This window comes from Delphinus delphis, chromosome 3 (genome assembly GCF_949987515.2).
Source record: "Delphinus delphis chromosome 3, mDelDel1.2, whole genome shotgun sequence".
Lineage (NCBI taxonomy): Eukaryota > Metazoa > Chordata > Mammalia > Artiodactyla > Delphinidae > Delphinus > Delphinus delphis.
In genome coordinates, this window is record NC_082685.1 from 172,470,064 (window position 1) to 172,542,152 (window position 72,089).

Sequence of the window (72,089 nt, forward strand, 5' to 3'; positions counted from 1 at the left end):
GGCAGGCACTGCCAGCCAGGACATTGAGGCCCAGAGAATCTGACTGCCCAGGGGGACATTAAGTGGCACACCTGGAACACGAAATCCTACACAAAACACCCACAAACCACGTACAACAACGTGTATGGAAGGAAAGCCCATCATCAGTAAGTCGTGCTTCTCCCAGAAAGTTACTGTAGTTATAACCATATTAATAGGACAAGGGAGAAAAGTCACATGGTCATCTCAGTAGTGGCAGCAGAGTGTCTTATTCATCCACTCATGATGACAAATTCTTAGCAAATTAACAACAGAAGGAGCAAGGCCACCAGAAACCCGAGTTTAGTGGCGCAAGTTCAGTGGTGAAGTGGTAAAAGCCCCCTTTGATTTAGCGCCAGAGCAGGACAGATGCCCACTCCACCAGCACGCACAGTCCACAGACAGATGCCCACTCCACCAGCACGCACAGTCCACAGACAGATGCCCACTCCACCAGCACGCACAGTCCACAGACAGCTGCCCACTCCACCAGCACGCACAGTCCACAGACAGATGCCCACTCCACCAGCACGCACAGTCCACAGACAGATGCCCACTCCACCAGCACGCACAGTCCACAGACAGATGCCCACTCCACCAGCACGCACAGTCCACAGACAGATGCCCACTCCACCAGCACGCACAGTCCACAGACAGATGCCCACTCCACCAGCACGCACAGTCCACAGACAGATGCCCACTCCACCAGCACGCACAGTCCACAGACAGATGCCCACTCCACCAGCACGCACAGTCCACAGACAGATGCCCACTCCACCAGCACGCACAGTCCACAGACAGATGCCCACTCCACCAGCACGCACAGTCCACAGACAGATGCCCACTCCACCAGCACGCACAGTCCACAGACAGATGCCCACTCCACTAGCACGCACAGTCCACAATTACACTAGACGCGCCCAGCACAGAGGAGCAAAACTCAGAACAACACCGAGAAGAAAACACAAAGCCCAGAGCAAAGGACTGGAACGGAGGAAAGAAACGCCATCACTCACAGCAGGCGTGACGGTGCTGGGAAGTCTAGGCAGCTACAGGCGAATTATTACGAGTCTAACAAGACGGCTGGGTGTAAAACTAATGTACAAAAAGTCAGTTCTATTTCCATATAACACAAACAAACACATTTCAAAAACACATCGTTTAGATATGGCATCACAAAATAAGGAAAACCTAGGAAGAAACATAACAAAAGATGCATAAGACCTCCATGGAGAAAATTACAGAACTATAATTAACGTACATTAAAGGAGGTCTAATAAGTGGACACAGATACTACAGTCATGGCTTGTAAGACCCAATATTACCTATGTCAGCTCTTCCCAAACCGACCAATGCAATCCCAGACAAAATCCCAACTTAACCAGCTAGTTCTGAAGCTCATGCAATTCAAAGGGTCAGAAGTAGCCCAAACACCCTGACATGGGGTGGGAGGTCTTGACCTACGGAGTGTGGTGCTGCACAGGGACGGACTGGACACCAGTGGAGGGAACAGACACACGAATCATTTGTGACCGAGTCTTGTGAATGGATGATGCTACACGTGAAAACCCCGGAACTGGGTCCTTAACCCTCACAACACGCACAGAAGGCAATTCCAGGTAGAATATGTATCCAATACTCAAAACAGACAACACTGTATGCTCGTTCAGAAGATACATGGATATTTTATGATCACAAACACAAAAGTCATCATGAAAAACACTGATACATTTCATCCTATTAAAGTTTAAATTGGGACTTCCCTGGCAGTCCAGCGGTTAAGACTTTGACTTCCAAAGCAGGGGGTGCAGGTTTGATCCCTGGTCGGGGAGCTAAGATCCCACATGCCGCACAGCCAAAAAACCAGGAGCAATACTGTAGCAAATTCAATAAAGACGTTAAAAATGGTCCACATCATCAACAGCAACAAAAAACTTTAGATTTTCTCTTCATCAAAACACACCATTAAAATGTGGAAAGACAAGAAAAAGCTATTTGCAAACATAATGCACAAAGTACTAGTATCCAGCACTACAAATAACTCCTACAAGTTAAGAGACAGACTATCCGGTAGGAAAACAGGGAAAATCCTGGACCAGGCACCTTGGAAAGGCAGGTGCTCACCCTGGCCGACGGGGCAGCAGGTGCAGGACTCCCTAGGAGGCGGACTTCTAGAAGCTTGATGGAAAGTGTGGGGCGCGAGGGCCAGCAGGTGTCCCCACGTACCTGCCAGCAGCAGCGTTAGCTGGTGTCACCACTTCGCAAACAGTTCCAGATCATCTGTAGTAACGCTACTCAGAATATGGTTAAGGAGTTAAATGAAACATGAACATAATGGGAAATAAAACCTTTATAAGAAAGATTTTCTTTCCTTTTTATAAAAAAGGACCAAGTGGAATTTTAGTACGAAGGAATATACAATTTCTAAAATTAAAAATTCAGTCTACAAGCCCAACAACAGATCAGGCGCATGGAGGAAACAGCAGTAAACTCTGTGACGGGACAACAGAGACCACCCAACCGAAGCTCCTAGAACACTAAGGAGGAAAAGACCCAAGATTAGGGAAAGGGGGGGCCAGACCCAGGGGCTGACGTGGCGTCACTGGAGTGCCGGGGGGGAGGGGATTGGAAAGGCGGCTCGGGTCAAGGGAGAAATAACAGGAAATCGTGGCCCAAACTTCCCACATTTGATGAAAAATACAAAGCTCAACGTAACCCAAACGAGAAACATAAAGTAACAGCATGGCGACAACCTTCTACAAGCTGAAAACGGATTCATGCGAAAATCTTTAAATAAAAAAAAATCTCATGATGAAACACGCACCCCCATACCGACTTCCCTGTGGTTACGAAAACGCAACGCGACCTGAAGGCGAGGGCCGCCTCCTGAGCCCCAGGGCCCGCGCCAGCCCCTGCTCTCGACCTGCAGCTCTGCTCCCTAAGTCCACCGCACGGCACTCTCAACAATCACTTCGCTTCACGAAAGAAAGCAAGTATTACCTGAGATACAACGTTTCCAATCTAAAAATCTAATTTTATGCCCTGTTAGGACATAATTTTCAGAAATGAACTGCAAACCAAGGAGAGCGGGGCTTGGGCGGTATTTCCCCTGTGGAAAGTTAATGCCACAAACAGTATTCTTCACAGCTCTAGGTGTTACTTGTATTTAGTCTCAGATCTTGCAGTTCGTGCTCATCAACCGTGGTGCACGGCTTATTTCATAAAAGAACTCAACGCGAAACTCAGTTATAATCGAAGGGCCACTTTTTAGAACAATGTATTAGTTTATTAAATAAGGGCTGCTTGTCACACAATCAATCATTTTCTTTAACCGTCCTACAGAGCTGCTTTCTTGCACGTTAGGCAGAAAATTACAGCATTTTCTTTGTCTCAAGATATTTGATGAAAAACTACTGACCTGTTTGTCTCAAGACATGTAAGGGGCTTGGATGAGCCTGTCTTTTTAGGACACTTCAGACCCCCCCCGGCTGCACCACAGGCCCTGAAGACAGACACCCACAGAGAGGAGCGCTCAGGGCGCGGACGCGGGCGGGCGCTGGGGCGCAGGGCCGCGGTCTTCTTGAGCTCCCTGTGGCTCCAGTGCAGCGGCTCCACCTCGGCCTCGTGCTGCGCCCGCACCTGGCCCAGCTCCCGAAGGAGGTGCTCGTTGGTGCTGACCAGGTACCTGGAGACGAGGCAGGGGACAGCGCTCAGCCCCGGGCCCCGTCCCCGCCCGGGGGGCCCTCGCGCCGGCCCTGCTGCTGCCCCTCGCCTGGCGGGGCTGTGTCTCCCCAGCCCCGGCCCAGCAGGAGCCCCGCTGGCGCGGCGCGGGAGCTGAAGGGGTGGGGAGGGGAGGCCCCTCGACGCTCTGACAAGAACGCTCCATCTTCACGGCAAGAAAACAATGTTCCAGTTCTAGAAAAGGTCCAAGGATGGAAACATGTCTAATTCGCGGGCAACTGCACTTCTGACACGGACACGGCACAATGGGAAAGGCCTGGGTTCTTTAATGCTGTGGCCGTTTTTAACTCTGGAGGAATCTCAGCAGGGAAGTGGGGCTGCACGCTGCCGACCCCGTCTCCAGGCTGCCAGCTCACCCGGTTGGCACTGACTGAGGGACCTCCGTGGCGCCGTGAGCCACAGATAGCGCGGGGCCGCGTTCTCCACAAAGCTGGCCACGCCAGCGACAAACCCCGTTTGCCGGGACACTGGGAGAGCCACGGGCCAGGCGGAGGCTCAGCACCTAACCACCTGCTGCTCCGAGAGGCGCTGCGGCCCTGCGGCCCTGCCTTGCCCACACCGAGCCCACGGAGCCCACCCGCCTGCGGCCTGCCTGCCCTCCCCCACGGGGCGTGTGCTGGGATGGGCCCAGGGGCCTGTGGCCTCCAATCCCCACAAGGTCACAGCCTGGCCGCTGTGGTGACCTCGTCCGACAGTGAGAAGGGGGCGGGGGGAGAGCAGAGGAAAAGGGAGGGTGGGGCGGGAGTGCTGCCCTCAGGCCTGCCCCCCACTGCCGCGGCTTCCCCTCCGCAGCCCCACCCGCTTGCCAGCACGCAGGTCTCTTCACAAAATCTGAGCTGGGGGCAAAGGTGGAATCTGTTTCTGTGAGAACAGCCGAGAACCACCACGCCGAGGGGGCACGCGCAGGCCTCCAGGACACGACGCCTCCTCTCCCTCGCCCCTCGTCCCCCCTTAACACCTCCCAGGAAGCTGCAGCAGGAAGGACCTCGCTGCTCAGTAAGACGCAGAAGCTCACACAAGCTCCGAGTCAACCCAGCGACACACGTGGGCTCAGGACCAGCGGCCCGCTGCCCCGGGCAGGCACCTGCGGCTCTCCCGCAGCATCCGGGTGAGTTCCTGGATCCTGTCGTAGTGCTCCAGACGCTGCTTTAGTTCCACAATCTCCCCGGAGAGCCGCTTCACACTTGTCTGAAATCCTGATGGGAAAAGAAGTAGCGATATTCAGTGAAATGCGCTCCCACATTTTTAAAAATTTTATTTGTTTATTTATTTGTTTAGTTTTGGCTGCGTTCGGTCTTCATTGCTGCGCGCGGGCTTTCCCTAGTTGCGGCGCGCGGGCTTCTCACTGCGGTGGCTTCTCTTGTTGCGGAGCACGGGCTCTAGGCACGCAGGCTCAGTAGCTGTGGCTCGTGGGCTCTAGAGCACAGGCTCAGTAGTTGTGGCGCACGGGCTTAGTTGCTCCGTGGCATGTGGGATCTTCCCGGACCAGGGCTCGAACCCGTATCACCTGCACTGGCAGGCGGATTCTTAACCACTGCACCACGAGGGAAGTCCCAACACTCCCACATTCTGGAAACTAAAATGATTCTAGAGTTTAAAGCACACCTGGGAAACACGGGAAAAGGTCATCAGGGTGAACAAAGCAGCCCCCTCTCCACCTGCAATCAACCCACCCAGGGCCCAGCGCCAGCCCCTGCTGTTGGGGATGAAGCCCCGGGACTCTGCCCTCCGGGCACCCCTGAGGGGTGCGTGCGGCGTGGAGCAGACAGGTGGAGGTGGGCCTGGCGCCAGCCAGAAGTCGTAGGCTGATCTGCTGCTGGACAGCTGGGCGTTCAGGAAGAAGACCCCGGCAGCCGACAGGACTGGGGTGAAGGGCTGCGGGGACGGTTACCGGGCGGCGGGCCCCGGAGGGTCTCGGCTGTGACTGTGCTCACGCCCTGAGATGCTTACCACCCGGTCTTTTAGGAAGAAGTTTCAGACCCCCGAGAGGTCAGACTGGAGCAGACACTCAGGCTGAAGCCCCTGTGGGACCCCACGTCACCTCACATTACCCCAGAGCAGGCTGCACCCCACCTCGAAATCCCAAGGGCACTTTTGCAAAACTGGCAAAACAGAATCCAAGACAGTGAAGAGGGAAACAAAAATGCCCTGGGTCTGGAAGGAGCCGTAACCAAGGAGGAGGACGCCCCGGGGAGGGCCCCATGGCCTTTCAGCAGCTCAGAGAGACGGTCCCGGGCATGCGTGCCCGCCCTGGCAGGGCTGGGGGCTCCGACCCCGCTTCACTGCACTTGCTGAGTCTGAATCCTGTGAAATCCTGACTCTTACACGTACAAGTAAACCGTGAACTCACCAGTGATCTGCAAGTTCAGTGTGGATGGAGCGTCGGCGTTTCTCACGTCTTTTTTCACACTGAACAGAAGAGACTTCAAGCTACTGCTTTCCTCCAGAGTTCTGCCCAGACGCTGCCTCAGGTGATCCTGCAGACACAGAGCAACGCGTGCCAAACAGGCGAATCAAACTCTGTGCAGACGCTGCATCGCTACAAAGATGGCATCTGGGGCCCGTCTGTCTGGATCCAAATGGTCCCAAACTGCACAGTGTAAGGAGAAGGGGTGCCACTACTCATCTGCCCAAACCCCCAAACCCACGGTCCTCTGTTTCCGGGTTGACAGGCCTGCTGTGCCCATGGGGACGACGCACTGCCCGGTGACCACGCAGGCTGGGGCTGCAGCCCTTCCTGGATGCGAGAGCCATTTGCGCGCAGACACCCAGAGGATGCCGGTACCACTTCACTATTTTTCACTTATGCCTCTAAAAATGAAGCTGTGTGTAGGATCTCTGTCTTGACAAGATGGTAAGCACCAGACACTTCAGACACTTGTCTCCCAGCAACCCTGTGGCTACTTCCACTCCCATTTTACAAACGGGGGGACTGAGCACAGAGGGTGCTCACGCCCGGGGAGGAGACCCGTCCCCGCCACACACAACACACAGAAGCCACCACGTGGCACCCTCCGCACCAGCTGCCGCGTCGTGAGGACTTGCGGGGCTGCCTGGAATGGGCGTGGAGGACCTGCACCCTGCTAAGCCTTCAGAGGAGACCCCAGCCCCGAGTGACAGCCTGACAACAACTTCAGGAGGCCCTAAGACACACGGCTCAGCTACCCTGGGCTCTGACCACAGAGACCACACAGGGTGAGCGTGTGCTGTCTGAGGTGTGACTGAGGGTGACTTGTTACGCAGCACTAGACAACCTAACACAGGGGGTTCAGTACCTGCTGCCATCCCTACAGCCCACCCTCTTAACCACGGGACAGAAGCCAAAAAGCTTCTACACAGCAAAGGAAACCATCAACAAACTGAAAAGGCAGCCTACGGATTGGGAGAAAATATTTGCAAACCATTTGTCTGATAAGGGGTTAATATCCAAAATATATAAAGAATTCACACAACAGTGAAAAAACAATCTGATTTAAACATGGGCAGAGGACCTGAACAGACATTTTTTCAAAGAAGCCATCTAGATGCCAACAGGCGCATAGAAAGATGCTCAGCATCGCTAGTCATCAGGGGAATGCAGATCAAACCACAGCGAGGTGTCACCACACCTGCCAGCACGGCTTCAGCAAAAGGACAGGCGATAACAAGTGTTGCCAAGGGTGTGCAGAAAAGGGAACCCTCGTGCGCCGTTGGTGGGAATGTGAACTGGTGCAGCCACTACAGAGAACAGTATGGAGGTTCCTCAGAAAATTAAAATCAGAGCTAGCAGATCCAGCAATCCCACTTCGGGGCATTTATCTGAAGCAAACAAAACACTAATTTGAAAAGATATGTGCACCCCCCCCATGCTCACAGCAGCATTACTTACAATAGCCAAGCTGTGGAGCGACCTCCGCGCCCATCAATAGATGATGGATAAAGAAGATGCGCTGTATGTTACAACGAGAAAGACGGATACCACGTGATCTCAGTCACACGTGGAATCTAAAACAAACGAAGTGAAGCCCACAGATACAGAGAACTTGGTGCCTGCCAGGGGCAGAGCTTAGGGGTGGGAGAAGGGGGTGAACCGTTACTGCTTTTTAGTTTAAATCAATTGAATTTTTTTAAAAAGTCTACTGCAAATAAAAGGGAGAGGTTGTTAGTTAGATTAAAAACGCAAGACCCAAGTGTACGCTGCCTACAGGGAACCCACTTTAAATATAGGCACACCAATAAATTAAAAGGACGGAAAAAGAAAGATACACCATAGCAACACTAATGGGAGAAATCTGCTGGTGGCTATGCTCATGTCAGTCAAAGCAGAGTGAGAGAGAGAGAGCAGGCACAAGGGGGAAAGCACGAGAGGAAGCATCCCACGCTCAGGGCACTAACAGCCGTCAATGGCAGGCAGGGTGCCAGGTGGCGGCAGCGTGTGGAGGGCAATGCAGAGAACAGCCAGGAGGTGCGCCCACGCGGGACAGCAACACTGCTAGGACCACGCGCTGGGAACGCCGACACCACTGAGCACACAGGTGTCACCTCAGCAGTCCCCGAGGGACCAGGGCACAGGCGTGGGCCCATCACACGGCACAGGGGTCACCAGATTCACACCGGGCAGCCTAACTCCATGGCCCCCACACTCAACCCCGACAACATACGAGCTTGACCAAAAAGAACAATTATCTATATGGGTCAAATTTACTTATTTTGGCTATAAAATAAATAAATAAAAATAAAATGAAAGAACACTTAAATAGTTTCCACACAATTAAACTGAACCATAGTGATCAGTGAGGTAAAGACCTCACCATGCTGAATGCACGATGGTCTTTAAGTAAAAATTATCATGTTTAAGGTGCCCCTTCGATGGTCTGATGTGCGTGTACATAGTGACGGCCACAGTCGAGGTAATACACACATCTTCTCTTCACACAGTAACCATTTTCTGGGTGATGAGAACACCGGCAATCTGCTCTCTCAGCAGATTTCCAGATTCCATGTGGTCCTATTCACTGTGACCACCAGGCACGCTTTAGAGCCCTAGACTTAGTCACCTACGGAGCTGCCACTCTGTGCCCTGGGCCACCATCTCCCCACTCCCCCCACCTCCCCACCACCGGTGACCACCGCTCTGCTCTCTGCCTCTATGAACTCAACTCTTAGATTCCATATATGAGATCATGGAGTTTATTTTCTTTCCACGTCTGACTTATCTCACTTAGCATAACGCCCTCGAGGTCTATGGCAGGATTCCCTTCTTTTTAAAGCTGAATAATGTCCCGCTGTACACATACACCACGTCTCCTTTCCCCACTCATCCGCTGAAGGGCGCTTAGGCTGGTTACTGTGACTAATACTGCAGCGAACATGGCAGTACACGCATCTCCTCCAGATCCTGATTTCACTTCCTTTGGATAAACACGCAGAAGCGGGATTGCTGGATCACATGCTAGTTCTACTGTGGGCTTTTTGAGGACCCTCCATACTGTTCTCCACAGCGGCTGCACCAACGTACATTCCCGCCAACAGTGCACGAGGGTTCCCTTCTCTCCACATCCTCCACTTGTTATCTCTTGTCTTTTTGATGACAGCCATTCTGCAGGTGTGAAGCGACAGCTCACTCTGGTTTTGATTTGCATTTCCCTGATGATTAGTAATACTGAGCATCATTTTCACATGTCTGTTGACCATCTGTATGTCTTCTTTTTAGGTCCTCTGCCCGTTTTTTAGTTGGGTTTCTTTTTTCTTCTATTGAGTTGTATATTAACCCCTCATCGGATAAATGGTTTGCAAATATTTTCTCCCAATCCATAGGCTACCTTTTCATTTTGGTGATGCTTTCCTTTGCTCTGCAGAAACTTTTAGTTTGAGGTAGTCCCACTAGTTTACTTTTGCTTTTGTTGCCTTTGCTTTTGGTGTTACATCCAAAAAATCACTGCCAAGGCCATGTCGAGGAGCTTTCTTCCCCTGTTTTCTTCTAGGTTTTTTTTTTTTTGGCCGCACTACGCGGCATGTGGGATTTTAGTTCCCCTACCAGGGATCAAACCCATGCCCCCTGCAGTGGAAGCGTGGAGTCCTAACCACTGGATCACCAGGGAAGCCCCTTCTAGGAGTTTTAGTTTCAAGTCTTATATTTAAATTTTTAATCCACTCTGAGTTGAATTTTGTGTGTGCTGTAAGATAAGGGTCCAAGTTCATTCTTTTGCCTGTGAACATCCAGTTTTCCCAACACCATTTACTGAAGAGATCATCCTTTCACCATGGTGTATTCTTGGTGCCCTTGTCAAAAATTAGTTGACATATATGTGTGGGTTTATTTTTGGGTTCTCTATTCTGTTCCAGTAATCCATGTCTGTTTCTGTGCCAGCACCATACTGTTATGATTACTATAGCTTTGTGATATAATTTTAAATCAGGAAGCGTGATGCCTGAAACTCTGTTCTTTCTCAAGATCACTTTGGTGATTTGGGGTCTTTTGTGGAACTACAAAAAGAAGAATACAAATTAAAAGAAAAATAATTATACAAATTTTAGAATCGTTTTTTCTATGTCTGTGAAAAATGCCATTGGAATTTTTATAGGGCTTACACAGCGACTGTAAATGTCTTTGGGCAGTATGGACATTTTAACACTAACAACCTTCCACCCATGAACATGGGATATCCTTCCGCTCATTTGTCGTCTTCAACTTCTTTTATCAATGTTTTATAGTTTTCAGTGCTAAGATCTTTAGCCTTCTTGGTTAAATTTATTCCTAAGTATTTTATTCTTTTTGATGCTATAAATGGAATGGCTTGGGAACAATCATTGGTATAAAGAAATAAGAATGATTTTTGTTGTGCTGACTTTGTATCCCGCAACTTCACTGAATTTATTTGTTCTGCTTTTCTTTTGTGAAGTCTTTAATGTTTTCTACATGAATGATCACATCATCTACAAACAGAGGTAACTTTACTCCTTCCTTTCCAATCTGGATGCCTTTTGTTTCTTTTTCTCACCTGCTTGCTCTTGCTAGTACAGTTGATCCCTGAACCACGGGGGGTCGGGGGGCTGGGGAGCCGACTCTCCTTGCAGCTGAAGATCTGCATATAATTTATAGTCAGCCCTCCAAATCTGCAGTTCTGTGTCCATGGATTCAACCAACTTCCAATTGTGTAGTACTATAGTATTTTACTATTTAAAAAATCCACGTATAAATGAACCCATGTAGTTCAAACCCACGTGTTCAAGGGTCAGCTGTACTTCCAGTGGAAGAGAAGCTGCAGACTGGACACCCTGGTCTCATACTGGGTCTCAGAGGAAAAGCATTCAGTCTCCCCCACTGATCGTGAGGTGAGCCAAGGGCTTCTCACAGATGGCCTTCATTGTGTTGAGGAAATTTTCTTTCACCCCTATTTTGCTGAGTTTTTTTCTTATCATGAATGGATGCTGAACTCTGTCAGATGCTCTATCTCCATCACTTGGGATGACTGTGTGGTCTTTCTCTCTCCATGAGTTAATGTAGAGTATTAATGTGTGTGTGTTGAACCAACCTTGCACTCCAGGGGACACTCCCTCTTGGTGGTGGTGTGTTGCTGAATTTGGTACGCCAGTCTTCTGTTGGGGATTTTTACATCTATGTGCATCAGAGAGTAGCCTGTAGTTTTGTTTTCTTGCAGTGCCTTTGGCTTTGGTATCTGGGCAGTGCTGGCCTTATGAAATTAGTTTTAAAGTATTCCCTCTACTTCTATTTTTTTGGAAAAGTTTAAGAAGGATAAGTATTAATGCTTTGAATGTTTGATAGAATTCAGCCATGAGGCCATCTGGTCCTGGACTTTCCTTTATTAAGAGGTTGATTACTGTTCCATCTCATTTGTTACTGGTCTCTTAGGTTTTGTTTCTTCTTGATACAGTCTTGGTAGGTTGTATGTTTCTAGGAATTTACCCATTTCTCCTAGGTTCTCCAACGTGCTTGTATATAGCCGTTCTTTGACTCTTTATTTCTGAGGCATCCGTTGTAATGCCTCCTCTTTCATTTCTGATTTTTAATCTCCTCTCTTTCTTAGTCTAGCTAAGAGTTTATTGGTTTTGTATATTTTCAAAACCCAACTCCGTTTTGTTCATTGTTTTCCTGTTGCTTTTCTACTCTCTTATTTCTTTCTGCTATGATCTTTATTATTTCCTTCCTTCTGCTTTCTCTGGATTCAGTGTGTTCTTCCTCCTAGTTCCTCTAGCTGTAAAGTTAGCTGCTTTATTTGAGATTTTGAGATCTTTTTTCCTTTTTAGTGTAGGCATTTATGAGTGATGGTCTCATGGCGAGGTTACAAAGGACAAGGGCAGCCTCAGCCAGGAAGTGGGCTCCACTGCCAGGCCCACACTGTGCTGGCTCTGGCTGCCCTTCAGTGCCACCTGGTGGCGGAGTTCCCACAGGTCCAACAGGACACCTCGGTCTCATAGCGGGCTAGTGCAGACAGGACAGCCAGGTAACTGGAACCTCTCTCACCAGTGTTCTGGGGAGCCTGGGCCAGGGAACACTGGGGCCACAGAAACTCCACCTCCAGCCCAGCCTCACTCTCTCTTTTTCTCTCCCACTCGGCCTCTCTCAGAACAGAACGCAGCTGCCCAGGAGAGGCAGAGCTGGGACAAGTGGCAATGCTGCCATCTGCAATCACTGTCATGAGGGGTCCTGGAGTGACAGAGTCACGCTGCGTCCCTGAAGGGCAGCTGGAGTCCCTGGGGGTGAGGAGAGCCTGGTGGGGGAGGGGGTTCGCGTCCTGCGAAGGGCAGGAAGGGGCCCCGGTGTTGTGCCCGACAGCTGTAAGGGGAAGCAGCGTTGAGAAGCTACTCTCATTCTGTGATGTCAAAACTACATTTTGGGGCTTCCCTGGTGGCGCAGTGGTTTAGAGTCCACCTGCCAATGCAGGGGACACGGGTTCGTGCCCCGGTCTGGGAGGATCCCACATGCCACAGAGCGGCTGGGCCCATGGGCCATGGCCGCTGAGCCTGTGCGTCCGCAGCCTGTGCTCCGCAACGGGAGAGGCCACAACGGTGAGAGGCCCGCGTACCGCAAAAAAAAAAAAAAAAAAAAAAAAAAAAAAAAACCTACATTTTGCTCCATCTGTGAACAAACGGAACTAACTCACCATCTCCTTCCGAGTGTCGCTGAGTTCCGACACCACCTCACTCATCTTCACGCTATACTGCTGCTGTAGCTCAGCAAGGCGACTCTGCAAAGACTTATTTTCCATAGTCAGGGAGCTAATTTCTTCACTCACATGTTGTTGAACTGTCCTGAGTGGCTGTAAACTCTTGGACAGATGACAAAATGTGTCTTGCCTGAGCTAGAAGTAAGAATCAAACATTATTACAACATTTATGTTGAAAGGATGAGTGTAAACAAAACATGTTCCATGCATTTTGAGTAACACGGGCTACATGGCTCAAAAACACTGGCCGGCATGGAGACTGGAAAAGGGACACGTATGCCATTGAAATGACCTCATCAGGCCTCTTTATCCCCCGCCGTGGATGAGGACCAACAGGCAAAGAGCAACAGTCTTAGAGACCTTGAGAAGGGGCCTCAGGGAAAGGCCGCCATTAGGAGGTCTGCCTTAACGCGCTCTCACACAGCACCGACTGCTGTTCCAGGCCTGGCCCTGCTCCACGACTGGGAAAGCAGACCGTCCTGCTGCTAGCCCTGACAGGGTGTAGGTTTATGTGGTCAGGATCCAGGGGCGCCAGCTTCTCAGGGCGCCCTGATTCCAGAAGGAGAAGCTGAGGGGCCAAGACACTGAGTGGAAGGCTCGGGAGCCTATGGTGCAGCTAAGCTAGGAGATCCAGGCAGATCGGGGTCTGCTGGAAGGACAGAGCTGGCAGGTCCCTGCTCCCCCTGGGGCACGTGAGGCTGCAATCAGGCTGTGGGGAAAGAGAACGTGGCCCTGGGGACACAGCATGTCCCCGTCTCACACCCCAACTCTGGATGTGGGGTCCCCTGTGTGCCCCTGTACCCAGGCACCAGGCAGAAGAAAACCCAAGTCCCCTCTGGGGAGGGGCCACATCTTCCTGGGCCTCAAGTCATTGCCACCAAAAGGTCAGCAAATCCAGGGCCCTGCATTCAGTCAAATGCTCAGAGGATTCGGAGAAGACAGCAGCAGCATTTTAGTCTCTCCAAATCCCCACATTAAAACAGAGCAAGGAGAAGCAACATCCAGGAAGAGCGATGCCAACACCACTGGCTGATGACATACCTCCAGGAAGCCTGGAGCGCCAGCAGGTGGGAAACGACAGCCACAGGCCGCGTGGAGTCCTCCATGTCTGCCACCTCCCGAGAACCCAGACGCTGTGAACAGGACCATCAGGACGCTCCCCGCAGCACAGTGAGGCAGTGACGCCGGTGAGGCGGTCCAGTGAGACACGGGGACCAGCGCCCCGCAGTGGGGCGCAAGCATCTGCCCGCAGAGCCCTAGGCCAGCTCGCTGAGGAACACCTCGCTGCCGTGCAGGGGGCTGCAGCCACTACAGTGCCTGCCCACCAGGTCGAGGAGCGCCACCTCCAGGGTGGCCTTCTTCCCGGGCGGCACGGCCAAGTGCAACTTGGGACACACCTGCACGGAAACAAACCACGAGCGTGGCTTCTTCCCTGCCTGAAACCAGTGGGTACGATGCAGCACTAGGCGTGCGCGCCACGCTGATGCCCCATCCCACCGCCTACAAGCACGATGGCGGTTCACACACCACAAGCCTGCAAGCGTGGCTCATGGGATCCACCTCCCCGCCCCGCACGTGTGTCCACATGTGTGGGGCGGGGGACAACATCTCACACCGGGAGGAACGGCGAAACTGTCACCCTAGTGTAACAGTCAGGAGACCGGTCGGTGCCCAGGGACGGCTGTCCTGGGCCCTCCTGAACCAGCCCCAGCGATTCTGGGAGGGAGGAGAATAGTCTCGGCCTGAACGGTCACTGGAGCCCCGGAGGCCCTAAGTGCAGCGCAGCCCACGCGGTACTAGAGGGAGGGCTGGCCGGGACGGCGCAGGCACAAGGCTGCCGAGGCTCCACCCCGGGCCCAACCACGCCAGGACCGCAGAGTCACTGGCATTCACAGCAACGCTCTCTTTTTTCCGTTTAGAAATTGTTTTACCAATTTTAAGGGATTACTGCAGAAAGCGGGGTGGCTCCTGCCCACTTTCTGAGCGCCTAGGGAACAATTCCTGGGTCCGGGGATTTGGGGAGTAAATGCCAGCAGTGCCAGAGCTGGCGATGAGCCCCGCCGCCCTTCACAGCCCGGCGCTCCCCACTGTTACACAGATAAAGGGCTTTCCTCCTCGAGGCCGTCTGGAACAGCCAGCGAGACCCTGCAGGGAGGGTGGGAGCGACCTGGGCCACTTGAGCCGGGACAGCCCTTCACTCCTGGCATCACTGAGCACCCACGGGAGCCCCAGGAGCACCGGGAAACACATGCCCGCAGAGGGGACACTGCTCTGCCCGAGGTCACACCAAGGGCGGGGTGGCCGTCTCCGGGGACCAGTTGGCGTGGGAACACTGAGGCCGGCTGCTGGTCCCAAAGAGCCGAGGCAGAGAGCACTTGTGGGCATCAGCACACATACCTCCGCCGGGAGCTGCACCTGGACGCTCAGCCGCAGGCGTGGGTGATGGAGCCGCGGTCCCCAGCGTGGTCAGGCTTCTGCCTTCCACCCGGCAGAAGGGTCGTGCCCTCTCCAAGAGGACAATCTCACCACAGGGTCAGAGTGCTCAGAGGAGGGGGCCCCGCAGGCAGCGCCCCTCCTGCAAAGTCCCAACCCCACAGCAAGGGCCAGCCCGTCAGGTGAGGCTCCGCCCGGGGTGACACCCATCTGGGGACAGGCAAGGCCCAAGCACATTCCCAACTCAAGCAAGTCCTCGTTTTCCTTCCTTCACTCAATCCAGTGAGAGACTAAAGAGGCGAACAGACAGCGGCCAGACGAGCTGTGAAAGCAGAGCTCGGCCCCGCGGCCTGCGGCTGGAAGCCACCCACCACCTACAACGGGCCCAGCGTCCCTGATTCTATGTCTCCAGCTCAGGACCAACCACAGGGGGCCAGGCGCTCCCCTCACCAACCTCGTGGGACGCCCCCTTCCAGCCCCAGCCCCCGGCCTCCCCGGGCCGCAGCCCCTGTCAGGGCACCTGCGCCCCTTCTCCGCTGGGACGCTCTCCCCCCGCGCCCGCCTGGGAGTGACGTGGCAGGGCCAAGTCCCCTGCCCCGTGAGCCCGGAGGGCAAGCCACCCACTGTCTGCTGGGTGGTCTTCACTCGTGCCCCAAACTTTGAGAATGTCTCCGTCTTCAGCTGGGCCAGTGACAAGGGCGACGAAGCACCGTCCACAACCGCTCTGGGTGACTCTGGGCGAGAACCTGCACTCCCAAACGAGGACATGTCTTCGGAGAGCCAAAGGACGCACGCCCAGGACCCCCGCTCCCGAGGGCGCTGTGGGTGGCTCCAGCCGGCGGGACGAGGAGGCCGCGTAAGCCAGCGCCCCCGGGAGGACACTTCCACCTTGAGGCCGTTTGCACCACGGGGAGAGGCGAGCAGCCTGGGAGCGCGCTTCTAAGAGAACGGGGCGGTGACAGCGCCGCGGAGCAGTTCACCTAAGAGCTGCGCTCACCTCGGGGTCGTGTTAGCGCTGAGGAAGGAAGACGCGGCCTGACAGAGGACGGCGGCCCCATGGCCTCCACACCTGGCTCAGCTCACGCACGCTGTGCGGCCTCTGCTGCTCGGGCCCCCAGGCCGCCGAGCGGGAACAGGGCCCCAGCTCCGGCCCTCCTCCAAGCAGCTCAGACACTCCTGGTCTGCAGGGGCCCGGAGCATCCTGCCACGCACCCTTCGCTTCCTGTGCTTTTCCGAGCAGGCAAAAGGGATTTAACCCCTTTTGCGTCAATAAACTTGTCTTCTGAGAAGGAGGGGCTGAGCCAGGGTGGGGTCTGTGGGGTCTGCAACAGAGAAGGGGGCAGAGCCCTCACCACCAGGCGCCCTGGGCTCAGGGGCCGGCACTGCAAGTTAAACAGCTGTGTGCACATGCATGCGTGTGTGTGCGTGTGAGCGTGTGTGCAGGCATGTGTGTGCCTGTGTACGGATGCACGCGCACACGCAAATACGGAAAATCCACCAAAGAGTAACAGAACTGAAGTAGTAACTTTAACAAATGAATCGACTGATCACCGTATGTCCTCTCACCAGAACTATACATAACAAAGATGAGTCAAGTGGGCAACAACTTAAGATCTGGAAGCTACAGTGGATTTAACAACTTGTTCCTACTGGAGACACTGTCGACGCGTCGGATCTAAGACCCTCCCTCCCCAGCCGCTGAGCCACTTCCCGGGTACCTCGGGGCCCAGCACCCCACAGCCCAGGGCCCTCCTCCCAGGGCAGGCTCTCCTCTTGAGGCCCCTCAGCCTGACCGCCCTGGACCCTCCTGCACGTGGACTCTGCAGGCACCCAGGCTCAAATCTGCCCCACAAGGCTGCCCTCTGGCCAGGCCTCCCCTCAGGGCTCCGTGAACAGGGCCATACCCAGGGCGTCCCCAGCAAGTGCTCGTGACCTGAGCGGACGGACACCACTGTCATCTGGCGGCCCAAGCCAGAGACCACCCGGACAGCCCTCCCCCGCAGTTCCCTGTCCATCAGCATACGTCACCAAGTCCACCCAACCAGCACCAGCTGGCCACCTCTGCCCCTTGCTGGGACTGGTCTGCCGTATCCACTCAGACGGACCCACTGCCCGCCCCCCACAACTCAAATGCCCACCGGCCACTCCATGCCGTCCCCTGCCCCCAGCCCGGGGACCTGGCCTCCCCCCACCATGCGGCACTGCGCTCCCTCACCTTGACCTGCAACCTGTGCTCTTCTGTCCCCCACCTCCAGCCCAGGGCCTCCACACGAGCCCACACCCACACAGCACAGCTGAGCCTGGCCACCAGGGGCCAGCAGAGCAAGCCACACTGGGACTGGGGGCCGGCCCACAGAAGCACAGTCTGAATGCTTCAAAACCCTCCAGGACGTAGACGATGGGAGGACGCAGAAACACTTCCAGCTCACAGGCGCCTGAGACACGACGCTAAGATACGCCACGTGCGCCGGACAGGATCCGGGACCCGAACATGCATCCACACATCCCCACGCACACATACATGTGTAGATGCGTGTGTAGGGACACACGTATGAGGTCTCAGGACGTGGAGTAAATGCGGCTGGTGCCTCGATGCCACGGCCTGCTCTGCAGTGGCCACGGGGCACTGGGCAGCCACCATCACGACCCACCAAAGTCCCCACGAGCTCACCTGCACGAGCCTCAGGCAGGGGCTAGGTTTGCTCACACTGGGACGTTTCTGACGCCTTTTCCATATTCGTGCAAACAACACTCAATTAACTTATTTAATTTCCCTTGTCTTTCATTTTTTAAACTGTAACAGTAGCCACTGTCATAACTGGGCCCATGTATGTATCCGGAAGAAACTGTGTGTGAGTGAGAGTGTGTACTCACAGACCAGGAACCTAAACCACAGGTGTTCTACGAGTGTCAACTTCCATTCATAGAGAAGATTCTTTCCTAAGACACCTTAGGGAGTCGCGCGCACACACAATGAAGAGGAACGAGGGCAAGCAGTGGGGCCGGGGCCGCCTGGACGAGGGGCAAAGCGCCGCGGGGGTGGGGGGGGCTCGCCACGCACCAGCCCTGCATCCTCGGCTCCGCCCAGCCCCGCTGGAGCTGCCCCTCCGCTTCTCGGGGCCCTTCCTCAGGGGGTCCCCACGCTGCTGCTGTGCTGACTCAGGACTCAATAGGTGCCGCGACTCTGCTGCATTAAAAAACATTTTCAAAGCTCTATTTCAGGCTCCCAACAGTGTACCGTATCTGTCAAGTATACTCCTTCCGTGGGGTGAACGGGAAAAGAAGGCCGAGTGGATAACACACACCAGCCCACCCTGCTGGGAACCTGCAGCGGTCACCGCCCACAGCGCCCCAGGGGCGGGTGACCCAGCCGCACTCAGGAGAACCTGTTCGCCGAGGAATCAAGACAGACACGACGGTCAACAGAACCCAGAGCCTCCGGCCCACTGAACTAACAAGGGCGCCAAGGTTATTAAATGAAGAGAAAGACAGTCGTCTCAACAAACGGCACTGGCACAGCTGGACATACGTGGGGGGACAGGCGGGCAGCCTGACCCACTATCTCACGCCACACCCCGAAATTCACTCAAAAGAGCGGCTCTCAGACCTAAGCACTGACCCCCAGCACGTGGACCAGTCCGTGGGAGGAACCCTCCACAAGCAGGGGCAGCACACCGAAATGCACGACCACGAAGGGAAACACGAAGAACGGAATTTCACTGAAATAACACTGCTCTAGGGAGCACTGCTTAGAAAACAGGCAAGCCACAGGGTGGGCAGAAACTTGCAGTACTATACCTGAGAAAGGGCTTGTGTTCAAACACCATGAAGAAGTCTTATGCCTCAACACCAAGAAAAGAAAAGGGGAGGGGAACAGACAGGAAGAGAAACGCCACGGAAGACGTGAGCCCATGGAGAGGCTGTGGTGACTTGTTTTCAGGAGATGCTAATTAAAACCAACAAGAGATACCACCATACACCCAGGACGGGAGCCAGCGTTAGAGAGACTGACAGTCCCAGGAGCTGGCGGGGACGCCAAGGCAGAGGTGGTCCTGCAGCAGGGAAGCCCCAGCCCGCCGCGTCTTCATGGAAAGCTCTTAGGAACCCACAACTCAGAAGCAGCAGCAATGGAGCTGAAGCTCACACACACGTCCTGGTGGAAGAGCCCCAGCAAAGGGCATGAAGTTCACGTGCACGTTCTCACCAACGTGCAGCTGGAGCCGGGAGTCCCCTCGTGGCCGGCAGGGACTCACTCCCTCCAGCACAGGACGCTTCCTCCCTGTCTGCTTAGACATCTCACTTCTTCCCTATCCCTGTAACTGATCTGAGGAGGGACCTGTATAAACAGCCCTGCAACATGACTACATCCACCTCAAATACACTGACTTCTCCTTTTGTAATTCCATGATCCAAATTACTGATATTTACAAGTGCACAAGATTTCATGAAGATTCTGCATTTAAAGGTAAGTTCTCTAAGAAGGCATCAACCTCCCAGAAAGGCTGCAAGCGCTGGCCCTCTCCCTGGAGCAGCAGCCTACCTTGGAGCGCTGGAAGCTGGCCTCTTGCTCCTGCTGGCTGGAACTCGTGCTCCCAGGAGGGCTGCTCAAGCCCCACCCACACTCGGCAATGAGGTTCAGGGCCGCCTCATCATCCGCGTCCATGACAAGCACTTCTTGGCCGAGGGGGCAGCTCACTTGGCTCCGGAGTGCTGCAGTCTGCAAAGAAAAGCAAACCCAGTGCTGTGCTGCAGCCCACAGAGCACTCCAGCCGCACAGACCCCGCGAGGGAGACGCCTATACCGCGAGCACAAGGTCTCCGAGGGGGAGCTGGTGTCTCTACCACAGTGAAGCTGGAGCGGCTCAGCCAGGACAGCGGGTCGCCACCCCAGGATTCATTCAAGGACAGACGTCCCAAGAAGCTCCCCTGTGCTGGGATCCCCTAGCACGTCCACAGTGCCATACGTGCGACCAAGAAAGTTCAAGGAGGACTCCCCTGGGGATCAGTGGCGAAGACTCCCTGCTCCCAATGCAGGGGCGAGGGTTCGATCCCTGGTCAGGGAACTAGATTCCCCCATGCCATGTAGCGCGGCCAAAAAACAAAAAACAAACCAACAAAAAAGCAAGTTCAAGGATGTGGTGTTCCGACTTTCTATTTTCACATTAAGTGAAAACATTTCCCTACCAACTGAAATGTGAGGTTTTAGAATAGGACGTCCCTCCATACAGAGGTACACACCTCATTTCCAACAAAGGCAGCTTAAGAAATCACTCTTCAAAATAGAACTCAATCACATACTATGAATATTGATTTTATGATACCTTATCATACTTTGAGAGATCAGTGAATGATATTCCTTATTTTCTCATACTGAAAGTGTTCCAGATCCCTGCAGAAAGAAGGAGACTTGGTTCTCCTTCGGGGTCTGACCACAGAAACCTGACAGCGGACACATGCAGCCTCTCTGGGTATCCACTGTCACCTCTGGATAATAGGACATTGCACCAGATCACCTAAACTCTGTGGTAGCTTAGTCTTCGGATAATCAAGGACAGGTAAACTGCAAAGCACTGCTGAAAGAAATTAAAGATGAGATAAATAAATGGAAACACACCCCACGTTCACTGATCGGAAGACTTAACACTGTTAAAATGTCAATACTGCCCAAAGCAATCTACAGAATCAGTGCAATGCTATCAAAATCCCAATGACGTCTTTTGCAGAAACAGAAAAACCCATCCTAAAATGCGTCTGGAATCTCAAGGGACTCCAAATAGCCAAAACAACATTGAAAAAGAGAAGCATCAGAGCTAGACTCAGATATGGCAGAAATGCCGGATGAAATCAGACTCCGATTTAAAACAACTATGAGTAACAATGCTAAAAGATCGAATGGAAAAAAGAGACAACATGAAAGAACGGATGGGAATGTAAACAGAGAGATGGAAATTCTAAGAAAGAAGCAAACAGAAGCGTTAGAGTCAAAAACACTGTAACAGAAAAGAACACCTCTGATGAGCTCTAGACTGGGCATGGCTGAGGAAAGGATCTCAATAGAAACCTCCAGAACTGAAAAGCGAAGATTAAAGAAGACTGAAAAAAAAAACAGAACAGAATACCCAAGAATCGTGGGACAACTACAAAAGGTGTAACACACACATCTGAGAATACCAGGGGGAGGAGAGGGGAACCAAAAAATATTTGAAGGTGACTTAAAATTTCCTTAAATTAATGTCAGACACCAAATCACAGAACCAGGAAGCTCAGAGAACAGTGGCAGAGTAAATGCCAAAAAAATTACAGCGAGGAATATATTCTACTGGAGAAAACCTAAGACAAAGAAAAAAATCTTGAAATAGGCCAGAGGGAAAAATCATGCAAGCAAAAATAGTGAAAGACTCAGTATGGAGACAAAAAAACTACCAACCTAGACTTCTGTATCCTGCAAAATTATCCTTCAAAAGTGAAGGAGAGGGCTTCCCTGGTGGCGCAGTGCTTGAGAGTCCGCCTGCCGATGCAGGGGACGCGGGTTCGTGCCCCGGTCCGGGAAGATCCCACATGCCGCGGAGCAGCTGGGACCGTGAGCCATGGCCACTGAGCCTGCACGTCCGGAGCCTGTGCTCCGCAACGGGAGAGGCCACAACACTGAGAGGCCTGCGTACCGCAAAAAAAAAAGTGAAGGAGAAATAAAGACTTTCTCAGATAAATAAAAACTGAGGGAATTTGTTGCCAGTAGACCTGCCTGGTAAGAAACATTAAAAGAAGTTCTTTAGAGAGAAAGAGAATGACACAGGTCAGAAACTCAAATCAGAGAAGGAATAAGTGAAGGCAGAATAAAAACTTCTATTTTTCTTACAATCTAACAGGCAACAGTTTGTTTGAGATAATAGCAACAATGTACTCAATACGTTATGCTCAGGTATTACACGCAGGGTTATAGTTTGGGTATAAATGAAATGAATGACAGCAATGATACAAGGGACAGGAGGGAGGAATTAGGAATATTTTGTTATTATAAGGTACTTGCACGACCTGTGAAGTGGTATAGTGTCTGAAAGTGGTCTTGGAGTACTTGTCAATGTACATAGGCAGACCCTGGAGATATTGAGGGTTCAGCTCTAGACCACCACAATAAAGCAAATATTGCAATAAAACAAGTCACACCATTTTCTTGGTTTCCCAGTGCATCTAAAAGTTATGTTTCCACTGTACTGTAGTCTATTAAGTGAGCAATAGCATTATGTTAGCAAACGATGTACATACCTTAATTTAAAAATGTTTTATTGCTAAAAAATGCTCACCATCATCTGAGCCTGCAGCAAGTCATACCAGCAACATCAGAGATCACTGATCACAGATCACCACAATATAAAAAGATGAAAAAGCGTGAAATATTGCAGGAATTACCAAAATGCGACACAGAGACATGAAGTGAACGAATACCACTGGAAGAACAGCACCAAGAGATTTGCCTGACGCGGGGCTGCCACAACCCGCAGCCTGTAAAAACAGGATATCCGCAAAGCACAATAAAGCAAAGCACAAAAAGCGAGGTCTGCCTGTCCTGTGCACTGCAGAGCAGCCACTAAAAGTGAAAGCACAACTGACATGCCAAGGAAAGAAATGGAATCAGAAAGTGATCATTTAAAATCACAAAAGGAAGGAAGCGATCAGAAGAAGGGCAACAAGTAGAAACAGCAAACATGCAGCTATTAATCCAACTGTATCAATACCACTTTAAACATCCATGGTCTAAATGTACCAAGTGAAAGGCAGAGATTGTCAGCGTGGATCAAAATAAAAGGCCCAACTACATGTTACCTAAAGAAACCCACTTTAAATATAAAGACACATAGATTAAAAGTAAATGGATAGAGAAAAACAGACCATGCTGACACCAATCAAAAGAAAGCAGAAGTAGCTACACTACTTTCAGACAGAGCTGACCTCGGAGCAGGGAGAGTGATCTGGGATAAAGAGGGGCATGACGTGAGGACAACTGGCCGGTTCTCCAAGAAGACATAACAGCCCCTGACGTGTCTGCGCCTAATAAGACAGCATCAGACTATGTGGTGCAAAAACTGACAGAACTCAAGGAGAAATGGATGGATCCACTTCAACACCTCTCCTTCAGAAAGGGGTAGGTCCAGCAGTCAGAAACTCACTAAGGACACAGCTGAACTCAGCAGCACGCATCACCTGGATGCAGTGACATCCACCTCATCCAAACAACAGGATACACATTCCCCCCAAGCTCACACGGAACATTCACCAAGACAGAGTCGTTCTGGGCCCTAAAACACACTTTTACATACTTAAAAGAAAACAAATCCTATGATATTTGTTCTCAGGACACAGCGGAATTAAACTAGTAATAAAATAAATAACAGACAGATAACTGGGAAATCTCAAAGAACTTGGAGATTAAACAACGTGTTTCCAAATAACACAAGTCAAAGAAATCTCAGGAGCACTTTGAACTAAAATATTCCAAAATAAAAATATTTTGAACTAAATTAAAAAGAAAATACATCTTATCAAAATTTGTGGGATGCAGTGAAAGCAACGCGTAGAAGGAAATCTGTAACACTGAATGTATATATTAGAACGAAGTAAGCTCCGAAATCAATAATCTAAGCTTCTAGCTTAGGAAACTAAGAAAATAACAAATTAAATCCAAAGCAGGAGGAAGACAAGAAATAATAAAAATTAGGGCAAAAATCAATGAAACTGAAAACGGGAAAAAATAAAAAATAAAAATCAACCAATCCAAAAGCTAGTTCTTTAAAAAGATCAACAAAATGGAAAAACCTCTATGCCACCAGGTTACCTAAGGAAAAAATGACGCAAATTACTAATATCAGAATTAAAAGAAGGAGCACAGCAGGAACTGTTCCATGGACAACAAGAAGATAACAGAGGAACACTATGACACTCTATGCCCACAAATGTGATAACCTAGATGAAATGGAATGGTTCCTGGAAAGACACAATCTACCAAAACCGACACCAGGAGAAATGGATAATCTGAACAGACTGGTATTTTATTACAGACTTGAATCAATAATTGATAGCCTCCTAAAACACCAGGTCCAGATGGGTTCATTGGTGAATTTAAGGAAGAAATTATACCAATTCTCTACAATCTTTTCCATAAGACAGAAGCAGAAACAGAGGGAATACACCCTAACTCATTCTATGAGGACAGCATTATCTTAATACCAGAACCAGCAAAGACAATACAAGGAAACTATAGACCAGTTATCTCCCATGAACACGAATGCAAAAATCCCCAACAAAGTATCAGCAAATTGAGTCCACACCACAGCCAAGTGGGATTTACTCCAGGTATGCATAGCTGGTTCAATACTTGAAAAAAATCAATGTAATCCATCACATCAACGGGCTCAAGAAGAAAAGTCATTATGACCATATCAATAGATGCAGAAAAAGCATTTGACAAAATCCAATACCCATTCATGATAAAAGTGGTCAGTAAACTAGGAATCAAAGGGAACCTCCTCGACCTGATAAAGAACACCTATGAAAGCCCACAGCTAACAGCACACCTGGTGGTGAGAAACCAGCTGCTATCCTGCTGAGATCAGGAACAAGGCAAGGATGTCCCCTCTACCCACGGCCTTTTAACATTGTACCGGAAGTCCAAGCTAACACAATAAGACAAGAAAAGGAAATAAAAGGTATACAGATTGGGAAGGAAGATATAAAACTATCTTTGTTCACAGATGACATACCAACCATCTATGTAGAAAATCTCAAAGAATCGACCAAAAAACAAACAAAAACTCCAGGAACTAATAAGTGACTATAGCAAGATTGTAAAATTCAAGATGTACGGGTCACATTGTGTCCCCTAAAAAAGAGATGCCAAAGTCCCAACACCTCATACTTCAGAATGCGACCTTATTTGGAAATAGGGTCTTTACAGAGGTAATCGAGTTAAAATGAGGAAATTATGGGGAGCCCTAACCAATACGACTGGTGTCCTCATAAAAAGGGGAAATTTGGACACAGGACAGGCAAGCACAATGTGGAGTTCTGTGAAAAGTCACAGAGAGAAGACAGCCATAGGAAGAAAAGGATTGGAGGGAGGCATCTACAAGCCAAGGAACACTGACGATTGCCAGCAAAGTACCCGGAGCTGGAGTCATAGAATGGATTCTCTCCCAGAGCCTCCAGAAGGAAGCAACCCTGCCAACACCTTGATTTCAGACTTGTAGCCTAAGAACTGTAAGACTGTAAGTTTCTGTTATTTTAAGCCACCCTGTTCGTGGTACTTTGTCACCATCAGCTGTACACAAGTCAAATACCTGCAATGAACAACTGGAATTTGAAATTAAAAAACCTAAACTAGCCTCAAAAGAACAACATGCTAAGGTATAAATCTAACAAAATATGTACATCTATATCAGGAAAATCACCAACCTCTGATAAATGAAATCAAAGAAGAACTGAATAAATGGAATCAAAGAAGAACTGAATAAATGGAGAGATATTCCACGTTCATGGATAAGACTCAATAGTGTCAAGATGTCAGTTTCTTCCCAACTCAATCTGTAATTCAATGCAATCCCAATCAAAATCCCAGCAAGGTAGTTTGTGGATATTGACAAACTAATTCTAAAATTTATACGGAAAGGAAAAAGACCCAGAACTGGCAACTCAATATTAAAGGAGGCCAAAGTCAGAGGACTGACACCACGTGACTCACAAAACTCAGGCAAATGTGGACGGGGCTAGAAAGCTCTGTGGGGTCTCCTTCATAAGAGAACACCAATTCCATTCATGAGGGCTCCACCTTCAGGACCTAATCACCTCTCGTGGGCCCTATCTCCTAAACCCATCATGCTGGGGGTTAGGATTTCAGCATACGAATCTGGGGTACACGATACACAGACCATTCCGCAGGGTACCACGTGCAGCTGTCTACCCAGCAGGTAGTCTGATCTGAAATAGGGAAGTGAGGGGAGGGGAGCTCCAAGGGAGGCATCTGAGGGAAGAGGAGATTCGAGATACTTGAAACTGATCTTAGAACAGAAGTTGGCCAAGTGTGGCCCACAGGTCAAATCTGACCCACTGCCTGTGTTTGTAAATAAAGTTTATTGGAACACAATCATTAGTTTATGTATCACCTATAGCTGCTTTCATACTACAAAGGCAGGGTTTAGAAACTGAAGCACAGATCATATGGTCCACAGAGCTGAAAATATTCTCCCCAGCCCTTTACAAATAAAGTCGGCCGACCTCTACATTAGAGAAATTTACAGATGAGCTAAGGCATACAATGCAAGAGAAAGAAAACTATTAAAAGCCTCAAACAAATCAAAATGGTGTACAAGAAGGAGTATATAATCCTTGTACATCACAAGCAAGGTAAACACCACTGACTGACTTCTACCCTTTAGAATCAACCACACACATGAAGACTGTATGCTTTCAGAGCACATTTGAACACTACCCACCCTGACAATCTAAAGTTAGACATAAAGATGCAGACGGCAGGAGCTGGGAGGTGGTGAGAAGCCGGGCACAGGCTCCCACAGCCCAGCCAAAGCAGAGCGGGAGCCCTGGTCACAGAGCACTGAAAGAGAACGCGGGAAGGAGCAGAGCCAAGCACTAACACCACCAGGGTGGGGAGAGGAGGCTCCGGCAGCTGTCAGATCTGCTCAAAGTGCTCACATCCAGAAATAGCCAAGATCTGCGTTGTTCAGAGATCAGAAAGTAACTGAAACAGAACCTGGAAGCAGAAACAATTACAGAAGGGAAAGAGGCTGCCTCTGAGGAGCGGGCCAGGAGTAGAGAGAAAGGACTGCTGCCTCTCACCGCAGGTCTTTTGTGCCACGTATTTTACATCCATCACTTTAATAACCATTTTAAATATTTTTAAAAATACCATATAGAAAATGTGGACGACAGGAAGAGAGGCTGTCCCACAGTCTCCTTGATCCCCAGCTGGTATCCAGCGTTTCTCCCCACACTCCCCTGGATGTCTGTCCTCTAGGTGGCAATCGGCACTTTAGTTAATACCACTCCTGTTCATACCTTTTGACTCTGAAAACGGCTGGGAAGCTCTGCTTTGAGTCCAGCGATTCCTCCGAAGCCAAATGCAGCCGGGATGCTCTCCGCTCACTCTCCCTCACAGGGCGGTCATCTAGGGAGGAGATGCCGCAGAGGAACTAGCAGGCCACGAGGCAGGTGGCAGGGCCCAAAACCAAACCCCGCGGTGTGCCTGCCGGCCTCCCCTCAGGACTAAAGGTGCTCCCTCGCCCAGCCAGCCACACATGGCGTGCGTGTGACCAGGACTGCCATCCCTTGTTCTGGGGACCTTCCCTCCCCTTAGGGCTGACCCCACCACGGCATCCCCCAGATCACTGGGCAGACCCAGGAAAGCAAGGCTGGGCTCCGGGGGCTACATCTGGTTTCCCAGCAATGCTGAGCACTGATTCCCAGAGGGCCGGCAGCTCGCACCAGGCTTGCACCTCAGATGCCCCGGAGGCAGGAAAGGAAACACACACGCAAGTTCTCACGCAGTGTCGTCCTTCTCATCTCCTCTTAACGCACATCCTGGGTGCTGGGCGAGCTTCCCAACCACACTGACACCCCTAGCAAGTGTCCACGGGCGAGGAGCCTGAACACACTGGAGAGGAGACGCCCTGGCCATGTGTTGGCGCCCAGGGTTTACATCCTCAGATCCTTGGGACCAGAACAGGAGACAGAGCCAAGTTTAAACCGTCCCCGCGTGTGCCCTGGGCCCAAGAAGACCCCACTCGTCCACAATTGCACCTCCTCGGAAGCACCCGAGAGGGGCTCCCCTCCCGAACGCCGGAGCTCGGCCCTCGGGATGGCTGCCACAGAGCTCCTAGGGAGCACTGAGCCCACGGCACCCCGGGAGGTGCACCAGCTCAGTGAGCAACGAGGGAACAAGGAGGTGCCCAGTACCCACTTCCACAGGTGTGGCCACCGCACAGCAGCCCCTCTGTCCTCTCAGGGACGCCATCCACCACACACCAGCCTGGGGCCTCCCGTCTCGGGCCTGGACGCTGCCGTCGTGCCAACAACACGTGACTCTACTTGCCCAGCCTGAACTTCGCTTCCGCGTCAGTTCCACGTCCCTTACTCTGAGCATCCTTCTCTGGACGGTTCCACTCTAAATTCAAACTCAATATGACTAAAATCAGATGCAAACCCACCTTGCCCCCCAGACCGCATGCTCTCCTCACTGCGGCACTCTCCCAGACCCCGGCCCAGGGCGCCCCAGATCACTCTGGCGGCACCCTGCTGGGAGAGAGGGCCTCCGAGCGTCCCCCACTCCCGCACTGACTGGCCCCAGTTATGCTCCCGCCTCAAGTCTGAAAGCACCTTTCACGTGTGGGAAGGCTCTCACAACCCCTTCTCTATACGAGCAGTCTAAGACTGAATTTACAACTTTCATCACAAACGGAAACAAATGATTTAAGACTGAAGACTGCAAAAACTTTCCATAAGGATTGTCACGCTTCTGAAAAAGAGTCAAATTCAATTGTTCACAGGACACATAATACTCAAATAAAAGTTAGAACACAAGCACTTAATCCTCCCAAATATCTAAAAATTAACATTAAATGCTGAAATTCTAAGTAGGTTTGAAATTAAACAGCATGCCTCTGAGGGTCAGTGCCCCTAGGCCCAGGCAGGCACAGCCTAAGGGTGCGGCCAGGCTCCCCAGAGCTCGCGGCCCGCCAGGACCGGGGTCCAGGAGGTAAGCCAACGCACGCGCGCAGCTGGGGTGTTCATGAGACAAGCTGTGTGCGGCTGAAAGGTGCCGCCGGTGGGGTGTCTACAGGCCCTGGTAGACCCTGAAAGGACAAGAGCCATGGCCTGCCCACCATGGAGCCCAGCATTTACCTGACAGATGCTGCCATGATGTGGGTCTCATTTTGGTTTGGGTAGCTCAGTGCCTGGGAGGTGGAGACGCCCTGAAAGCCCCCCAGCCTCCCCAGGCAGTCAAGGGCCCTCAGGACGGAGAACACGCCATGATCACTGGGGGCACAGAAGGACCACCCTCCTCCAATCAGACACCGCTGCACCACTAATCAGCACTTCACACAGGAGGACCCAGGTCTGAGACTCTAAGCCCCTCCTTCCCCAGGGTTTCCACGCCAGCATGCCCTCGGGCTCACGCTCCAGCTCTCTCCCCGGGAAGCGCGACATGGGGGCGGCATTAGCAGTGCCCTGGCCACACTGCTCACAGCAAAGTGGCTCCTGAGAGCAGGGACAGTGGGTGGGAAGACGCTGTGGCTTCCCCAAGCACAACCCTCCTGACTGGGCACGGCTGGTGGGCACCCTGGTCGCTCGGCCTGCGAGCCTGAGAGATCCGGTTCTTTTAAGGCTACGGGCCACTGAGCCAAGGTGGTGACTGCACCTGCCAACAGGACCTCACACTCTCGTGCCTGTCACCTGGGGAGGGCGTGGCACGATGAACTTCTCACCCGTGTCCTCCCAGGTGGACGTAAAACCAGGTTGAACGCAGGTGTCCAGCTGAGCCTGAGACGATGCCCAGGAGACCATGCCAGGAAACAGGGCACCAGGAACAGCCAGAAAGCAGAGCCAGCCCATGCCTGTGCCCGTGGACCAGCAGCCATCTGTGGCCGCAAGGAAGGGGCTCCCTGCCACCCTCCAGGCAGCTCTCCTGTGAGAGGAGGAAATCAGCTTCCCTTTCCCGAAGGGTCAACAGCGCCATCACCCCAAGAACACGAGACACCCATCGGGCAGCACCAAGCGAGGCCCGGAGTGCGGCCGGCCTACCCAGCGGCCGCAGCCGCGGGAGCATGCGCACCACGAAGAGGCGGTAGTCAGCCTTGCTCTCCACCACAGGGTGCCGCCGGAAGTCCACTTCCGCGAGCTCCGTTAAGCAGTGGAGCCGGAAGACCTCCGCCAGCGAGGAGATGCGGATGTGGTAGACGCTGAGACGCTGCAGCGCCGCCAGGTACTCCATGCCCTGCCAGGACAAACACGGCAAGACAGCCATTAACACGAACCAGCCCCCAACCTCACAGACGCGCTCGAAACGCACACGCAGCATCACCGGGAGAGCAAGGGGGCAAGGTATTGCTCAGCTGGGAGTCCTGCGCCCCCACGGTGAGACGGCCGCGCGTGCCGACCGCGGGGAGAGGACAGCCGACGCCTGCTGTGTGGATGACGAGAACGCCAGCTGATAAAGGACGAAGGGTGACTGGCGTGCACACATTCCTCTTTCGGGCCTCATCTTATTTCCCTTACAGATACAACCATCTTCATCAGAGAGCTATGACTTCTCGTTAAAGTAGTTCGAAGACATAACGTGATGCATAAGAAATCCCGCTCACAGCAAACACAAGAAAATCAGCGCAAGACTTACAGTCACCGTGAAGTGTATGGCTCACAAGCACTAGAAGCAGAGTCAGAACACAGACTACCGCATTTACCGTAAATGGACTACCCGCTGCTAGTGACAGCAATGCATTTTCTTTCTAGAAACAAACCTAAAACTTACCTCTAGACTAACCAAGGAGTTTCGTGAGAGAGCTAGAGAATTTAGACCTGTTAAATTCATCAAAGAATTTCCTAGGTGAGTAATCTTTTCTTGGTAAGTTCCAGGAATAGATAATGACCGAAGTTCAGCTAAGAATAGAAAATTAAGAGATTTTAAGTTTATTATTTTATTGAAAATAAATTACTGCAATAATTTATTCTCCCTCCAAAACCCTCTCACCAGGAAACCCTCCTAAGGGGGTTCCCACTTCCACACCTGACTGCTCAGCCCCATTGCCTGTGGGCCTCTGTGCAGGGATCGCAATCTGAAACCCACTCGGTAGCTGACCTGACCACCCGTGCTGTTACAGGTGAGGGCCAGCTGCACACGAGGTGCACCGAACACCTCTACGTGGCACACCCGGTAAGCAGCTGTTAGACAAACATCACTACAAAAGTAAGCTTCTGTAATGAAAAAGACACTGTGTCTGGATACACCAGTATCTTCCCAGGAACTTTTGTTTTAAAACACATCTTGATTACATATGAAACTGGTTTTTGGGCTTCCAGTTCCAGACAAGACAGAGGAGACATATTTCACCCTATTCCTCCCCATTTATTAGACCTAAAAACCCTGGACAAGAACACGGGAAGCAACTCTGAAGCGTGGCGACTCTGAAGCGTGGGGACTGTCTAGGGACCTGAAGAAAATGGTCGAGCACTGAGGGTTGGTTTTGTTCTGTCTCCTGTGCATCCCGATCTGAGTGCAAGAGAAGCTGGCCACCCAGAAACACCCAAGGACACCTACCAAAAGATACGGGTAAGCCTGCTGTCCGTGGTCAAAGGACCAGGAGGGGTGGCCTTGCAGGACAGACTCCTGACAACCTCAGCCCCACTCCAGCCCAACGCCAAGGAAAAAAAAAATGTACCTCGTATACCTGGCCTCGCACGGTGGCCAGTACCAGGGCAGTGTGAGTGGACATGACTACTGCCCTGGACTGGCTGTAAGGAGGCATCTGCAGATGCTACGTGTGTGACAGGGGCCTGGCCACCACCTCAGCAACAAGGCAGCACCCAGGCAGTGCCAGTACTGAGTAACAAGATTTAAATAGGAAGCAGAGTCCCAATCAAAATGACCAATCAAAAATGATCACGAACTAGGATAATCTCAATCTGAATGAGAGAAAACAATCAATAGATACCAATAATGAGATGACAGAAATTAGAATTATCTAACAAGGATTTTAAAGCAACTGATATACAGATACTTCAATGAGCAATTATGAACATGAATGAAGAAAATAGCGGTTCTTGGCAAAGAAACAGAAGATGTAAAGAAGAAACAAACAAATTTCAGAAATGAAAAATATAATAACTGAAAGAAACAAACAAAAAACCATGGGAGCAGCTCAATAACAGAATGGAGGTGACAGAGGAAAAAATTCAGAGAGAGAAAATGCAAAGATAAACTGAACAAAATTGTCCTATCTGACCACCAGAAAGAAAACAGACTTTAAAAAAATGAACAGAGCCTCAGGGGCCTGTGGAAGAAGAAAAAGCAATCTAACATTCATGTCATTGGGGTCCCAGTGGAGATCCAATCAGAGTTTAAAGAAGAAAAGAAAAACAGTATGGTTAAAAATAAAAAATTTTAAGTTAAAGAAATAATGGCTGAAAACTTCCCAAATTTGGCAAAACACATAAACCTACACATTCAAGAAGTTGAGAAAACCCCAAACAGAATAAAGGCAAAAACTGACACATCAGAATCAACCTTCTGAACACTAAAGACAATGAAAGAATCTTGAGAGCAACAGAGAGAGAGGCATTACCCAGAAGGAGAAACAACTCCCATGGCAGGGCGTTACTCCTCAGAAACCATGGTGCTGAAACAAAGGAAGTGCTCTCACATTTTTCCATTGCTGAAAGAAAAGAACTTTAAACTCAGAAATCTATATCCACCAAAAACAGCCTTCAGGACTAAAGGTGAAATATAGATATTCTCAAATGAAGAAACACTAAGAGAATCTGTCACCAGCACACCTCCCTAAGATAACTGCTAAAGAAAGATCTTCAAACATTAAGGAAAGATAAAAGAAGGAAACCTGGGACATCAGGAATGAAGAAGGAATAATGAAACAGGTAAACATGTGGGTCAGTGTTTCCTCCTAAGCTATTTAAACTGTTGGCTGACTATAAAAAGAAAACGTCATATCATTACTGTGGTTCTCAGGCATGCAGGGGAAATGTCTAGACAACTAAATTATAAAGTGGGAAGATAATGAAACCTAAATGGTGGTAAAATTTCTATATTGACCTGACGTGATAAACCGTTCACACAAGTAGACTGTGCTAAATCACATACTGTATACTGTAATTTGTAGAGCAACCACTAAAAAAGCTATACAAAGAGATATGCTCAGAAATATAAGAGGTAAATCAAAATGGAATACTAAAAATACTCAAGTAAACCACAGGAAGGCAGGAAATTGGAAACAAAAGAAGAAAAACAAAGGGAACAAACAGAAAAAAAAATAAATGTCTCACTTAAGCTCTGCTGTATTAACACATTAAATGTAAATGGTCTAAATACACTATAAAAGATAGGGATTGGCACTGTAGATTAAAAATGATATACAGTATACACTGTCTACAAGAAACTCATTTCAAATATTATGATATAGGTAGGTTTAAAGGTGAAATAGCACATAGATGGGTAAAGACATACCCTGCAAACACCAAACCAAAGAAAGCTGGAGTGGCTACACTAATATCAGATAAAGTGGATATCTCACTGTAGAAAATTATCAGGGATAAGGAGGAATAATACTACATATGCTACAAGGGTCACCCCAACAAGAAGACATAAAAATTGTAAGTATGTATGCACCAAATAGCACAGCTTTGGTGCATACATATTTAGGATCTTTAAGTGAAAAGAGAAACAGATACATCCACAATTAGAGTCAGGGGTCTCAATACCCCTCTTCTGGTAATTAAGAGAATCACTAGACAGAAAATCAGCAAGGATACAAAAGAACTGAACAACGTCACAAGTCAACAAGATCAAATTGACATTTATATAACACTCCAGTCAATGACACAGTACACATTCTTTCCAAGTGCACTTGGAACATTATAGACCAGATCTTGGGCCATAAAACAAACTTCAAATTTAAAACAATTAAGATCATACAGAGTATGTTTTCTGACCATAATGGAATCACACCAGAATCAATAACAAAAAGAAAAAAATACCAAACAAACTAGGAAAACCTCCAATCACACAAAAATGAAAAGAACACACTTCTGAACAATCCATAGGTCAAAGAGGAAGTCAAGGGAAATACACAAACACAGTGAACTAAATGAAAATACAACATAACAAAACTTGTGGATTCAGCTAGTTGTGCTTAGAGGGACACTTATAGCACTAAAATGTTTATATTATATTAAAAAAGGTCTCAAATCAGAAATCTAAACTTTCATCTCAAGAATCAAGAAAAAGAAGAGCAAAATAAATGCAAAGCAGCAGAAAGAAGAAAATTATACGGAATCAATGAAATTTGAAACCAGAAAACCAATGGAGAAAAAACAAAGTTGGCTCATTGAAAAGATTAATGAAATCCATAAACCTCCAGAAAGACCAAGAGAGAGAAGACAGAGATGACCAATAACATGGACCGGAAGAAGGGTATCACTACAGACCCCAGAGACATTAACAGGCTAATAAGGAAATACCACAAACTCTACACACATAAATTTAACAACTTAGATGAAATGAACCAGTTTCGCAAAACCCCAGACAACTATAACTCACCTAAGATGAAGGTGACGATACAAACAGTTCTATAATGACTCGAGAAACTGAATTTGTCATTTAAAAGCTTCAAATACAGAAATTTCCAGGCCCATAAGGTCACTGGAAAACTCCATCAAACAAAGAAGAAGCGGCACCGATTTCACACAATCTCTTCTGGAAAACAGAAGAAGGGGCAATTTACCAACTATTTCATGAGTTGGGCATTACGTGGACGACAAAACTAGACAAAAACAGGAAAACAGAAAACTAGCGAGCCGTATCCCTCAGGACATGGGCCCACAGGTGCTCAGCACAGGAGGAGCAGGGGCCGGGACACCCTGGAGTCCTACTAAAGGAGGGCACGCTCCTCCTCCAGACACGAAGGCGCGCCAAGCTTTTTCAGAAAATCAGCCTAACGCACCTTATTAACGGGGAAAGAAAGCCCAAGTGACCTTATCGGTCAAGGCGAAAAGCACTGGCGCAAGGGCTCAGCAAACCCGGCTCGGAAGAGCTCCCCGCGGGCGGTCTGCGAGGGCGAGCTTGGCCCCCACCTCTCCGGGGACTCAGCGCGGAACCCCTGCCCCTCCCCCACCCTCCCCCACTTCGGGCCCCCCAGGCCTGCCCCTCACACCCCCCCCGCTGCTCCGGGCTCCCCACCCGCTCCCGGCCTGCCCCGCAGCCCACCCCTCACCCTCGCCCCCCCAGGCCTGCGACCGTTCGGGAACCGCGGTCGCGTTTCGGCACCTCTGGCCCGACCGGTCCGCCGACACCTCGGCGGGAAGCTCGCGCCCCCGGCCAGCGCCGCCCACCCGTCCGCCGCCCGCCGCCCGCCGCCCGCCGCGCACCCAGGCCGCGGTGAGGCGCCAGCCCGGTCTTCCCCCAGATCTTCTCTTCACACAGAACCAGCCGCCCCGCCGGCGCCATTCTTTCAAACGGCGCACACCTGTCCGCGCCTGCGTGCTGTGGCCGCCGACGGCCGAGGCGCGGGGCCAGGATCCAGGGTGGGACCGGGGGGCGGGGCCAGGGGGCGGATCGAGGCCGAGGGGGCGGGGAGGGGCGTGGCCAAGGACCTCTGCGGGGTGGGGGGTGTGAGCAAGTGGACGAAGCTGCCGGGAGGAAACGTTAGGGGAAGTCGGTGCCGCCCCAGGGCTTACCTGGGAACTCGACGCACTTGGAGACCTCGCATCACCTGGGCACCTGCCCCACCTGGGGACCCTACCCACCCCCAGATTCGCCTGCGTCCTGGGCTGCGGGCGCCCCAGGTTCTGCGCGAGGGCTCCTCACGTGGGGTCGCAGTGCTCTCCCGCCACGGTCAGGTGACTCAGCGGCAGCGGGTCCTGCTCTGCCCCCATCCTCAGTTTCTAGGTAATGAAATCTGGGGTCTGGCCTTGAGACTCATCAGCTGACCGAGGGGTTCACGGCGTGTCCGGCTTACTGGGCCCTTTGTGGAGCACCTTTAGGGAAGACTTCCCTTACAGTCTGGATCTGCCCCAGCCAGCGCGAGCCCTGGGGGTGCCCCCTCCCTCCCGGGTCACCCCAGAGGGTGCCCCTACTGCCTCTCACCCCAGATTTGACTGGCCTGTGGCAACATCCCCTGGCATGTCACAGCCTGGGTGGTGGCGTAGGGGGGTGTAGGTGGGCTTGTAGGGCCAGGGGTGAAGGGCAGGTATAGACACTCAGGGGTGAGGGGCAGTGGTGTAGACAAGGGAAGTATGGCAGAGGGTGTAGGGCAGGGGCGAAGACAGGGGTGTAGGGGAGAGGTACGGGGTATGCGCAGGGGCTGGGGTGGGGGAGGCATCAGGGTGCCTGAGTCTCTCCTGAGCAGGGCGGGGCTTCAAGCCTGCTGCACCAGACCCGTGGGGCTTTGCCATTTACGGAGGCCGGCAAACACTCAGCGATATCTTGAGTCCGGATGGCCAAGTGACTGCCCACAGTTCCAGGCCACATATTGCCATCATCTCACTTCCTACAAGACCGTGGAGGGACTCGGGCACACCCGAGGCCTGGCATGTGGTCACCAACCAGGTGCCCCCTGAGTGGAGCTGGTGCAGCCAGGAGGCTAGAAACTAAGCACATATCCCGCTCTCAGAAGTAAACGGAAGCAAACAAAAGGCTTCTGTCGCTGTCCTCCCCCCCACCCCCGGCCCCCGAGAAAAACGGCTTGTCAGCAAGGGCACAGCCCACACGCCAAACATCGCTGCTTCCTCCTGCTGCAGATCACTTCAGGCCGGGCACCCAGTCTCAAGTCCTCTACAGCTTTCTAGAACATTCCAGGGAGGCTTCCAGGCCCCTCAGCCTTGAGCCAGAGTCGGGCAGTCCATCCCAGGGTGAAGGCTGGTGACAGAGATGGAGACCCAAGGACAGGCCCACGCCGGTCCCGCGGACTGGGCAGCCAGAGGGGTCCTCCAGGGGCTGGCGGCCTGGAGCATCTTGGACTTCCCTTACTCTTTGACTGGCCTCGGCTGGGAGGGGGCGGGGGCGGGAGGAGAAGGGGCAATCTCCCACCTTCCCGCCGGAGAGCAGAGCTGTCCAGGCCCCAGAACTAGAGTGGCTGTGGCGCTGGCCACGCGCTCCGGGAACTGCGTGAGCTCTGGTGTCACCACCTCTCCACCCTGGGGTGAACGCCAGCACGGTCACTTCACCACGAGGAAACGTCAGCCAGCTGGGTGCGACCGGACTGAGAATCAGTGTCAGACCCGAGCCCAGCCCTGGGTTGCTTCTGCACCGGGCCCTCCAAACAGGAGGCAGGGAGCCTCTGGGAGCCTGAACCCACACAACCACGGCTCCAGACACCACTGAACTCACACGCATCCCCGTTCACACTCACACACCCTGACACTCACACATCCTCACAAACGTCCGACAATCGAGCTCCAACTCGGACGACCATTCCCCGGCCGGATGGCAGGAACCCACCCTGGTCCCACGCGAGGCACTGCCCAGAAGCCGGTGCTCTGCGGCCTCAGCCTCCACCCTGGACCAAGTGAGAAGCATGTGATCAAGGACAGCTGCTCGCTGGTTCCGATGCTTATTCGTTCATAAATGTTGAACGAAAGAGCCTTTTCCCGGCTGCTTTTCTACACAAGATCAGTACCGACATGTGTGACTTGTCAATGCATCATTTTGCCGACTAACCTCTATCCAAAGTGTGACGTGAGACGGAGTGTGAGGACCTTCCTGCGGCTGTTGGAAGGCAAGCAGGGGCGAGAGGGGGTGGGGGCTCATGTAAACATCCTACCGTCGTGACTAGCTCATCTGAACACAGAGGACGGGGTTTGTGTTCACCTGCGAGTGAAAACACTTGTATCTAGCTGAGCTATCAGTTAAGATGCAAGTAAAACCCAGCTGGGGCGGGCCTGACGTAAGGACACCCGGCTGGAGTCCCCAAGGTGGGCTGGGCTCAGCTTGGCTGGCTGGCAGCCAAACCTCTGTCCTGGACACTCGGCCACGCAGCTCACTTCCCAAGAGGCAGGATCCTTCCCGGCTGCATCCAGCGAAGACTCCTGTTTCCATGCCCTGCCTGCGGAGCCCGTAGCCCGAAGGGTCTCCCGTCCTGCTGGCCTGGGCCATCCCCAGAGCTCGTGAGCCGCCTCCGTGCCCAGCGGGGCTTCAGCTGGGAGGAGGAAGCAGAGGCCAGCTCTCCCTGCAATTGCTGACCCTAGAAAGCTGAGACTTCTCAGGAAAATGGAAACTTCCGCTCATTCTGAAAGTAGGGAGGCAGGACAACCGGGCCTGACTTTCTGCACTGCAGCGGCATGGGGCGAGCCGCAGCCACTCACAGGCAGGCTGCGGCTCCATCTGGACAGCCCCTCAGGCACCTACCCCGGAGAAGCAGCACAGGTGGTGCTGGGTGCACCTAGCGCCTTCCAGGTGGGAGCTGCCCCTGTGCACACACCCTGCCCCTCGCACAACTGCTCACCGACGGGGGCAGATACAGGGATGAGGGGCACACCTCAGCCGTGATCCCAGGGTCCCCAGCCCTCCTGAGGACGAGGCCCCCTCCGTCAGGTCTGGGCACCTGCGGCCTTCTCCCCACCTCTGAGGCTCTAGTGAGTGCAGGGCTCAGGGGCCCTTTGGACCAGGCGGATTATGGCCAGGGTAACCAGACCTCGAAGGCCTGCTCCCCACCCTGGTCCTTCCCCGCCAGCCTATTTCAGCCGCCCTAACTGCTTCCCGAGAGCTCGCCTGCACTGACCCTGTAGATCCCAGTATCGCCCTGCCTGCTGCCGCTACACCGGTTCCTGTTGGACTCGGAGCCCTCACCCGGCAGAGGCTGGCAGGCACACGGCAAGAGGCCAGGCACTGCCATGCTTTTGTGGGTCATTGGTTACATCCGCTTTATGGTGGGCAGCATGGAGGGCAGCAGGTGGGACTGAGACCCAGGCACTCAGGTTGAACAGTGCAGCTGGATGCGGGGCCTGTCGTGAGGGGGGCCAGCCCACCCGTGATCACTCTGAGGGGCCGTGGGCAGGCTCCCTGGCTCTTGTGTCCGGGGCAAGCTGCTCTCCGAACCGAGTCTTCTCATCTCTAGAAAAAAAATAACAGGGCTCTCGAGGGGATGGGTGGTTCCCAGCCCTCTTCAACCTTGTCTAGTTCCAATGGAGGGGGTGGAGAACCTCTTACATCTCTTACAGCTACGGTTGGCCACTTCTGGCTGATAAGAAGTAAGCATGAGGCTACAGTGGCATTTGGGGGTAAAGTTTTGATATTCTGGGAAAAGAGATAAGTGTAGGTGACACATGCCAGGCCCCCCTTCTTCTTGCCTTGACACAGTTGTGATGGCTGGAGCTGCAGCAACCATCCTGGGACAATGAGGGGGTAAGACACCGGCATCGCAGAGGTGCCCAACCTGGGCTCCAAACCAGTGCCAGTCCCTGAACCTCCAGCCTCCTGGCTCAGTGAGAAGAGACTAGTGAGAGTGACCATTGCTGCAGCTGAATGCATTCCCACCCGATCCTGGGGTCTGCTGAGGTAGCAGATGAAAAGTGTGTGGCATAGACTGGACCAGTCAAGAATGTTCGTAGGACATGGGCCGTAAGGCAGAAGTGTAGCGGCGACTGTGCCAAAGGAAGACTCCCTTTCCACTCGGGAGAGACAAGACATGGTCCCAGAGGAAGAAGGGGAGGGGGCGTGGAGCCGTGTGTTTCGAGCAGAAGAGTGGGGAGTGAGAGGCCCCCACGTGGCCCCAGGCTCAGTCAGAGAGGAGGAGCCGGACGGGGCAGACCTGTCACTCCCTCTGCCCAGGGGTCCAAGTGTGGCTCCGAGTGGGGGTCCAGCCTGGCTGAGTCCAGGTGCTTCGTGTAGATGATGGAGCAGATCAGGGCGAAGTACAAACAAAACTCGAAACTTAACTAACTGGTTTCCCAACTACAAAGTGAGTGAGAAATCTGAAGCCACCCTCCTGCCCTTTGTCATTTGTAATGATCAACAGTTGAAATAAATAGGGATGCGACCCCCAGAGCGCAGACTAAACCCAGGTAGTATCAGAAAAACAAAGTGGAAGGAAATCTTTGCCTTCAGGAAGCTTACAGTTTACTGGGTAGTGTGTACTCGAAAAGGCTATTTTGGGAAAATTTTTGTGAAACTGAAAAATGCGCCCTTCCCCCCAGAGAGTCCATGCAAGACCCCTGGGACCGCTGAACGCTACCTTATGTGGCAAAAGGTGAGATAAGTTAAGGATGTTGGGAGGATTTTATCCTGGGTTATCTGGATGGGCCCTAACGCAATCACGAGAGATGGAAAAGAAGACACACGCTACACACGCTCGGGACCCCACGAGGCAGAGGTTGGCATGATGAGGCCACGAGCCCAGGGACGCCTGGAGCCCCCAGCACCTGGAAGAGGCAGGAAGGACCCTCCCCAAGACCCTGCGGAGGGAGAGTGGGCCTGTGACACAGGTGCCTGTCTGCGTGGTCATGGCGAACCTGCACGTGAGCCGCTGAGAAGAGGCTCCACAGGGTCCTGAGTCCTCTCACATCTCAGGGGCTCCTGGAGTAACCGGGAGGCCCCAGGCAGGCCCTGTGCCCACTCTGCCTGCCGGCGAGAGGGGACTTCGTCAGCCACGGAGTCTTCGTGGGGCGTTTTCTGGGCCAGCGACCACCACGGGGTGAGGGGCACCGCTTCTCACGCGCTTGGTTCCCGACCTCAGCTCCTCACACGGAGGGAGACCAACTCCCAAGAGACCCTGGACCCTGGAACACCGGAATGGAGGGGAAGCTCACTTCATCGCTGGCCTGCTGCAGAGGGGCCCAGGAGCACGCTCCCTGGGGCCGGGTCCCCTGCTGGAATCGTATCACCTGAAGTGCCACCTTCCTCGGGACCCCGAGGAAAAGGCTGAGGGGTCTCCCGTGGATTATGTGCTGTTTTCTGTACTTATTTAACCTCAGGTAACCATTTTCAGAACTCAGTCTCTGGTACCGATTTCGTTCAAAGGCCTCTTTTCAGTCTCAAGAAGCAGGAAGCAATATCCTTTCAAAAACCAATTCGCCACATACTTTGGCTCATTAAATAAATAGTTTAACTCTGGACCCAGTTGATTTTTGAGGGCGTACACAACGGGTTGACTCACCTGTTTGCAGCCCCTGTCCTCCCGGACCTTTGAAGTCCCTGGGAGGCACCTCCACCTGGCCCGCGAGTGGGGTCCGGCCGCACCCCGCAGATACACACCTGAATCCTCACCAATTTCGCAGAGGGTCAGAAATGGGCTTTTAATTTGCTGACATACCCTCTGCTCGGAGCCCCAGGCGGGGTGCACAGCATGCCACGCCCTGCAGAGAAACTGTCAGAAGGATGAAAAGCGCCACGGAAACCACTGAGGGGGCAGGACAGGACGCGCGCTGGGCAGGTCCCTACTTTCACTGTGGGCGTTTGAGCAAAGAGCTGATGAGCTGAGGTTAGCTGTCCACACCGTGGGCCCCACGGGAAGGTGTGGGGCAGAGAGGAGCCGGGCGACGTCACTGTGGCCGGCACAGGCGGGGGCACCTCGTCCGCCCCAGGGCTGCACTGCACCACCGGCGCCAGCCCCTGTCGAAGCCACAAAGCCAAATCAGTACTTGTTTCCCCCTCCACCATTTGCTTCTCCTCGCCCGAGTGACTTTTCTGCTGACCCTCCTTGACCCTCCACTGCCCCACTTAACCTTCTGGTGCCTTTGGTCTTTACCCATGTTTGGACAGACCCACAGGGCACAAAGCCAAAGGGCAAGTGTTACACAAACACGTATTTCATTTAGTTTTTTAAAATAAACGTCAGATCAGTTATTTAAGTAGTCAAATGGCTGGTTTCATACCCTTGAGCAGAAATATCTATAGGTATTGGAAGAATAAATAATTAAGTTGGGAGTAGGAATCCAAAGAAGCAGAATAGACAAGTAGTTGAAATATGTAAACAGATATCTTTCAATTTTTAGTAGTTTTCGATTTTGTTGTTTAGGCGTTGATAAGTTGATTAATTATTTTTGGTGAATATTAACTGGATTCTTTAAGTGGTTCATTTTCTAATTCTTGAAGTGAACATGGAACTGGTTTATGGGATAATTTCTAACCCACACGAAAAGTTGTGTGTCATTAAATTCAGCAAACACATCAGAAGAACATAGTAGAAAGCAGATGAAGACCATAACGTAACGTTCAAAAGGAGCTAAAGAAAACAAAATTATAGGGCTTTCCTGGAGGCGCAGTAGTTAAGAATCAGCCTGCCAATGCAGGGGACACAGGTTCGGGCCCTGGTCCGGGAAGATCCCACATGCCTCGGAGCAACTAAGCCCGTGCGCCACAACGACTGACACTGCACTCTAGAACCCGTGAGCCACAACTACTGAAGCCCACATGCCTAGAGCCCGTGCTCCACAACAAGAGAAGCCACCGCAATGAGAAGCCCACGCACCGCAACAAAGAGTAGCCCCCGCTCGCAGCAACTAGAGAAAGCCACGTGCAGCAACAAAGACCCAACGCAGCCAAAAATAAATAGACTTACTTTTTTAAAAAAAGAAAGAAAGAAAGAGATAGAAACCATGAAAGAACAACATAATTTAGAATTAGGACAACTCAGAAGTAAAGTGATTGGAGAAAGTGAGTATTTGAAAACAGATGACCAAACTCAGGAAAGAGTTTTAAATATTTTTAAAATTTAAAGAAGACTAAACCAGAAGCAACACAACTGTGAAAAATCACAACGGATATTGCCTTAAGAGAAATGAAAGAAATGAAGAATGTTTTTTAAACTAAGAGTTGCAGGAAGAGGAGGAAAGGATTGAAGAGGAAAGAACTGCAGAGAAAATGAGCAGAGACCCAGGGACACACGCCCCTGAGGAAGGAATCGAGGCCACAGACGAGAACCATAGCACAAAGAAGACTTCCAGGAAGAAGAAAAGTCACTTGAAAACATGAATTGAAAGAGTTCACCGAGCACTGGAAAAACGGCCCAGAGTGACCAGCCCTGAGGCAGCCATCAATGGAATTAGTGCACTTTGCAGCAGAAGGGACATTACTTGGTTATCAAGACAAAAGGACCAAGTCACTGGTAAAGGGAAGAAAATCAGTGTCATCTTTCTACCAGATAATCAAGGAAAGAGAATAGAGGCCCGGACTTCAATCCAGCCAGACTGACCTCAAGGGTTAACAGAAGGGCCGAAGACTAGCAGTGTGACCCCCAGCCCTCAGGGCATGCTGTTGGTGTCAGGAGCCCATGCTAAGGAGTCCGCTGCAGCCGTGCTCAGCAACCATTCTCCTACGGGGATAGATGGTAAATATTCTGGACTCTGAGGACCAAGAGGCAAATTGAGCCTATTGTGTGGGTTCTTATGTGACCATCTAAAATATAAAAACCATTCTTACTGGGGGTCTCATAAAAATAGGCACTGGGCTTGGTGCCGCCCTTGAGTAGGTTCGCTGGTCTCTGTACTGGAGAGCTGGCCTCAGACAACCAAAAAGACCGGTGTGTGTGTGGCGGGGGGGGTGGGGGGGGATACCCATATCAGGCTGGTGATCCAAATCAGAATTAAGATTTAGAATTTGGAATCAAGATTCTAGGCACAGAACTTGGAATCCAGAATCTGAACGCAGAACTTAAACCAATGAATTAAAAGCAGGATCCAGAATAAGGATTTGGAAATGGAGGCTGAACAGTTAGTGCCAATACTGACAATATTTCTTTTTTTTAACAAATTTATTTATTTTATTTATTTTTCTTTGGCTGCGTCGGGTCTTCGTTGTGGTGCGTGGGCTTCTCATTGCGGTGGCTTCTCTTGTTGCAGAGCACAGGCTCTAGGCACACGGGATTCAGTAGTTGTGGCTCGCAGGCTCTAGAGCGCAGGCTCAGCAGTTGTGGCTCACGGGCTTAGTTGCTCCGAGGCATGTGGGATCTTCCCAGACCAGGGCTCGAACCCGTGTCCCCTGCACTGGCAGGCGGATTCTTAACCACTGCGCAACCAGGGAAGTCCCAACAGTGTTTCTTAAACTTGTGAAACTTAACACTCTTTCCTTTTCATTTTAATATGGTTAATGAATTAACTTACTCGCACACCGTAAAGTCTACGTTTCTCTTATAATGGCACCTTGATGAGGACACAACACAGCTCCAGCACCCCAAAAACTTCCTTTGGGCTTCCCTTTTGTAGTCAAACCCCTCCTCTACCCCAAACTCCTTTCCATTTCCCCATCTCTAAAGTTGTGTCTTTTGCAGAAGGTCATATAAATTTACCTTTTGAGACTGGTGTCTTTGGCCAGCAGGATGTCTTTGGAGTCACCCAAGTTGTCATATGTATCAGTAGTTTTTTCCTTTTAATTGCTGAGTGGTATTCCATCCGTGGGCGTCCATTCACCTGCTGAGAGATACGAAGTTGTTTCCAGTTTTTGGTGATTACGGATAAAAAGCTACTATAAAGAGTCAGGTATGGATTCTTCTATGAAACAGGTTTTCATTTCTCCAGGGTAAATGTCTAGGGATAGATGGCTGACTCATATGGTAAAAGAATGGTGAACTTTAAAAGAAACCGATTTAAAATGCCATTTTCTGGAGTGCCTATACCACACACTCTCCCGCCAGCAGCGCAGGGGCGCTCCAGTTGCTCTGCGTCCTCACCAGCACTTGATGCTGTCGCGTGTTTGGTTTTTCTTCCCTTTTTCCTGTTGTGCTGCGCTAGTAACCGCACAGCAGTATCACACTGTGGCCTTTGTTTGCGCGTCCCTCGTGACTGGCGACGTTGAGCATCTTTCTGTGTTCTACACTGCCATCTACAGTTCATTGGTGAAATGTCTCTTCAAATCTTCTGCCTTTATTAACTGGTTTGTCTGAGAGCTCTTTATACAGTCTAGATACAAGTGCTTTGTCGGATAAGTGCCTCACGAACATTTTCTCTTAGTCTGTAGCTTGTCTTTTCGTTCTCTTAACAGTGCATTTTGCAAAGCAAAGGTTTTGGTTTTCATGAAGTCTAATTTATCCATTTTTCTCTTTTATAATGTGTGCTTTGGGTGTTAGAGCTATGAATTCATATTCTAACCCAAAGTCAAAAACATTTTCTCCTATGTTTCCTTCTAAAAGTTTTATAGCCTTACATTTTGCATATGGATGCCCAATTGTTTCAACATCGTTTGCTGAAAAGACAACCCTTTCTCTGTTGAATTACCTTTGCATCCATTATAAAAATCAATTGACCATATTTGTGTGGGTCTATTTCTGGATGCTCTGTTTTTCCCCATTGATTCGTGTCTATCTTTTTGCCAGTACCACACTCACTGTCTTTGTCACAGCACCTTTACGGTGAGTCTTAAATCAGGTAACATAAATCCTCCAACCGTGCTCTTCTTTTTCAAGACTGATTTGGCTAATCTAGTCCTTTGCCTTTCCATATAAACGTTAGAACATGCTTCTCTTTATCGAGAAAAATCTTGTTGATATTTCTATTGGAATTGCATTAAACACATAGATCAATCTGGGGAGAGCTGACCTTTTTACTCTGTTGAGTCTTCCAGTCCATGAACACATTATGTCTTCTTTGATTTCTTTCATCAGCATATTGTAATTTTCATCATACGGACCCTGTCATGCTTTATTAAGTGTATGTGTATTTTATTTTCTTTGGAACAATTATGAATGGCACTGAGGTGTAAATTTTGGTCTCCATGTGTCTGTTGTTAGGGTATAAAAATGTGATTGATTTTTGTGTGTTGAGCTTGTAGCCTGTGACATTGCCGAATTTGTTAGCCCTAGGTGTTTTGTTTTGTAAATTCGTTGATTTTTTATATAAACAATTATAACACCTACAAATAGATATGGTTTATTCCTTCCTTTCCAACCTGTAAGTCTTTATGCCTTCTTTTGCACTAGGACATCTACTATGTTGTTGAAAGGAGTGGTGAGAGAAGCCATCCTTTCCTTAATCCGGAATCCAGATTTTGGGGAGAAAGTATTCAGTTTTCTTGCCATCAAGTGTGATGTCAGGTGTACATTAAGGAAGCTCCCTTCTAGTCCCAGTTTGCTGAGAGCTTTCGTCATGGATGGATCTTAAATGTTGTCTTTTTCTGCATAATTTGAAATGATCATGTAGTTTTTCTTCTTCGTCTGTTAACATGGTAGATTGTACTGGTTGAATTTCAAGCATTTATCGACTCTTACATCCCACTTGGTCACAATGCATTATCATTTTTACACGTTGTTTAGTTCGATTTGCTAATATATTGTTGGGTATTTTTGCATCTAGGCTTATGAGGTATATTTCCATGCAGTTTTATTTTTCTACTGTCATTTACTTGATTTTGCTATCAGGATGATGCTGGCCTCAGAACATCAGACGGGAAGTGGGTTTTTTTTTCTTCTGTCTTCTGGAGGAGGTTGTATAGAGTTGGTTGTATTTCTTCTTTAAATATTCATAAAATTCACTAAAGGAACTGTCTGTATCTGGAATTTTCATTTTTGGTTTTTTCACTGTGAATTCAATTACTTTAATACAAAAAGGATTATTTGGGCTATTTAGTTCTTCTTGGATGAGTTTTGGTAATTTGTGTTTCAAATAATTGGTCCACTGCATCTAAGTTGTCGAGTGTATGTGCTGGAGCAGTTCATGATGGTCCCTACAATCCTATAATGTCTGTGGAGTCGACAGGGCACCTCCTCTTTCACTTAATTTATGTCTCCTCTCTCCCTCTCTCATCGGTCTGGTTAAAGGTTTGTCAGTTTTATTGATCTTTTCAAAGAACCGGCTTTTAGTTTCATTGATTTTTTTTCTTTATTGTCTTTGTGTTTTTCATTTCATTGGTTCCTCTTATCTTTATTATTTCTTTCCTTCCGCTTGCTTTCAGTTCAACTTGGTCTTCATTTTCTAATTTCTTAAGGTGGAAGCTTACATTGTTCATTTCTAATTTTTTTCTGTTTCAAATATTTCTTTATTCTTTCTAGTTAAATGCTTCTAATATAAGCAGTTAATTCTATGAATTTCCCTCTAAACACTCTTCAGTTTTGATATGTTACATCTTTATTTTCACTCGGTTCCAATAATTTCCAATTTTGCTGAGATATCCTCCTTGACACATGGATTATCCAGAAGTGTGTTGTTTACTTTCCACATATTTGGGGAATCTTCCAGATATTTTTCTGTTATTGGTTTCTAGTTTAATTCTATTGTGGATTTTTTCTTCATTTTAAGTTTATTAAGGTGTGTTTTATGACCCAAGATATGTCTATCTTGGTGAATGTTCCACTGGTGCTTGAAAAGCATGTGTATTTTGATGTGGTTTGATTAGTCTATAAATGTCAATGAGATCCAGTTGGTTCATGGTCTTGGTCAGTTCTTCTATAGCCTTGCTAATTTTCTGCCACCGTTTTTGTCAATTACTGAGAGAGGAGTTGTTACAGACTGAATTGTATTTCCCCAAAATTTATATTTTGAAGCCCTAACCGCCAATGTGACTGTATTTGGAGAGAGGATCTCTAAGAAGTAATTAAAGTTAAATGAGGTCATAAAGATGGGGCCCTAAGCCCACAGGACAGAAGAGAAAGACAGCAGATCTCTCTCTCTCTGTCTCTCTGTCTCTCTCTCCACACAAGCACAGAGGAAGGTCATGTGGGGACACAGCAAGAAGGTGGCTGTCTATAAGCCAAGGAGAGAACTCTCACTGTAACCAGCCCTTCCAGCACCTTGATCCTGGACCCCCGGCCTCCAGGGTGTGGGAAGATAAATGTAGTTCAAGCCGCCCAGGCCGTGGTGCTGTGACAGCGGCAGGCTGGCTGAGACGGGAGGGGGTGGTGTCCAGCTACGATGATGGGGTCGTCTATTCCCTTTCAAGTCTATAAGGTCTTGTATTTTGAAGCTCTGCTGTCAGATGCACATGCATTTAGGATTATTATGTCTTGGTGACTGGATTGTTCTGTCATTACATAATATTCCTCTTTATTTCCAGTAATTTCTTTATTCTAAGGTTTATTTTGTAACTTCATTTTTTTAAATTGGTGTTTGCTTGGTGTCTTTTTCTATCCTTTTACTTTCAGAGTCTCTGTATCTTTATATCGGCAGCAGGTTTCTGTAGACGGCGTGTAGAGAGATCTTGTTGCTTTTATCCAGGCTGACCGTTACTGTCTTCATTGGATTCTTAGAACATTTGCCTTTATTTTCATCGTTGACACGTTTGAATTTAGAGCCACCATTCTATTACATGATCCCTATTTGTCTCCTCTTCTTCTCCCCTGTTTCCTGTCTTCTTTTGGATTATTGGAATAATTTCTAATATTTCATTTTAATTTACCTGCTGGTTTAACTAAATCTATTTGTGTAATTTCTTCAGGGGTAACTCTCGGGGTTACTGTATCCACATTAACTTCTCCCTCTACTTATCAATCTAGTGGAATTAACATTTTACCATTTAAAGTGGGATGTGAAAAGCTTATCGCCTCTCTACCTTTTATGTTGTGGTTGTCACGTGTATTACACCCATATCCACTTAATCCCTAACCTGTACCCTAACCCGTACCCTAACCCGTACCCTGACCCTAACCTTAACCCTAACCCTAACCCTAACCCCTAACCCCTAACCCTAATCCTAACCCTAACCCTAACCCTAACCCCTAACCCCTAACCCTAACCCTAACCCTAACCCATACACTAACACTAACACTAACCCTAACCGAAATTTTACCACTTCATGTTATAATTGCTGCTTTCAACCGTCATACATATTTTAAAGACACAGCTACAAGCTGTCTACAGTTTAAAATATAATGGTGTAGGTACGTTATAAATACAGGAATGGAAGAAGTTATATCAGACAAACATCGATTAAATAAAAATCCTCCAAGGGCCTTATCAGCATTAGACAAATTGACTTCAGGGCTAGGAACATCCACAGGAGTGACGAGGAGGAACCAGCCGCTTCGCCTGCCCGCCCTCCTCCCTTCCTCCCTCTCTCCCTCCCTTCCTCCTTCCCTTCCTTTAGCTCGAGTTTCCCTCCAGGGACATGCCCTCTGCCTGAAGGATTCCTTGGTATACCTGTCAGAGGAGGTGTGCTGGCCACAGGCTGTCTTGGTGCTCCTTCACCAGAGAATGTCTTCACTTCCCTCATTTTGATGATGCTTTTGTGGGACACACAGCTCTGACGTGATGACCTTTCAGGTTTGGCTTTTTTTTGTAAATAAAGTGGTTTTTTTTAAGTAGAGCTGATTTACAATGTCGTGTTAGTTTCAGGTGTACAGCAAAGTGATTCAGTTACACACACACCACACACACACACATTCTTTTTCAGATTATTTTCCCTTATAGATTATTACAAAATATTGAGTATAGTTCCCTGTGCTATACAGTAGGTCCTTGGTGATTATCTATTTTATGTATAGTAGTGTGTATATGTTAATCCCAAACTCCTAATTTACCCCTCCCGCCTTCCCCTTTGGTGACCATAAGCTTGTTTTCTATGTCTAGGGTTTGGCACTTTAAACATGTTCTTTAACATCTTCTGGTCTCCACGATGTCTGATGAGAAACGCCAACCGTTTGAATTAACGTTCCCCTATGGGGAGTGTGTCATTTCTCTCTGAGTGCTTCCCAGCACTAACTTAATTAATTTAAATAAACACTATTCTCCCACCAAACACTTCATGGAACACCTGTCACCTTCACCACCTCAATGATTAAGCAGGTGCAGGAAAATCTGTCTTTGTTATCTCTTTATCTTCACATCCTAGGAAATACAGTGTGGTATCTGTGACAGATTTTCTGTTTGATGGTATGTCTGAAGAATGTTTGGGTTATTACTTCTATAAGAAAGAAATAATTTCTCAAAGTTGACAAAAACAATGATGGCCATTAGGAGGCATTAGAAGGTAGAGCGGGAAACACCCAACACCAAGCCTTGAACTCGATGCGCACCCAACCTGATCTCGGGCGAATTACCTGAACATATAATGTTCATGTAACGTTTAACCTCGCTCTCCACAGTCCTGGGGTTAAGTGAGGTCAGAATCAGCCTGACAGCTGTGAGATAACACTTCCACTTCTTTCAAAGCACAGGCGACCTCGGAGGTACTGTGGGTTCGGTTCCAGACCACTGCAATAAAGCAAGCTTCACGGTAAAGAGCGTCACACAAACGTTTTGGTTTCTCATACGAAAGTGCATGTGAAAGTTATGTTTACATCGTACTGCAGTCTGCTAAGTGTGCGATAGCTTTATGTCTAAAAAAAGAATGTATATGCCTTAACTAGAAGTAGTTTATTGCTAAAACACACTAACCATCTTCTGAGCCTTCAGTGACTCATAATCTTTTTGCTGGTGAAGGATTTAAAATATTTTGAGAATTACCAAAATGTAACAGAGACAGTAAGCGAGCAAATGCTATTGGAAAAATGATGCCGATAGACTTGTTCAATAGAGGGTTGTCACAAACCTTCAATCTGTAAAAAACGCAGTGTCTGTGAAGTGCAATGAAATGGATTGCAATAAAGCAAGGTCCGCCTGTATGAGGCATGAGCTGCCCGTCGTGTGAAGCTGGGGGCTCTCCACCTGGCGAGGGGACGGGCTGAGGCCGGGGTGGGGGGACTGGAAGGGCCCTGGGCCACCTGAGAGCCGCTAAGGGGGAGCAGGAGCCAGCCAGGCCCCCAGGGCAGAAATGGCACCAAGGGAGGACATTTGGAGGCACACGTGAAACGGAGCGTCTCGGGCTGGGGGCCCTAGAGAGAAGCAGCCCTGCTAGTGTTATGGGGCCCCTCGTGGGGCCTGACTCCACGTCTACGCTGCTGTCCCGCTTTGCAGCCATCCTGCCCTGGAGGCCGAGGCGCGGGGCCTGGGATCTCACCTAGAAGGCTAAACAGGTGTTCAGCCAGCAGCCTGCCTGTCACTTTCCGGTGTGTCCTTCCAAAGTTTGTTTATGCAAATGTATGCAAATGTATGAGCTCGTCATTCATCACCCTCCCCCACTTTAGGCAAAAGGCCGCATGGTACACAGACCGCTATTCCCCACCTGTTCTTTTCCTGATGAGAGCGCTCGGAGCTCTGCAGGACGGATTTGAATTGGGAGTTGGTCGACGCCGTTCCAGGGCGTCGGAGCGAGCCAGCCCCAGCGGGTCCCGCTCAGTCACGGAACCACGGTGCCCCCGCCCTCGCCCCCCGCGTGGGGACCCCGTGTGGCCCGACTATCCCCATTTTACAGATGAGGGAGCCGCGACAGCGTTTGGGCCTGCCGAGGGCTCACAGCTAGGAAGAGGCAGAGCCAGGATTCAAGCCCAAAGCTGTTTGTCCCCAAAGCCCACACCCTTTCCCTTGAGCCTCTGGACTTCTCTTGTCCACCCCCCTCGTCTGTCCACCACCCACCCATCCTTCTGTCTAACCATCCAGCCATCAAGGGCTCACGGGTGCCACTCCCTGGACCAGCCCTGACGTTACAAACCCCGCAGCCAGAGCGACCTCCCTGACACGTAGAGTGGCCACGCCCTGTGTGAAACCCGCAAGGGTTCCCATCGCCTGCCCGCAGAGGAGGCCCCAGCGCCCCCCCCAGCCCCCCCCCCACCCTCGGCCAGGCGCCCCTCCTCTCCCATTTCATACTCCGGACCCGCCCCACCCCCTCCTGCCTCGGAAGGCGCAGCCCTGTCCCTGTGCCACGCTGGAGCACACCTCTCCTCACCCCAGCCTCACCCATCGCCGGACACATGCGTCCTCTGCCGCGGCGGCATCGGCTTCCCTTCTCTGACTTCCGAACCTTGAGTTTCCTCTGGAGCTGCCTCTGCCCCGCTCTGTCCACGTGTTTCCAAGGGCACCGGGGTGGGCGCCCACCTCAAGCTGGCTGAGTGAGAGTCTGAATCAAGACCTGCTGACTCTTAGGAAAGAGGCAGTGTTTGTAACAGATTTTGGAGCTGGGATCGATTTGCCACTACTTGGGAGAGCCCACCTCTCTGTGAGAACACCGCATCGTGAGAACTCGACAACAGAGAGGAAAATGGCTAAGAGATGGACTGGGGCAGACTTGTGAACTTATCACTTAGACACCTGGATCCAGCCGTGTGTGAATGAATTGAGGCTGCCCCAGAGCTGGAGCAGGAAGCCATCACAGCTTCTCTAGAGCATCTGCTGGAGATGTGCTGACTAGTGGCTCAGCTTGCTTTCTGTACAAGTTGAAAACAGCAGAGTTCTGTCCTACGATTCCATCTGTGGCTTCAACAACAAAAAGTCAAAATGAGTTCTGTCCACAACTTGAGAAACCACCTTAAAAACAGACATGCCATTCCAAGAGGAAACACACGTCACTAATTCACACCGTGGCTTTAGGCTGTAAATCTGCTTTAAAAGTACAGTTATAAGAACTACCATATGACCCAGCAATCCCACCACTGGGCATATACCCTGAGAAAACCGTAATTCAAAAAGAGTCATGTACCAAAATGTTCACTGCAGCACTATTTACGATAGCCCAGAGATGGAAACAACCTAAGTGCCCATCATCAGATGAATGGATAAAGAAGATGTGGCACATATATACAATGGAATATTACTCAGCCATAAAAAGAAACGAAATTGAGATATTTGTAATGAGGTGGACGGACCTAGAGTCTGTCTTACAGAGTGAAGTAAGTCAGAAGGAGAAAGACAGATACCGTATGCTAACACATATATATGGAATTTAAGGGAAAAAATATCATGAAGAACCTAGGGGTAAGACAGGAATAAAGACACAGACCTACTGGAGAACGGACTTGAGGATATGGGGAGGGGGAAGGGTAAGCTTGACAAAGCAAGAGAGAGGCATGGACATATATACACTACCAAACGTAAGGTAGATAGCTAGTGGGAAGCAGCCGCATAGCACAGGAAGATCAGCTCGGTGCTTTGTGACAGCCTGGAGGGGTGGGATAGGGAGGGTGGGAGGGAGGGAGACACAAGAGGGAAGAGATATGGGAACGTATGTATATGTATAACTGATTCACTTTGTTATAAAGCAGAAACTAACACACCACTGTAAAGCAATTATACTCCAATAAAGATGTAAAAAAATAAAATAAAGTACAGTTATAAATGGTGCACATTTGGTTTTCCTCGGACCCCACCCATCTACCCTCCACCCAGCTCCTGCAGTGTGGTTTCAAAAGACCTGCAGGTGTGACACCTTCCACACCTGCCCAGGTGGCCGGGGCACAGGGCAGCCACGCCATCAGGAACCCTGAGGGTGAGGGCCACTGGAGCAGCCATTGCTTTGTTTATTCTCTTCCTGCCTTTTAGTTCTGTAGCCAACAGGAGCATAATACCCGTGTGAAGGCTCAGGAATTGGAAATATTAAGTATCAGCAGATATTGAAGGATTAAGAGCAGAGAAGGGAACACCTTATGCCCTGGTGTCATGTGAATGCCCGAGTAGGGCAGAGCAGATGTAAAGAAATCTTTAAAACACACATATACAGAGACTGGGCGAAATTCAAAACAAGGCAGAGCTTGTCAGAGGAGGAATCTGCCCACACATTTAAGGATTAGGACAGAAGGATGCGGTGCTTGCCCACGTACTCCATTACCTCTGTGTTGCTCTCATGCCCGGCAGAGAAACCCCCGGCTGGCTGGCCCTCTCGGCGGCCCCGGACCTTCTTCCAAGGTCCTCATCCCGCGAAAGGAAGCGAGCGCCCCCACTGGGCCGCGCACACACCGCACCATCCAGTGTGGAGTCTGAGGGCAGGACAGCCTCAGAGGCCGCGGGTCACACGTCCTCATCACAGCCAGCACCGTGACGTCCCCAAAACCCACATCCTCGGAGAGAGGCGACGAGTGCCCCAGGCCATGGCCCTCAGGGAGCCCACCTCTCAGACACCCCATCCAACTCCCCCGACCCCAGTGCCTTAGGACGAGGGCACAGGCCAGGGTCAGCCCATCTTTCTCGAGCCTGAGGATTCAGACGGATATTCCCAAATAGTTGTCTACAAGTACTGATAATATTTTAGGCCTCCTTAATTCCACTGAGGAACGAGATGGCGACAAGGAAATAAAAGTGTGACGGTGGACGACAGTTGAGCACGAGGGATAAGAGCTTGAGTCCCAGCGCAGCCTCTGTCCAGCTGTGTGACTCTGGCCGGATCCAGCAGCCTCTCTCTGCCTCAGTTTCCTTACCTAAGCGTGAGGATGCCGCTGCTCCCTGCGTCCCAGGCTGAGCCACCAGGGGCCCCGGAGCCATTGCTATTGAAGGGCTGATTTTTGAATCAGGGCTCCCTCCCACCCAGCCCGTCTCTGTCCTTCCTCCACCCCAGATTCGTCAGACCCTCTGGGCTTAACAGCTGGGATCGCCGGGAGCCTACAGTCAACCTGGGTAGAATTGACAGCTCATCACTAATGAATGTTCCAATCTGTGAAGGCGATTTCCCATGCCTCTGATCGAGACGCCCTGTATGCCTTTTCTTAAATTTAGTCCTAAGTATTTTAGAGTTTTGATGCTATTAAAAACTGGATAAGTCAATATTTTTGTTTTCAGCTTATTTGCTACTATATAGATACATAACTGATCTTGAATTCTGAGACACAGCTAAGCTCTTATTCATTCTAGTAATTGTTGTGAAGATTCCTTAACATTTTCCGTGTTAATAGTTGCATCATCAGCGAATAGTTGGAGGTAGTGTTACTTTTTCCTGGCCAATCTTTATTCCTTCTATTTCTTACGTTACTGCTCTGAGACCTGCAGTGAAGTGTGAAATGGACATGGTTAGAGCAGGTTTCCTTCCCTGGTCCCTGGTCTCAGAGAAGCGTTCAATATTTTGCCACTAAGTACGATGTTGGTTGTAGGTCTTACGCTGATGCCTTTGCTTCCTGAGAGCTTTTATCTTGTATGGTTTTTGAATTTTGGTAAACGCCCTTTCTGCTTCTACTATGATGTTTATATGGGTTTCTCCTTTATTTTTTCAATATGGAGAATTCCATTGATCTGATTTTCAAATCCTAACCTAGTCTCACATTCATTCCTGGAAAAGCCCTACTTTGTCATGATGTATAACCTTCTTCATATATTGCTGGATTCACTGGCCAGTATTTTGTCTACATTTGTAGCGTCTCTTTTCATGAAGCTGTTCGTCTGTAACTGTCATATGTTATACTGTCTTCACCTGGTCTGGACATCACAGCTTAGCTAGTCTCACGAGTCAGGTCGGGAAGCGTCCTCTTCTCCCTGGTTTGGGAATAGTTTATGGAATACTGCCGTTATACCTTCATTAGCTATTTCATAGAATTCATTTGAAGCCATCCGGCCCAGGCGTTTTCATTGTGAAAAGGTTTTTGATAACAAATTCCATTTCTTGAATAAATAATGTGCTCTCTGTAATAGTATTCAGTTCATTAAAGTTTTTGCCCAGGAAACAGGGCCGTTCTGATTGTCTCATTTGCTGTCAATCTTGGTAAGTTGTGTCTTTAACAGAATTTATGTATTATATAAATTGTCAAATGTATCAGTATAATATTGTTCATAATGCTCTGATATTGTCCTATTGAAACCCATGGAATTTGTAGTGATATCCCCTCTTATATTCCTGATCTTGGTAATTTATGATCATTTTTTCCTTTAACCATCATTTTCTTCCTTCTACTTATTTTGGATTTCATTTACTCATCTTTTTTGAACTTCCTAAGGTGAATTCTTAGATCTTTCTTTGAAAAAAAATCTTTTCCCTAATGTGAGCATTTAAGGTTATAATTTTCTCTTTAAGCTCATCTTTCGCTCACTTTACAGATTTGATATGTTATATACTCATTATCACTCAGTCTCAAATATTTTCTAATTTCCCTGGTGATTTTTTTGACCCATGAGTTATTTTAAAGTGTGTTCTTTAATTTACAAATATTTGTGTGCAATCATTATTGATCTCTAATTTAACTCTCTAAGTTTTCACATATTGGAAATAATTGAGACTTATTTTATGACCTAGCATATGATCTATAGTAGTATTAAGTTCCAGAATTTCCATTTAGTTCTTCTAAAAAATCACTTCCATTTCTCTGCTGAGACTCCCTGTTTATTCATTATGATTATATTTTCCTTGAATTCCCTGAACGTATTAAAGTTCTTATCTTCTAATTTCACCATTTGTCACTACCTGCCTACCAGGTAGGTTTCTATTAACTACTTCTTCTTGTAGTGACAGTTCACATTTCCTGTTTCTTTGCATGTCTAGTAACTTTTATTGTAAACTCTTGTACACCTGGCATTGTGCCGGTACGTTGTAACAACTCTGAATTTTGTGATCTTCATCTGACGAGTGTTCACTGTTGTCCTAGCGGGTCGCTTGCCTGACTGAACTCAAACAGCAGCTCTGTCCCCCTTCCGTGAGTGGCAGCGCCCCTGCTCAGTTCTTCCAGCTGTTGCCTTTCTTCACGGGACCCTTGGCATCTTCCCCGCAAAAGCAGCCAGGGGCCAGCTGAGGATTTGGATGGAATTTGCACACAGATTTGAGCTCCCTCCTTTCTGCACCTTTAGCCTTCATTTTCCGGCATCTGGCTCTTCCATCCAGCAAGGCTGCAGCTTTCACATAGCCAAGTGTGTCCTTAGCCGAAAGCTGTACACGTGTGAATCTCACCTGTTGCAGCGCCTTCTTCCAAGGATGGCTGTGTCTAAGTTGTCCTCCAGTGTCTCCGACTAGTGTTTCATATTTTTTCCAGAGTGCATAGTTATTATCTGGGGGAGAGTTACTCTGATCATGCTACCCTGCCACTTACGAAGCTTAGCTCCCCACATTGCTTTTATTCAATGCAAAGTTTTCTTTCTAAAGTAATTGATACTGTTTACATTTACTAATAGGATTTACCAATGTCTTTCCCTTCCCTTTCTTCATCCCACTCCTTCCTGAGGAAGTGTATACTTGGTGCTTAGTTCTGGGAAACTCTAAGACTTATACACAGATCGCACATTTTAGGACATGACGATTTCGGATGACATTGCAACTTACATTAGATCTATTTTTGAGTCCTTTCAGTAAGACAAAACACCGAGAGAGACAACAAAGGTCTCACGGTCCCTTCCTTTCTTCCAAGACAATGTCGAGCCCATCCTCCTGCCACTGCCAAAGACGAGATGTTCAAGGTCCTGGGTGAGGTGGTGCTGGGGATCGGCACAGGGGAGAGTCCCACAGTCTGGCGCCAAGCTTGGTGGGAACACCTGGGCGTCTGTCCCAGAAGGAGGGGGTGCTCTGGCCACTCTCAGCATCCTCCTTAGGAACCTGTGACAGAGCTCTCTTTCTTCATTTGGGACATTCAAGCGCAGGTCTCTTCTTGCTTCCCTTTGAGGCATATGTGGTGAGGGTGCTATTGGAGGAACCTCAGAGCCAAGGAGAGGAGTGCCTCCCTGGACCCACAAGGCCACATCATGGAGGTCTCCCAGCTCCCAGCCCTGCAAGCCCACAGACCCCAGGCTTTGGGGTCCCTTGTCCAATGCTGCGTGCAAAGGGATCCATTTGTTAGGGGCATGCCTACCTGTTCATAAGACCCCAAACCCAGGTCTAACGTACAGCCAACCTAATATTTCTGGCCACCATGTCCCAATCAAACTGGGACAACTGCTCACCTGGGAATGGTTAATACCACAAGCCTCCAGGATGAAGGAAATGATATGGCAGGAGGAAATGTTTCTTTTAATGGTTGAGAGAGGATCCTCGGAGACGGTGGAGGAGGAAACCCCAGGACTCCGTACCCCACCTGGATGATATCTCACTGGCCCACCCCCCAGCCTCCTGAAGAAGCCACACATTGCATGCAGAGCATGTGGGAGAAGGACCCTGACCCCAGACATCAGGGACTTGTGCTCATCGCCACCTCCTGCTCCTGAACACGGAGTTGCAGACAGAGGGGGTGCCAGTGTGGCAGCCCCGCTCTCTCTGACTGGAGGGACTTCCAGGGGATTTAAAGGGCCAGTGCTTTCCCTCCTTCATAGCTATAGAATATACACACAAGGAAATGAGAAAGAAATGTAAAAGTTACACTACAAAAAATCAACTAAACACAAAAGAAGACAGGAAATGATGGACTAAAGTCTATAAGGCATATAGAAAACAGATAGCGTAATGACAGAGTAAGTCCCTCCTTATCACTAATTACTTTAAATGTAAATGGATTAAACTCTCCAATCAAAAAGCAGAGATGAGCAGAATGGATAAAAACTCATGATTCAATGATATGCTGCCTACAAAAGACTCACTTTGGATCCAAAGACACAAATAGATTGAATGTGAAAGGATGGGAAAAGTTATTCCATGTAAACCATAACCAAAAGAGAGCGGGGGTGGCCGTACTAACATCAGACAAAACAAACTTGAAATCAAAACGGTTATAAGTGACAGAGAAGGAATTTTATATTAATAAGAGGTTCAACCCAGTTAGAAGATACAAATACAAACTTTTACACACCTAATGATAGACCATCAAAATATATGAAGCAAAAATTGACAGAACTGCAAAAACAGACCGTTCTACAATAATGGCTGGAGACTTCAATATGCCGCTCACAATAATGAACACAACAACCAGGCAGAAGATCAGTAGGGAAATGCGACTTGAACCTCACGACAAACTAACTAGATCTAACAGACGTATACAGAACACTTCACCCAACACAACAGCACACACATTCAGTCCTCTTAAGTGCACATGGGACATTTTCCAGGACAGACTATACGTTAGGCCATGAATTAAATCTCAATAAATCATAAAAAGTATCTTCTCTGACTGCAGTGGATAAAGTTAGAAATCTGTAACTGATGAAACATTCACTAATTTGTGGAAATTAAGCAGCACACTCTTAATCAAAGGGTTAAAGAAGAAATTTCAAGAGCAATTAGAAAATACTTAGAGACGAGTGAAAATGAAAACACAACATACCAGAACTTACAGGATGCAAAGTGGTTGAAAAATGGAATATTTCCTGCCATATCAGTAAACAAAGGATATCACAGTCATCAGTGACTGCAGCCATGCAACGTGAGCGGGTGAGCCCTGAGGGAACTCAGGGAGGAAACAAAGAATGCCTGCCATCTAGCAGCCGTCAGACTGCAGCCACTCCCAAGGGTAAGCCCTGTGGAAACTCAGGATGTGAAAACAGGATACTGGCCCCAGATAGCTGAGGTGTATATCAAAGGAATGACCTCAGTGAGCCCAGACTCTTGCATCTTCCCATACACAGAAAAGTGCGAAATTCCTTAACTCAAGATATCGCGCAGCATGCGGGATCTTAGTTCCCACCAGGGATCGAACCCGCGTCCCCTGCAGTGGAAGTGAGGAGCCTTAACCACTGGACCACCAGGGAAGTCCCTAGTCTTCTTTATTAACAGTAATCTTTTGTTCCTACTACCTGTCCTATTTTGTCCTTGCAAAATTCCAGTATATCCTGGCTCCCTGCTTTGCCTCCTCGGAGCAGTTTTCTTACGGTTACTTGAGATTCTGCATCCCAGGCTTCAGTATGTCCACTCGGTAAAACATAACTCTCACCGTTTTTTTTTTGTTTTTTTTTTTTGCGGTACGCGGGCCTCTCACTGCCGTGGCCTCTCCCGTTGCGGAGCACAGGCTCCGGACGCGCAGGCTCAGCAGCCATGGCTCACGGGCCCAGCCGCTCCGCAGCACGTGGGATCCTCCCGGACCGGGGCACGAACCCGTGTCCCCTGCATCGGCAGGCGGACTCCCAACCACTGTGCCACCAGGGAAGCCCAACTCTCACCTTTCAAGTTATGAATATTTTTTTTTCTTTAGTTGACACGGTGCTAAGGGGGAAGTACAGCTATAAACGCTTATGTTAAAACAGAAGAAAGAAGGACTTCCCTGGTGGTCCAATGGTTTGGACTCTGCACGTCCAATGCAGGGGGCATGGGTTCGATCCCTGGGTGGGGAACTGAGATCCTCCAAGATGTGCCTCACAGCAAAAAAATTAAAAAAAGAAGAAGAAGAAGAAGAAAGGTTTCAAATCAACAACCTAACTTTACAATTTAAGGGACTAGGAAAAAACAAGCTAAACCCAAAGCTACCAGAGGAAGGAAATAATAAAGATTAGAACAGAGATAAACAGATTATCGAATAGAAAAACAAAACAGAAAATCAACAAAAGCAAAGATAATTGACAAGTCATAGCTAGATGAACTAAGAAAAAAAGAAGATTCAAATACTAAAATCAGAAATTAAAGTGGGGACATTACTACCAATTCTACAGAAATAAAAAGAATTGTAAGAGTACCATGAACAACTGTACACCAGCAAACTGGATAACCCAGATGAAGTGCAGATTCCTAGAAACACAAAACCTAAACCACAAAGAAAGAGAAAATCTGAATAGAACGAATACTAAGAAGGAGATTGAATCCGTAAATCAAAAATTTCTTGACAAAGTAAAGCCCTGGACCCAGCGGCTGACCTCAGTGAATTCTACCAAATATTTAAAGTACTAAGGCCAATCCTTCTCACACTTTTCTAAAGAACTGAAGAGGAGGAGACATGTCCTTACTATTCCCCTCCTAAGTATATACCCACGAAAACATGGATATTCAGGCAATATTTCTTACAATAGCCAAAGCATAGAAACAACCCAAATGACCATAGACTGGTAAATGGATACATAAAATGTGTCCATCCACACAATGGAATGTTATTTGGCAACAAAAATAAATGAAGCACTGACACCCACTACAGCTTGGGTGAACCCGGGAAACATCGTGCTAGGTGAGAGAAGCAGGCACGAGGCCACGTAGCTATGATTTCTCTTCATGAAATGCCCCAAATGGGCAAAAACATAGAGACAGGAAGTAGATTGGTGATTCCAGGGGCTGGGGGGAGGGCGCTGCATGGTGATGACTAGGGGAGCAGGGTTTCTTTGGGGGATTAAGAAGGTTCTAAAATTGATCGTGGTGACGGATGCACAACCGGGAATACACTATAAGCCTTTGAAACACACACTCTAAACAGATTAATTACATGGTATGTGAATTATACCCCAGTAAAGCTGTTTTTCAAAAAACAAAAAGCAAACAGAAAAGAAATTTTGTCACAGAATAATTGGGACCTCCTGGCAGTCCAGTGGTTAGGACTCCACACTTCCACTGCAGGGCGCTGGTTCTATCCCTGGTCAGGGAGCTAAGATCCCGCATGCCGCATGATGTGGTCAAAAAGAAAAAAAAGAGAAAGAAGTTATGTAGCAAAATAATGACTCACGTTTGTTAGGGCAACCTGCTTAGTTCAGAGGAAAGTGCAGTGTGATGAACGCGGAGCCCTGATTTGTGGAGGATCGCACTGAAGAGCTGGCCGGACGCACCTACTGTGCCCCGTGAACCATCTCCTCTTAACACGTGTGGCTGGGGGGGTCGTGGAATCAGGTGAGGGACGGGGAGCCCCTGGCCAGTTCTGCTGGTCAGCGGCACCCCAGAGATCTGGGCCTGCTCCCTCTCCATGCCTCTCAGGCCAACTCACACACAGGGAGAGAGGCAACTGGCACTTACATTAATTTTTGAAATCATGTTTTATTTATTTATTTAAACAGAAAGCACATGTATACGGTAGGAAATTCAAAGGGGACAAAAGGAGTTTACATGATGAGCGGGTCCCCTAGACACCTAGTTTTCCCCCCCGGAAGTAATCAGTCACTGGCTTGGCCCCTGTGCTTCCAGAGCCGTCCATGCTGCAACATTCTTTTTCTCCACATTTGGGCATCTTCTGCCAGATTTTAACTCCTCCACAGATTGATGTATTCATGCCTTAGAACTTGTCTTGATTATCCAAGGTTTTTAACACGTCATAGTATGATAGGGCTAGCTCCACCTCATGGCTGTTCCCTTCCCAGAATTTTCCTGGCTATTATCTGTTTAGCCAGAAAATCCTTTATTCACACTACCCAATCAATCTACAGATTGAATGCAATCCTTATCAAATCACGCATGACATTTTTCACAGAACTAGAACAAATAATCCTAAAATTTATAAGGAACCATAAAATACTCAGAATTGCCAAAGCAATCTTGAGGAAAAAGAACAAAGCGGGAGGCATAACCCTCCCAGACTTCAGACAATACTACAAAGCTACAGTAATCAAAACAGTGTGGTATTGGCTCAAAAACAGATACATGGATCAATGGAGCAAAATAGAGAGCCCAGAAATAAACTCACACACCTATGGTCAATTAATCTTTGACAACAGAGGCAAGAATATACAATGAAGAACAGACAGTCTCTTCAGCAAGTCGTGTTGGGAAAGTTGGACAGCTGCATGTAAATCAATGAAATTAGAACACATCCTCACACCACACACAAAAATAAACTTAAAATGGCTTAGAGACTTAAACATAAGACATGACACCATAAAACTCCTAGAAGAGAACATAGGCAAAGCATTCTCTGACGTAAATCACACCACTGCTTTCTTAGGTCAGTCTCCCAAGGCAAAAAAAAATAAAAGCAAAAATAAACAAATGGGACCTAATCAAACTTACAAGCTTTTGCACAGCAAAGGAAACCATAAACAAAACATAAAAACAAACTACAGAATGGGAGAAAATATTTGCAAACAATGTGACCGGCAAGGGCTTAATTTCCAAATATACAAACAGTTCATACAATTCGACAACAAAAAAACAAACAGCCCAATAGAACACTGGGCAGAAGACCTAAATAGACTTTTCTCCAAAGAAGATATACAGATGGCCAACAGGCACACGAAAAGATGCTCAACATCACTAATTATTAGAGAAATACAAATCAAAACTACAATGAGGTATCACCTCACACTCGTCAGAATGGCCATCATCAAAAAGTCTACAAATAGAACAAACATATGGACACTAAGGGGGGAAAGTGGCTGGTGGTGGTGGGATGAATTGGGAGATTGGGATTGACATATACACACTAATATGTATAAAATAGATAACTAATAAGAACATGATGTATTAAAAAGTAAATAAAATTCACAAATTAAAAAAAAGCATTAAAAAAATGTCTACAAACAATAAATGCTGGAGAGGGTGTGGAGAAAAGGGAACCCTCCTACACCGTTGGCGGGAATGGAAGTGGGTGCAGCCACTGTGGAGAACAACTTGGAGGTTCCTTTAAAAAGTAAAAACAGGCTCTCTGCCCAACCGCCACCATGCTGCCATCACGGGCACGAGCCGTGTGCAGCCCATCAGGCTTGCCAGCCAGGGTCACCAAGGTGCTGGGCGGGACCAGTTCGCAGGGACAGTGCACGCAGGTGCGCATAGAATTCATGGGCTACACGAGCCCTCCATCATCCGAGATGCGAAAGGCCCCGTGCGCAAGGGTGACGTGCTCAGCCCCACTGGAGTCACAGCAAGCGGCTCGGAGGCTGTGCTGAACTTGGGACTGGGTCCTGGACGTCTCGTGACCACTTGGCCCATGAGGGTGACCCGCTGTTGATAAAGTGTTTAGATTGTAAAAAAAAAAAAAAGTGAAAACAGAGCTACCATATGACCTTGCAATCCCACTCCTGGACATATAGCTGGAGAAAACCATAGTTCGAAAAGATACATCCACCCCAGTGTTGATAGCAGCATTATTTACAGCAGTCAGGACACGGAAGCCACCTAAATGTCCATCCACAGAGGAATGGATAAAGGAGATGTGGCACATATACACAATGGAATATTACTCAGCCATGAAAAAGAACGAAACGATGCCATTTGCAGCAACATGGATGGACTTAGAGACTGTCATACTGAGTGAAGTAAGTCAGAGAAAGAGAAATATGGTATGATATCACTTATACGTGGAACCTATAAAAATGACACAAACGAACTTATTTACAGAACAGAAGCAGACTCACACAGAAAACAAATTTGCGGTTACCAAAGGGTAAGCAGGGGGAGGGATAAAAAAAAGAGAATCCTTTACTTGGTTTATTTACACTTTAAAAAGAGTCAGTATAGTTAAAAGTATTCTTTCAATATTTTTATTGGGATCACATTAAGTCTATGGATTTACTTACCTACAGTCTTTCTCTTCGTGGTATCACATCTTTCAGTCCAAGAATTCTATGCCTTTTCATTTGTTCACAGATTCCTTTGTAGCTCTGGCTCCTTAAGGCTCCTCCTGGAGACTGTGCCCTTTGTGTTACTGCTGCACGTGGTGTCTGAACAAGTCAAACACGTCAGATGTTCCTGCCCATCTGGCCTCCTCACCGTTCGTCTCGGTGTCACACAGATGTTGCATGAGGGCATCGCACCTGTATTTACCTGCATGATTACCCTTCTCGTGCAGCTACTCCTCCTCGCTCTTCTCCGTTTCCAATCTGGGGCCTTTTTCTCCCAACCTGAAAAACTTCATTATTTCATCACATGAGTTTTGTTAACAGTAAATTCATTCCAAGGTCTGACATTTTTATTTACCCTCCATGTTTGCGGGATAGTTTTGCTTTGCGTGAAATTCCAGGCATGCAGGGATTACTCCTTTGCTTGTGGTTATTTGTTTGGTTTTTTGGTCAGCTCAGGGGTGATGTGCTTCACCGTCTTCTGACTGCGCTGTTTCTGCTGCTATGAGAGCTAACATGCTAACTGCTGATCCCTCGGGGTGATGTCTCTCTCCTTTGGTTGCTTTTAGATGCTCTCTTGACGTTGGTTCGCAGGAGCTGGCTGTGACGTGCGGAGCTGTGTGGGTCTTTACGGATGTGTTCTGCTTGGGTGTCACTGAGATTCGTGACTGTGGTCTTGACGTTGCTGATCAATTTGGGGAAATTCTTGGCACCTAACTTTTCAAGTATTGCTTCTGTCCCATTGCCTCTCCTCTCCTGGGTTGGGGTCCCATTTACAAGAGTTTTAGATTTTTGACCATTTTTCTGTCATTTCCACAGGCATACGGGTCCTGTAAGTCCACTGTCCCTGACTAAAGTGGAAGCCTCCTCCACCCCCTGCATTCCCAAGAGGGGCTCCCCACTTCCTGAGGCTTAATTCTTTTAGGTTTCCTTGTATCCTCAGCCTTTTAATGGGTTTTCTACACTATAAATTTATAGCTTAACCAGCTTGTATGATTGTTGGGTGAATCTAGACAGTCTCTTGTGACTTTCTACATTGTAATTGAAGCAGAAGTTATCAATAAATGTGTATTTTTTATATAAACTTTATTTGTAGAAATTTTTCCTGACCATTTGAGAGTAAATTGCAAACGAGATGTCTCTTCATCCCCCTAAACCTCCGAGACAGGACGCTAACTCGAATTGCGACCACCCTCCAGCCCTCAGATTCCATGAAGTTTCTCGAACTGTCCCCCAGCATCCTTTAGCAGAGACTCCAACCCAAAATCGAGCATTGTTTTAGCCGTCACCCTTGACGGTTACGGTTCATTCATTTTGCAGAAAGCCCTCAGTGTGGGTCTGCCAGATTTTCCTTGTGACCACAGGCAGGTTACAGGGCTGTGGCAGGAACATCCCAGACGTGGGGCGATGCTGTCCCCACGGCGCTCTGCCACCTGGCAGGACTCCCACCTGCCCCTCAGCTGAGAGGCTCCCCTGTTCACTTTGACCTTTAACTAAGGCAGTGTTTTCAGGCGTCTTCACTATAAAGTTGCTTTTCCCCCCAGTGTAGTCTGAGGCGGTAAATATCCCATATTCCTCCTCAAATTCACTGTGTCTTTATTGATGTAAGTCTGGACTCATGTATTCCAGTCGCATTCGGTGGGTTATAGCTCATTACTGTCCTTCTTTAGTTTCGTGGCCAGATCGCCCCAGACTCAGCCAGCGGCAGCCTGTTCGTGGCGCTCCAGTGTTCCTGCCCCGCCTTTCTGTGAACAACTCACTTTCTGACACAAGATTTCTGGCTCACCTGTGCTTCCCTTGCCCCGGCCCTGGAACTGTTCACCCACCGAGGTGGATCCCGGGTCCTTTGGGTAAAGGGTGGTATTTAGAAGCCCAGGTCTGGGCGCGGGTGTGCTGGCGGCTGTTGGGTTGATCCCCAGCCATCCCTGGTCCAAAGTGGGGAGCACGTGGTTTCTTGCATCTGTGATTATGTCCATATCCACCTGTATATTTGGAAAATGGTAAGTTCACACAGATGCCGTCAATTACAGTGCAAGTCAGAGTTTACAGTCATTTTCTCTCTTGAAATTTGTGACTCCCTTTGCTGACAGTAAGAAACTCAGGTCCCATTGTCCTCAATGTGCTTATGTGTTTGATCCACCCTTCAGGGAACACATCTCCCTCTCACCCCCCCGGGACAGCCTCTTCCTCTCACGTGTGTGGGTCCCCCCAGCCACTTGGGTTCCAACACAACATTCCAGGCCAGACCTTTGTCCCCACCCCCATCTGCCTGGTGTGCTTGGGCCTGACCATGCGGCCTCCCCGGCCTCTGGTCGGGGGTCCTCACCTGCCATGGGCAAGGTTACCTGGGCACAGGGAAGTGGCAGGAGAAGCAGCCAGGGATCCAGCTGAGATGGGGGACCCAGGAGCCTGAGCCTGACTTGGAGGAAGGGGGCCTGGCAGAAGAAAAGGCCCTGGGGCCGCCCTGAAGCCTGGCGAGCCCCAAGGAGGTGGGAGGGGCTTTGTGAAGCACATGCTGGCTGCAGACCCCACGGTGGGAACCGCACTGCCCGGCGCGGGACCTGGGGAAGTGTTACTGGGTGTGATCCCTTTCTGTGGTTCCCCCGTCCCGGGCAGTATTCCAGGCAAAGACTGGAGCACCTGATAAAGCACCAATTAAACCCCCTTTCTTCATCTGCTTCTCTTTGACGTGACAGGTAGACTAATCTCATGAGGGGTTGGGCCGGCCCCTTATCTCCCAGCACAGGGAAGTGGGCAACGCTCCCTGCAAAGGCTTTGAACTCCTGCGGGGAGAGAGCCAGTCCTAGGACGGCCCACTGGCCAGAACTCGGGACGGGGAAGGAGATGGACTCACAGCGGACGCCCCGAGCCTGGCGAGGCGCGTGCGGGGGCCCCACGTGCAGCGTGTGGGCGCAGGGCCCTGGCGTGCGTGCCCTGGAGCCGCTGGCCTAGCTCTTGGACACCATGCACCCGCAGCCGCACGTCACCCCCCGGAACAGCAGCGGCGGGGTCCCGGTGGCCAGCCTGCGGTGGCTCTCCGTGCGGGCCCCCTTCCTGCTCAGCCTGTGGGCACTCGTGGCCCTGTCGTCCGTCCTGGGTAAGCACGGGCGTCGGGTCGGGTCCACTCCTGTCCGCGGGGCAAGCCTCTCGAGTGTGTGTGTGGGTTCTGGCTCTGGTTCAGGACTCCTCGTGCCCTGTGGCGATCTCGGGTCAGTACTCCCTTCCGGAACAGCACGTGGACCCCCAAGGCCCCTCGGCCACCCTGCCTGGGGTCCTAGTCCTGCACCTGCCCAGAGTCGTAGGGGGCTGAGCCAGAGAGGCTGATGGGCCTTTGGGGGCCCCTTTGAGGGGACATGACTCATGGAGCACACGGGCACCATCCTGGCTGATGCGACAGCCGCAGAGCCCCAGGCAGCGGTGAGGCCGGGGCCGGCCTCCTGTGTGCGCTCAGCACGCACAGGGTCCTGCTCCCTCGTGGGCCAGGCTCTCCTCCTAGCACGTTCACTTAGCAGTTCTCATACTGAGCATGAAAGGATGAACGCCAACCACCCCATACATTCACAGACTTAAACTGGCGGAGTCGGGATTTGTGAGTGTTTATTCCTTATAAGCGCTTAGCCGCTTGGTAAGAGTATGCAGAATCATTCAGCTCTGAGGATAAGCTGAACTTTAGGGCTATGGCATCAAATTAAATTAAAAACTGACATCCAGCATGTGATCAGTCAAGACAAGACAGTGTATTCTATTATGTCTGAGTCCAATGACCTCTTTGCGAGGAGGGTTGACTTGGCCACAATACTCCCCTCGGCGCCGTTGTCTGCGTGGGGTGACCACCCACGAGCGTGAGCAGCGTGTCTGTGCATGGCTGAGGGTCCCTGCCAGCCTGCCAGCCGCCGATGACCACATGTCCTTCCTGCTGGTAGACGTGCTGACCCTCAGGTAGCCATGTCCCACGGGCGCACAGGCCAGCGAGGAAAGGATGGTAAGACTTTGCTAATTGAAGAGACACCTACAAAATGCAGGGCTCCCTCGGGACAGCCAGTTTCCTGGCCCTAGAAATTTCCCCGGGCAAAAACACATGTGCACCTACGTCCCTCTGCTGCTGTGGCAGAAGGGAGCCGCCCCCGGGATCCCAGAGAGAGCCTGGAAGGGCCTGGCGAGGGGCCCACATCTACCTGCAGAATGACCCGAGGCCGGGAAGGGACTAAACAACCAAGGTCTTGCCCCCAGCTGCAGGGCGCTGGGGCCGCGTCCCTCCAAGGTAGGAAATGGGGAGGGACAGCGTGGCCAGAGTCCAGGCGGGTCCACGAGGTGCTGCCTGAGTCTGGGCCAGGAGGCAGGTGTCTAGGCAGGTGTCTAAGGAGTGGCCCAGCCCGAGATGGCGCTGGCCATCGGCCTGTAGTTCAGGAGGGAAGTGATAGTCAGGGTGACAGCACCCGAGCAACCGTGAGCGTGGACGAGGCCACGCTGGGTGGGCAGGGCCAGCCATCCAGGGCACCGACAGCCCTCTCCTCCGTGTGCTGGCGGAGGAGAGGCTTGGGGGCAGCGGGCATGTCTTGGAGGGCCGGTGGGGAGAGCGCCGAGGGGATTCTGGTGGAAGGCTCGTCTTCCAAGGCAGGAGGACACACAGCTCGTTTCTGTGCTGTTAGGGACCCTCCTATCGGCGGGAGGAAGCAGGCGGCAGGAAGGCCTAGGATCCCTTTAAGCATGGAGCTGTTGCCAGGGGAGCCCCAGGGTGACGATGCAGAGAAATGGGAGGAAGTGGAGGGAAATTCGAGGGCTGACTGCACCTGTGGGCCGGGCGCACGAGGTAGGGGCAGTGCAGGCCCGGGTCGCTGGCCTGGAGCCTCTGCTGGTGGGTGGCAGGGGCAGCAGGTGTGCCGTCCGGGTTGGGAGGACAAGCCTGGGGTGAGGCCGTGGCAGTGAGGGGCCAGGGGCGCGGAGGCCAGGACTCCTGAAGGGGCGGTCCGGGAAGGAGCTAAGTGTGCATTTCCACAATGACAGGTTCAGGCAGGAGCAAATGGAGAGGGTGGCATTGATCCAGGAGCTAATGAAATGAGCTGGGGAAATGAGGGGGCATGGCCTAGCAGCGGATGGTCACAGGTGATGACCTGGGTTTTTAGGGAGGGGTCCAGAATTCTAGGGGCAGGCAGAGCCTCGTGGGCATACAGTGGTGAAACGAGGGCTGGTCCGGGAGGCGGGGCTTCTCGAGAGGGGCACCGATGGAGAGAAGGGACGGGGTGGGGTTGGTCCCGAGGCTCTGTGGTGGGGAAGGGACGTGGTGGCCTCTTCACCCCCAGGAGATGGAGGTGGGAGCAGGCTCAGCCCAGGCCAGCCTTCCTCTTGACCTTGGTGACGGGGCTGCGTGGGGGGACAGTCCAGGAATCCCTGAGCTTGTGGGCGCGCCTGCAAGGGTGGCAGACTTTGCAGGACTGAAGCATCCGTGTGTCTGTGCAGAAGCATGGCTATTCGGACGACGTGGACTCAGGAGGGCTCACACGAACGCCCTTCCACCTGTGCCGCTGCTTCTCATAGGAACATCCTCAGTGGTGAACTGCGCACGGACCCACGGTGACGGCCAGAAAGACATCACCCTCCCAGGCTTCCCTGGGGAGCACCCCCCTGTCAGCCAAAGGTGGCCCCTGCAGCCATGGGGGTGGATCTGAGGGGCACAGCCACGCCTGCCCCAGTGGGCGGGCTTGTCTGGGCGGGCCTGTCCCTGATGTACAGGGACAAGAGCGCTGCTGGGGAAACGCACGCGCACGCTGACTAGGGTGGCGAGTGCCCGCCGGAGCCATTCCACCAGCCCCGCCAGGGCTTCAGAGAGTCCCACGCCCGCAATCCTCGCAGCTCCGGGGCTGACGAGATCGTTGCGTCTCAGGCTTTCCGTGGTATCTCGTTTGGGTTTTGTTTGAATTTGCTTGATCGATGCTGAGGCTCTTTGTATATTTACTTATTGGCTGCTTGGATTTCCGCGGCGGTGACGTACTGTTTGAGCCTTTGCTCCACCTTCCGTCTTCTTGTTTGTAGGACTCTGTGTGACCCGACACTGCTGCTTTGTAACCCACGTATCGTCACAGACGCTCCCCAGCTCCAGCTTACCTTTCCTCCCTTAAAACCACGTCTTCTGAGTGCAGAGGAGTTTTCTATTAAAGTAAAAAGTAAAGATTTATCTGTGTTTTATGGTTAGTGTATTTTTGTCCTATGTAAGCCATCTTTCCAAAAGGACACCTAGGTTTTCTTCCAAATAGACACTTACTCATGCCAGTGGCCTTGACTCACAAAGACCATCCTTTACCCATGAGCCTGTGAAGCACCTTTGTCACAAGTCAAGTGACCATCGTACTCTATCTGGGTTCCCTATTCCCTCCCACGCTCTGTCCAGACCCGGCCTCTCCTAACCACTGTGGTTTCTTAGTCGGGACGCCCAGGAGAGCCTGTTCCGCCACGCACAGTCTGATCAGGGTGGGCCACTTAAACACAGACACATTGTCTCTCAGTTCCAGAAGCTGTATGTCCAAGATCCAGGTGTCACAGGATGGGTTCCTCCTGAGGCCTCTCTCCTGGGTGTGTAGACAGCCGTCTCCTCCCCCTGTCCTCACATGGTCGTCCCTCTGTGTGTATCTGTGTCCTGATGTCCTCTTCTTATAAGGACCACAGTCACTTTGCATTAGAGGCAACTCTTATGACCTCATTTAACCTTAATGACTTCCTTAAAGACCCCATCTCCAAATATAGCCTCATTGAGGGTTAGGGCTTCAACATAGATATCGGCGGGGGCACAGTTCTGTCCATAACACCTGCTCATTCATCTTGAAGAGTGTTCTGGGCTATTCAGAGCTTCACGCACGTCCGTGTAATGTTTGGAATGAGTTTGTCAAGTACAGCAAAATCCTCACTGGGATTTTTATTGGGAATATATTGAATCCACAGATAAAAGTATTTTGCAAATTGAGTCTTCTGATACAAGAACATGCCTTATTTCCTAATTTGGAGGACAAAGTGCAGCCCCGTCCACAAAGGGAGGGTTCTCAGTGGGTCAGCTTGTTTCCAGGCAGCGTTCTGTTCTCCCCCAGGCAACGGTATCACACTGGCCTCTGCTGTTGGCAGACTGGGTGCCCAGCCTTGGTGTGGGGATGTGGGCGTTGCTAAGCCCCTGCAGAGCCTCTATCTCTGCCGCCTTGACCACGTTGCCCCTGGGCTCACTGAGCCACAGTCCTTTGTCAACGTGCTCACGGAGGGACCCTCTGCAGTCGGCATCCCCTGGCGGGCATTCAGGAGGGACCCCAACATCTTAATGCTCTGTGCTTGTCCCAGGAGGTCCATCCACAGCTCCATCTCCATCCCAAAGACCACCTTGTCACGTTTTCCAACCAGGGATGAGATTTGCTGCCCAGGGAGACATTTGCATTGTCTGGAGATATTTTTGGTTGTCCCACCGGTGAATAGAACCTCCTGCATCTAGCAGGGAGAAGTCAGGGATATTGCTAAACATCCTACAATGCACAGGTTGTTCCCATCAGCAAAGAATTACCTGGCCCCAAACGTCAACAATTGAAGTTGGACCCTTACCTCACACCTTATAAACAAAAATAACCAAAATGGATACATGACCTAAATGTAAAACCTAAAAGTATGACCCTTAGAAAAAACATAGGGCAAAATTTCACAATGGATTTGGCAGTGAGTTCTTTGATATGACACTAAAGGCACAGACAGCAAAAGAAAAATAGACAAATCGGACTTCATGAAAATGTTAAATTCTTGTACGTCAAGAATTTGTACATCAAGATGTACAAGGGCTTCCCTGGTGGTGCAGTGGTTGAGAGTCCGCCTGCCAATGAAGGGGACACGGGTTCGTGCCCCGGTCCGGGAGGATCCCACATGCCGCGGAGCGGGTGGGCCCGTGAGCCATGGCTGCTGAGCCTGCGCGTCCGGAGCCTGTGCTCCGCGATGGGAGAGGCCACAACAGTGAGAGGCCCGCGTACCG

The 72,089-nt window shown here is 49.9% G+C and overlaps 1 protein-coding gene across 1 annotated transcript; it reads right to left on the minus strand.

Moving 5' to 3' along the window:
* Positions 1 to 3,320: 3,320 nt before the first annotated feature.
* CEP72 (centrosomal protein 72) lies at positions 3,321 to 35,594 on the minus strand. Its single transcript, XM_060007212.1, is given in 16 exon segments — positions 3,321 to 3,703; positions 4,844 to 4,955; positions 6,110 to 6,236; positions 12,864 to 12,995; positions 12,997 to 13,061; positions 14,197 to 14,323; positions 15,984 to 16,105; positions 18,421 to 18,546; positions 18,673 to 18,745; positions 18,979 to 19,104; positions 19,900 to 20,076; positions 26,293 to 26,326; positions 27,422 to 27,530; positions 30,164 to 30,356; positions 30,891 to 31,018; positions 35,516 to 35,594. Coding segments are annotated over 16 exon segments (2,025 nt in total). The 3' UTR covers positions 3,321 to 3,408.
* Positions 35,595 to 72,089: the final 36,495 nt, after the last annotated feature.